General features: G+C 43.2%; 4 protein-coding genes across 4 annotated transcripts; all 4 read right to left on the bottom strand.

The window, feature by feature from the left end:
• Positions 1-5,461: 5,461 nt before the first annotated feature.
• On the bottom strand, positions 5,462-6,299 carry lrrc18b (leucine rich repeat containing 18b). Its single transcript, XM_041963402.1, has 2 exons — positions 6,042-6,299; positions 5,462-5,932 (listed from the first exon to the last, which is right to left on the bottom strand). Exons 1-2 carry the CDS (start codon positions 6,297-6,299, stop codon positions 5,462-5,464), a joined length of 729 nt encoding a protein of 242 aa, XP_041819336.1.
• An 8,819-nt stretch (positions 6,300-15,118) lies between these two features.
• Positions 15,119-32,820, bottom strand: vstm4b (V-set and transmembrane domain containing 4b). Its single transcript, XM_041962616.1, has 8 exons — positions 32,691-32,820; positions 29,875-30,282; positions 21,476-21,529; positions 21,138-21,245; positions 20,882-20,915; positions 20,645-20,769; positions 19,432-19,496; positions 15,119-18,607 (listed from the first exon to the last, which is right to left on the bottom strand). Exons 1-8 carry the CDS (start codon positions 32,740-32,742, stop codon positions 18,482-18,484), a joined length of 972 nt encoding a protein of 323 aa, XP_041818550.1. The 5' UTR covers positions 32,743-32,820; the 3' UTR covers positions 15,119-18,481.
• A 1,558-nt stretch (positions 32,821-34,378) lies between these two features.
• On the bottom strand, positions 34,379-39,021 carry LOC121625145 (transmembrane protein 273-like). The gene is made up of 5 exons (XM_041963207.1): positions 38,916-39,021; positions 36,410-36,463; positions 35,790-35,897; positions 35,618-35,640; positions 34,379-35,517 (listed from the first exon to the last, which is right to left on the bottom strand). Exons 1-5 carry the CDS (start codon positions 38,974-38,976, stop codon positions 35,446-35,448), a joined length of 318 nt encoding a protein of 105 aa, XP_041819141.1. The 5' UTR covers positions 38,977-39,021; the 3' UTR covers positions 34,379-35,445.
• A 14,393-nt stretch (positions 39,022-53,414) lies between these two features.
• Positions 53,415-55,621, bottom strand: LOC121625339 (bone morphogenetic protein 2-like). The gene is made up of 5 exons (XM_041963421.1): positions 55,333-55,621; positions 54,916-55,055; positions 54,488-54,604; positions 54,147-54,306; positions 53,415-53,830 (listed from the first exon to the last, which is right to left on the bottom strand). Exons 1-5 carry the CDS (start codon positions 55,619-55,621, stop codon positions 53,415-53,417), a joined length of 1,122 nt encoding a protein of 373 aa, XP_041819355.1.
• Positions 55,622-60,948: the final 5,327 nt, after the last annotated feature.

Raw genomic sequence — 60,948 nt, 5'->3', positions numbered from 1 at the left:
GCTGCTTTGCTCAATGAATTCATGTTGTCAGCCGGTTCCATGTTAAATGGTGCAACAAATATCATCACTTCCTTTTGTTTACTGATCGATCAAATGGCCTTGTGGCCTGCACACAGCACGGAGGCAGGACAGCGCCACAGAGACAGCTACTGAGTGCCTGTCGAGTGAATGAGTCAGTGATGGAGTGTGAGTGAACATGGTGTTAGCATGTTAGATTACTGAAAAGCCACCAAAAGGACTGGATTTATATCTGTAGGGGAGAAGGGATGAGTTTAACATTACCTGCGCTTAATTACCCTGGAGCACAGATAATATTTTATTCCCCCAATCCCCCTGTAATGTAATCCTGTCCCATAATCGAGGTGTGTTGCACCATCCTGCTCTGCAGGAAAATGAACTGCTTCACAAAAGAGGTATGATTTCCAAGCAGGAGGCAGGAGTCGATGGTGCAAATACATCTTTAGAATAAACTACGCGATTGTGTGGATTTACTGTCCGCTTGGCAACTGAGCTAGCGTGCCGACATTTAGCAAGCCAGCTATCTGACCCTGTGAGCATCGCTACATCACCAAGCTTCCAGCACCACCCGTTTTGTTGCAAGGACACTCAGATGAACTGCGCTGTGCAGCACATGTGCGAGCGGGTCATTCCCTGCTGTCAGATCCCTGGAAATGCCTCGACATGCATCACAGTTATTGCTTTATGATGCAGGGATGGAACTTGTGAAGCATGCTGGAGTTGCAGCCGCTGATGTTTCCCGTAATAATGGTGGTCATCACTCCCTCGGTCCCATCAGTCCCCACCGAGGTCAAATAATGTCACAGACGATGAATCGTGCTCGGAATGCTAACAAGTCCTCAGGATCCACAGATTTTAGAAAACCTTGTTAAATATTGATACTGAGGATGATTAAAATTTCATATTGGCAGAGAGGGGCTGTGCTACAACAGGCCAGTGGGCGGCTGCTGGAGGTGTGAATGTTGACTTAGCATTACTTATTGATCGTCACCGATGGGCCTCATCAGTTACTGGCAGTGACAGAGAGGCTGTATTAAGAGTAGCTTTACCTACTGTTAAAATCACATTTTATTTCCATAGGACAGTTTATATTAATAAGACTGGAGCTGGGTAATATTACAGTAAATACCTTAAGATAACATAATTTTGAGATGTTTCCATACTGTTATACTGACATATGATGTTGATTAAAAGGATTTTGCATTAATGTGATGAAGAGCCATATTTATCTGGTACTTCCAACCTTATTATATCTATAAACACTTTCTCAACAAAGTTCTGAATATATATAATGCAATAGAAAACTACATATACCTTGACAGAGGGTTCTATTCATTGTCCCTCCTGATTTACACAAACAAGTGTCACAACTATGTTTGAATGTGTTTAAGTATTTGAAGTAAAGCCATATTAAAAAGTCTATTTCCAAAGACGTGCATGAGGAAATGTGTATTTATAGTTGATGCTGCTGTGAGGAGAGGCTTATAATAGGAGTTTGCCTTCATCGTACATAATAATATTAAAGCCTGCACCTTTCATGGTTTAATAAAAAGCTTAATAGAAATGTTTAAATCTCATACACTCTAGATATCTGTGTTCCACTTGCAGTAACAACATAATAATGAATAAGTAGAAGATTTTTTATCATACTCACATTGAAATCTTAAAGCCTTTATATTATAGTATTAATCGCTCTCATTCATCGCTCTTTGACGAGTAACGGTCCAGTGACTGAGCCCTCATCGTAGAATTTGGAGCTTGTTAAGAGAGTAGTGTGACTGAGTGAAGACACAGCAGACAGTTGTTTTCCACTGAGGTCTGTCTGTCTGTCTGTCTGCCCCCTTTACCCTCCTCACTACTCTGCCACTGACAATTAGCGCAGGGCCATGACTTCATCCACTAATGGCTGCGAGACGAGCTGACAGCACACACACTGTGGCGTATGCAATATGGATGGAAGCCTTCTGCCTGTCTGACTGCGTGCGTGTCTCTCCCTCTGAATCCTCTTCCTCAGTCCATTTGTCACGATAGGGTTGCTGTTGCTGCGTGTAAGCAGTTTTCAGTGGCCGAGCCGCTCCGGAGGCTTGATGAAATTAGTTGACTTTAAAGTCAGTGTCGGGAAGTGAATACTCGAGGTTTATAGAGAGGTGAGGTCATGAAGCCAGATCACAGCTTCTAGCCATTAACTGTAATTCAGTGCACCCTCTCAGTTATTGGTTTGCACTGAAAAACGTCAGCTAGTATGTAGCTGTTTCTCCTCACCCAAGACATCCACCCACACTCTGTTCTACTATCATCTTTCCAACTTTATAGCGGTAATTTCTGCCGTCTGAACGGCAGAAATTACGTCTTCCTCTCCATTCTCATAGCTTGACACTCGGTTGACCTCATAAGGTGGGTTTTCTTCCACCTGTTTTTATGCAGCATAAAAAAAAACCTGAGGGGAAACACTAACAATGGGTGTATCGCAAAAACATTTCTCAAATCAAAAACTGAAACATGCAGTAAAAGCTATATTTCTGTGTTTTCTACATTGTTTTTCAGTAATTATGTCATCTAGCTGCAGCCTCTTTTTTCCTGTGATGGTTTAATGGTATCTGACAGGGAAATTGGCGCCGCCAGCTGTTTGTCTCCACATAGCAACACCAAATAATACCATAACGGTAGTGGATGGAAAAGCACCTTAATTCACATTTTCTTTTGCCGCTTTTCTTGAAATTCTGTTAAAATTTGCATTACATTTGGATGGAAACCTGGCTTTGGTCTGTCAAGCTGGTGAGGCTCAACCCGCGACTGTTTTGGGAAACAGTGTTTGTGAACAACTGCAAACAGAAATACTGAAAAAAACAAGAATATTAGATTTTTTAAAAAAGAATTTATGATCCCTGACTATAAAAAGTGGAGCTAGCTTCATAGCAAGGTCCAAGAGCGATGAGAGGTGATGTTGTAATATAAAAGTAGCAAACACGCCGATACAGTCCCTGTGCTCTTAATTAGCATATTAATGCTCATTATTTTGTTTTCATGGCCCACAACTTTACTGCGATTGTTCAGTCTCATTGCTCTCATCAACCTCCTTTCCAGACGCAGGAGGCAGCTGTTCCAGCTCCAGCTCCATGTCTGATGTGCTTACACATTCACCACATCAGCTTCCACGAGTTGATCTTATGTCTGTGCTGTGATTAGTTTGTTGTTCTGCCCTCATGTAGAAAAACAAAAATGAATGAATGAATGCAACTTTAAGTCATTTGTGTTCTAATCATGTCAATATGATTTTGAACTGAGCTGGACATCTGTACAGCATCGCAGCGGAGGCCCAGCTGATGGCTTGAAATTAATGTGGCAGATGGTACCTTTGATAAATTTATCCATAATTTGTATAGAATGTTTAGCTTATAGAAAGGCCCACGACGGCTTTCTGGGTTCCTGGTTTCATTTCTTATAATGTAACAACGTCCAAGCGCCCTCTATCTCAGCCAATAAAGGAGCCAGGGCCATCCAATCAAAATTAATTAGATTCTATTTGTGGCCACATCGCTTTGCTTCTACAGCAGTTCTGTTTCTTTCATTCCGGCTGCCTGTGTGCGTTTGGGTGATTGACGTACGAGAGAGACTGGGGGGTGGGCGGGGGACACTGATGGAACGGCCGAGGAAAAAGAAGCAGGGGCAAACAAAAAGACAGCACATCCGAATGTGTGTGAATTGATTTTCAATAGCACTGACACAGCCTGTGTGTGTGTGTGTGTGTGTGGAGCGTTGCTCAAAGAGCATTCGACTGTTCAGCTGGAACACACCTCCAGCTACAACTGCAGGTTCCCATGGTTCCCGAAAATAAATAAACAGATATAATACACCAGTTGAAACAGCCATTTTTGTCGTCATTGTTCATCATCACTGAATGATTTATTTCTGCTGTCCAGGAGTGGATGAGGGGTAAACGGAAGACATGACTAGATGAATAACTTGTAGATTTTTAACCTCAAGCTCGGGAACAAAGACGCATTCATGCAGCTGCAATGATGTGGTGTAAACATCATTTAACCAGGACAGAGGATCCAGGAAATTCCTAAAAATGATACTGCACAGCACTAAAATCAGCCTGCTCTGTTTTAAATGGTGGAGTTATTAAGATATTCTATAAGTTATCATCAGGAATCGGAGGTTCATCATTTAAGTTTTCTGGTAGTTTCTAGGGTTGTAGCTAAAAGGCTTCTATTGCATTTCCCTCATTTGTAACGTTGCTTAGTCTCACAGTATGAATGAGTCAATACTGGGCTGCTTGCTTCTTAATGAGCCTATCTGCTGAGATCTTAATCCAGTCTACTCAGCACTCTTCAGACCGGCGATGTGGTAAAAACCGGGCGACGAGGGCCTCTGAGGTTTCAGATCGTATTGATCGTTTGCGTGGACATAGTGAGGACAGTGAAAATGAGGTGTGAAGGACAATAATAATCTGATAGTAATAAGATAAAGAGGAATAAACAGAGGACAGAAGCTTTGGCCTCCGGCCTCTTGCAGCCGTGGTATGTGGTGATTTTCAATGTATGAAGGCTGGGAAAGCCAGGCAGGGTGTCGGTCGAGGTCACCCATGATATGTGACTCATGAGGTGAAAGTGGAGGACTTCTGTGTGAATGTGATTGATCCTTTTTACTCCACTTCATTCTGGCAAAAGCTGCTAAATGCTCTGCTATGTTCACCAGCTAGTTGCTAACTTTAGCTGCTGTGTAGTGGTGCTGGGCAGGTAGAGTACAGTGGGGGTTTTAGAGCTTTTTTTTCCTAAATATACAGTAGCTGCTTATACTACGACACTGGTGAGAGTGGTAAGAATGAATCAAAACAGTATGTTGGGTGCTGAAGACCAAAAGTTTAAAGACGTTGTTAAGTTGAGTTATCCGTTATGACATATGAACTTAACGAGCGATGTTTATCTGTCATTAGGTCTCGATGTGTATACGTGTATTTTAATGTGTATACTGAAGTGTTTGGAATGAACAAATCAATAAAATAATGACCTCCACTCTCATTATGCTCATGCTTTTAATTGATTGCATATGATGTGCAGAGATCAGCACTGCAGTCAGAAACAGTCAGAAGCTTTGACAGAAAGGTTTGACTGAAGTGTTGGTACTCAGTGAGTCTCTGCTGCCCTCTAGGCCACACATGCATAGTTACATAGTATTTATTGTTCATTCATTTGTTAATTTCCATGCAGCTAAGATCTGCCTGTGTGTCACACTTACACTGTTTTTATACATCACGTGATCATCATCGTGTGCATCATTATCTAGTGGATGTTAAATTAGGCTCCTTACTGTACTTTTCAAGACAGCAGATGGAGCTGATGGAGCTGTAACAGTATGAAATCATGTCACATGCCTGAGCCGACAGCGAAGTGAATAAAAGTTGTATAAGGATTTGAAATTTCTTCCTGTGAACCGATCTCTACATCTCTCTACCTCTCTGGGTCACCAAGTCGGGTTCGCATTTGGGCTCCATCCTTGCTGCCGCGTCCACCAGCTTCCTCCTCTCGGTTTGGCACTTATCCAGGCATTCCTCGCACAGGAAGCTCCCCTTTACCAGGTAGAGCCTCTCTGTTACCATGAACGCCTGGTGGCTGGGCGCCTGCTCAGCGAGGATGGGGTTCCTGTCCAGGTTGACCCTCTCCAGCTTGTTCAGCCTGGAGAGGCAGCCCGGGACGCGGGTGAACCGGTTGTCAGAGAGGCCGAGGTGGCGGAGCTCCTTTAATGCGCCGATGGAGGCGGGAAGAGCCTCCAGCTGGTTGAGACCCAGGTTGAGAGTGTGGAGCTTCTTCAGCAGGCCGAGCTCGCTGGGGAGGCTTGTCAGGCGGTTGTTGCACAGGTTCAAAATCAGCAGGTTCTGGAGCCGACCGATGGTCACAGGGAGCTGCTCCAGCTGCAGGAAAAACAAAGTCTGTAAACATAGCATACAGTTTCAGATTTCCTGGAAACTGTGACTTTCTGTGTGGCTCTTGCTTTTTTTTTTGCTTTATTGTCACACTCACATAGTTGCTGTGCAGATCCAGAACACGGATGCTGATAAAATGGTCAACGAAGTCCGGGACCTTCCTGATCAGGTTCCTGCTCAGGTCCAGTTCATCCATGTTGGACAGCTTCTGGATGCACTTCGGCACCGTGGTGACCTCCTTGAAGCTGAGGTTCAGACGGTGTTTACCGTCCGGTGTCAGCTCCACGCAGTTCAGAGCCACCTTCAAGGTGATTGTCTTACTTTGAGCCTGTCTGGTTTTCTTTCCCTTGGCCATGCTGCTGCAGGGACATGCAGGATGGCGACGGGGTCTGTGGTTAACAGTATTCAGTGATGTGGTGTGACAGAGGAGCTGACAGTGGAACCGGTCTGCAGGATCATGTTACCCAACACAGTCGAGCCAGCTGAAAGAGTAGACAAAGCTGAGTTTTACCTTCCTCCTTAAATAAAATATCTGTAACATTAACACCTATTGTTCCAGGACAAAGCCAATGAACTGACAATGTGCAGCTGCCTTATTCTAGTGTATTTACAGTTTGTAATCAGTGTACAGTACAGACTGTGTTCTGCTTTAAAATAGCTTGTTAGGAAGACTGACTGTACTGTCCTGCACTGAATAACAGTGACTGTACTGCAAAATATAATAGAACAAAAACAAAAAGAGAAGAGGAAACGTTTAAGATTAAAGTCAATGGTTAATCAGCTGTTTTAAACTCACTTCATGCTAATAACTTTATAATCAGGAATCTGTAAAGTCTCACCAGCACAAATTAGTTGGCTTCCTCAGATCCAGCACTCTGAATACCAGGAGAGAGATGATGGGAAGCAGGCTCCAGTCATGCTGTGCAGCTTTAGTGGCATTTGAGTATCTCTTTCTCCAGCCTGAGAAATACACTCGACATCAAGAGGCCACCAAAGATCGCTATAAACAAAAACTAGTCACAGTGTTGTAGTTAGGCGAGGAAAGAGTGGACATGTTGCACAGTGGCGTTCAGAGAGTTTGCAGCTCCTGGACTCAGTCGGCCATACGTGGGATTTGTTTGCTTTTGTTCCCAGGCAACTGCTGTTTGCTCTCAGTAGACTTCATGGCTGTGAGCAGCTACAGCAGGGCACTTAGCTCTTTAGTGGAAGAAGTTTTAAAAGATTACAAAAACAGTTTCTGGGATTGTTCTCTTTCAAATAAAAATCACATATAAAGGTGTTCTATACATACAGCCCGAATGTTGCTCTGCTGTTTGTAAACAGTTTGCAGTCAGACCTTTTTTTTCCCAAGCTGTGATGTGATACAGCTATCACACTGCTGCAGCGATCTCTCTCTCACACAGACGCACCCATGCATGAACACACACACACACACACACACACACACACACACACACACACACACACACACACACTGTCAGCAGTATGATGTATCACATACTGTGGTCACACCTCAGACGTTACTCATCTGTGACCTGTGTAAATTTAGCCTGGCGCATTTCATATGATGCACTTTCACTTGATGTGAAAGCCACACAGTACCTCCTTCCTGCCAGTAGGTGGTGCTGTTTTTGTATAAATCACAGCTGAGGTCGCAGCTGCGAGGTGAAAGATCTCTGTGATTGGATTGCTTACTGTTGTTAAGGGTTAAGGTCAAAAATGTGTGTGAAATTGTTTTTGTGAACTGTAACGAAAAAAACAAATGAATTCTACTGTTTGTGATGAGAGACCTGGTCACAGTCTGACAAGGTCCTATTCAGGTTGCACTTTGACACCACCACTTTTGACTGAGTGTTTCCAGTTTTACCAGGAAGTGGCATCAGGTACATGATGTCGAGATAAAGAGACACAGACAGTTTAATGATGAACTTGAAGAGGCTCGCACAGCTAGCACAGCTAGGTTAGTTTATTCCGCTATAGAAAAGGTGACAAAGACTGGAATAACCATTTCAATTATAAGACCAGTGTGACCACCAAGTTAAGAACTATTTTGTTTCCAAAGTTCCATTAATGGCCAATCAGAGAACAGAAAAAGAGATGCAGAATGACTCCATCAGCTTGGTTTAAAGGACTAAAATGGGCTTTTTTTCATGCAGGGCATTTTGACATGTCACAGAATAGAAACAGCACAGGTCAACATAGTAAAATAATTTCAGCAGCTGGGTGCTCTTGCTCACAGACGTGAAAAGAAAACATGTCACAGGCCTTTTTTCTCAGGTTGTGCAGCAGATGGAGCCTACTGCATGAAACCAGGCCGGCTTGCTTTGTTATTTTTGTAGTTGAGCTACAGAATAGCACAACTAGTGCTGATGTTAGAAAACTCTGTCACACATTAGATTAGTAGCAGTACAGTAGTGCAGTAAGTAGAGTACCTGATTAATTGGAAACCTCAACATGTTTGTCATAATCTGAGCTTGAGGCTGACTAATTATTCAAACCTGGTTATATGTTGAGGTCTGCATGCGCCCCCATCCTGAATTTGGGTTAGGGTTAGAGGGGTATATCATATGCATGTAAACACGCACTTGGATCATGGCAGTGAATTATAATCCCACAGAAAGTGGAAAATCTGTCTGGGTTAGGGCTTTGATTCCACTATGCCTGTCAGAGGAAAAGTAGTCATGGTATGTCATGTAGAGCAGGAAAAAGCAGCCACAAAATGTTTGAGCTACAGACAAACTCAAACGCTTTTCACTTCCTTCTTGTTGCCTATGTCCTCCACCCAGACCTGCCCATTTGTTGCTGTCGGATTTTCTCTTTTATTCATTATTTGTTATTCTCCTGAAACAGCAGGCGACAGTATAACATGGTCTATAAGCCTGAGTCATTTCCCTCAGCTGTGTGAAATACAGGTCAGGAGATATGCAGGTCACACTGGGGGAAATGGTGCTGAGAGAACTGAGTGTGCACACAGCAGTTCAGATTACAGCTAATGATCAGATATGTCTGTGTGTTTGTGTGTGTGTGCATGCACGTCTAAGCCTTTTTCTGCATGGCACAGAGTGGGCGAGAGAGGGACAGAAAGATAAAGAGAGAGAGGGAGAGAGGAAAAGAAACAAAGAGAAAAAGCTGCTCAAGTAAAAGTAAAAATGATCATCTGACAAAGCTTCTCAAGTTAGAGTATAAACGCACTCGGTCAATAAGCCACTCAAAGTACAAGTGACTTGAGAATATTCACAGGCAAGTGACTTTGTGTTTTAATATTGTTTAGTGTGTGTGGGCCTAGAGATCTTCACAAGTCATTTTAGTCAGTCAGTCCAAGCCAAGTCTCAAGTCTTTGACTGTAGTCCAAGTCAAGACTCAAGTCCCTAATGATAATATAAGTGTTCCACCTGCTGTGCATCAGGTTTGAAACAACCTCTGTGCAACTTGGTTATTTCTAGGAAATGTTCTTTTCTTTGCAGGTTAATTATCTGTAATTTAGCTATTTTTGGTTGATACAGTTATGTTACCAATTTGTTTTAATCTACATAAAGGTATTCATAAGATCACTTTAAAATATTATACTTGCAGCATATGATTTACCTTCTCCATCAGCATAGGTACCCAATACAATATAGTAATTCCCAAAGCATCTGTGAACATAAGCTCAAGATAGGGTGAGATACTGTAGCTAAGCAACTAATTAACCAAAACTAGGTTAGCTTGGGTTAGCTGCTGTAGCTCGAAAGTTAAACTATAAAATCTGGTTTAGACAGGGTTAGCTAATGTAGCTAATTGGCTATACAGCAAAAACTAGGTAAGATAACGGAGCTAACCAGCTAAACATCAAGAACCAGGGCAGGAACAGGCCCATCAAGTCTGGCCAGCCAACAGCAGCAAACTCATATTATGGTATGTCTCACATGAGAAATCTTTCCCATCTAAATGTTTATGTAGAATGTGTAAGGGTTCAACACTGTCATGACGATTAATGATCACTGTAAAACATTTTAAACGTAAAAACAACATAATTAGAACAAGAGTTATTGGAGATGCGCCAGTTGAATAGATAGCATTTCCTTAGATCAGGATCAGATCTAATGGGATTTTAGTGTTTCAGTGGCTTCCTGTACAGACAAAATCCCAAACAAGCCTTTTGCAGACTCAATCAAACGTACAGCAACAGAAACAGCGACCGTAAATCAAAGAGATACAGAAATAAAAGTAAAGGCAGACCGCTGGTGTCATGTACGTCATCATCCTTGTATTTCATTTACAAACTTGTCAGCAACCGTTTCCTGTGTTTCACTCACTCATTTCCTTTCTTCCTTCCTGTCCTCTTTCACAGCTTCTTGACAGAGTGTTGAAGCGCTCTCCTGCTGGTCTCCACCATGGTTTTATACACAAACAATATCAGTGTCTTGCTTTTGCTAGTTTGTACAGATACATTATACTGTCCCCAAAGGCTTTGGTCAACACCTGAAATGTGTGAGGTTTTTATATCCAGCGGTGCTGTGGTAAAAGACTAAATATGGCATATTTTTAAGATTGGAGATGCTGATGTTGATCAGATTTAACCTCATGGCTTTGTACAAAATATCATACAGCATATTTGTGTTCAAGTTACTTTTCTGGTCAAATATACTATCACTGCCTTTCATCAGCTCTGAGTTCTCTTGAGAAACGTGTTTGATCTAAGAAATAGAAAAATACAGTCATAGAAATCTGACTCAGAACCAGATGCTTGAAACATCACTTGGTGAAACACAAAGCATCAGCGTTTTGACATAAAACGCAACACGCAGCAGATTTATCTAAAGGATCACATGGCACGCATGATGGTAAATAAGTCACTGAACACTTCTCAGTTTTTCTCCCGGTGTCATGCTCTCACTTCCCTTTAAAAATGCTTTGCTTGGACAGTTTTTGAGAACCAGAAACTGCAAAGGAGAATAAAGCTGAGAGCCGGAGTGTCACGTTCACAGAGCCGCTTGAATTGCAAAACAAGATTGTGCATTTTACACTAAGTCAACCTTTATGGGATATTAAAGTGTTAAAAGAAACACACCAGAAATGTGAAATGAACCACCAGCTGAGTGAAGGCACAGGGGCTTTGTGATCCTTCCTCTCTGGGATGCTCCTGCATGTTTCGTCTTCCTCATGAACCATTGTTCAGGCCCTCCGATGCAAAACAAGAGTGAAGCAGCGTGGGGCGAGTGATAGCCGGTTGGACGTGTTTAGGAAAGCTGGCACCGCGAGGGCAGAGACGTTGGCGTGTTTATCCAAGCTCTGGATGGATGTGGCTTTCCTTTCCTCTAACTACGGGGCCGTTGTGTTGACTTTGCTTCAGGGCTGGAAGTTCAAAGAGCTCCTTTCGTTTGTGTAAATGTTTGTCCGCGTTCCGCTGAGGGAAGCTGAGGATGGACTTGCACTCGGCATTTGAGAAAGTGTTTTTGGGCGGGTGGGCCATGTGGGAGTTGCTCGCATGCGATGACAGTAATGACTGGGTCAGGATTAATCTGGTGACAGTCAGCGGACAGAAATGTCTTTGACTGTTTCAGAGCCTGATTATAAGACATGAAGTGATCGGTCTTCATGAGCTTCCGCTAACTCACCAGATGAAATTAATTTAGCTGTGTGAACACATGCAGTAATTAAAAGCACATTTGTGTAAACTGTAATATAAGAAGCCATTTTTATGTACTGTATGCTCATGTTGCCTTAGTATTGTGTTTCCTTTCCAAATGTAATGTTCTTCATTATTTGATTCGACCACACTTTTGTTAACGCTAAAATGGCCAAGTCATATTAAGCTTTCAGCTGCTATGAATCAAAGAATTGAATCTTTTCTCCCTAAATGCAGCTAAGTGGATTTCCACCCACCACTTTTTCTGCAGTATTTCAGTTTGTGCATTATAAAAACAGAGCAGATTCACCAAATATTGGATAAGATCTCGAAGTAAAAACATCAATACAAGCAAAGTGTGACAAAGTGCAGTGGAAACAGACTTAGCGAATAAATCACTACGTACGGGGAGCATGAAAAATATGAATGAATTCAGAGCATGCCCAGTCTGTCCCGAGGATCATCGTCAATCATCTTGCCATCTGTAGGTAAACACAGTTCACCCCGTTCTACAGAATGAGATTGTTCTCCGGCTCCATCCTTCCTCCGCTCCCTGGCAGGGAACTCAGGAGGAGAACTGCTGAGCTCTATCGGAGGCACGAGGCGTCATGGGTTTATTTTTGTTGGCCAACTGTTGCATTGAGCCTCAAAGTGAGTGTTTTTGTTTGCTTCCTGGGATCCAGAGGAGAAATTTTTTCTGCCTCCTTGGTGGAGGTTTAAGCATTTTATAAGTTAAGCATCTAGTAATTGTTATGGATTTTTAGGAGTCTGTTCAAGAACATATCAAACCACAAAAGGCTAACTAGGCCTAAATAATTTTATTTTTATTTGAAACAAAGCCAAGCTCCACTGTCATTTGGAAACCTCGTCCTGACTTCATCAGCTTCATCACCTGTAACTGTCTTGAAAGCCGCTGCAGTCTGATGTTGTCATTTTAGGAAGCCAGCGGGGTGAAAGGCAGCCAGCCGCTGAGCCTGAGACAACATGTTTCTTATTAGTTCTCCTTGGCCTGCAGTCCCATCCAGTCCATCATACCGCAGCACTGAGAGATGACAGTCGCCCTCGCTGCAGACTAATAAATCCTGGAGTGAAATGCCTCATCAGCTACTGCGTCTGTCAAACACATCCAAGTGTGAGACGAATATGAAAAGCTGCTGGACTCAAAACGAGAGCAGATACCATCGTCCACTGGCACTTCCAGCAAAGGTTGAGATAAGAAACCAACCGTTTAGCTGATCTGCAAAGGGGGAATTTTCAGAGCTGTTTTGTGTATAATCATCCAAAAATGAGCTGCAGCTGTTTTTCCCGGTGTGATCTTTTCGAGGCTTCTTCTAAGATCCTGGAAAACAAGTCCTCTCCCTCAAACTTTACTACAGGGCTAGCACAATGCGTATTTTTAAACTCACTGGATGTTTTTTAGTGTGGTCTCGCTGCACGGGCCAGTCGATCGCTTCCTTTAAGGCAGCAGTTTGTTTCTCCCACGCTCTCCCTGTGTATTCCTTTGTGTTTTACAGAGGGCCAAACAGCCAGAAACCCACTGGGTCTGGAGGCTTATGGGCAACGTCCAACTGGGCCTGGCTGAAGACCTGAACTGTGTGGTTTGCGTGGATGTGACCTTAGAGCAGTGCTGTATTCTCACAGAAGAGATCAAGGAGGAAGAGGTCACTCTTCCAACAAGTACTGACCATTCAGCACTGGATGCTGGACCCGAGTTTCTGACAGGACATCCAGTTCTGAGGCTGAATCTTACTCCTACTTCCTGCGATTTGCACTTGCTGCAGTCTTTCATTATGAACTCCTTTTTGCCTCGAGGGCAGCGTAGCTATGCATTACTGAACCGCACAGGATGTGTTGGTTGTAGACTGTTTACTATGCATTGTACTCCTCCGGGCTGAGATGATGGCATGCCTGGGACAGAGCGAGCACAGACACACGCAGGGGATCCATCTTTAACGACAGGTTTCGTTTGGCTGCTTCACCGGTGACATCAGTTGTTTCTTTTTCGGGGAGCGACTGCAGAGCCTGCTGTTTTGTTTTCGGACAGGAAACTAGCATCAGTCTGTCCTGCACCTCCCGAGTCTATCTTCTCCCATGCAAGGGCTCTCTCCTTTTTAATCCATCCTCTTTATACCCACTAAAACATTTTTATTCACCCAATTAATCATATTTTATTGCTATTGAACCACTCTCCAAGCTCATCTACTGATCTGTGTTGTTTCTGTCGACTCTGTGTTTTCTTTGTGGGTGAGACATTTTTAAAAGACCTCTGGGGTTCCTTTTGTCCCACGCACACAGTGAGCTTCCTCTCCCTTTTTGTTTCAAAAATAATTCGGAGGTTGCTAAACCTAACATTTCAATCCGCCCCTCTCTCATTACAGCGCCTCCATCACCACAAGAGCAGCTGACACCCATCCAGGCTGCTAACGGCTGCATCCCTCTCAGGTCTCCTCTTTATGTCAACATGAAGGTGAAATAAAACTGGAGCAGGGGAGTCTGAGCTTTGATCACAGTATAGATATGTCTGATGACTTGAAGATCGCAGTTTAGTTGGATCTCTCGCTGAAGAGTTCAGGCCATGCTTTAATCCAATCCATCAGATCCGTCATTTTCAGCGGTTGAACTAGGACCATACATTTTCATGGAGTTAATGGGAAATGATACAAGCAGGGCCCAAGACATATAGCTTACAAAAAACCCCCAAAAAACCATTCATGCGCTTTCTTTGACCAAGACCAGAGCCAAACTTCTGCTTTTTGAACCTACAGTACAAGAGAGAATGTGCTTGATGTCAGTTAAATTAGATATATTTTAGAAAGCCAGATGACATGTGCCTGACAGAGAATATCACAAATTTACATCTGAACTTTACTGCATCGAAAAAATTCCCATGTTTGTCTCATGTTTGTCACACCAAATCGTTTCCACATCATGCAACACATCCACTTTAGTGCTGCAGTGCACCCAGTTCAGTTAACTGTTGCGGGTCAAGACCACACACACACACACACACGCACACACACACACGCACACACACACACACACACACACACACACACACACGCACACGCAGTGCGAATCTCAGCATGCTCACAGTGACAATGTTAGCATCCTTATATTTAGCAGGTATGATATTTATCATCTTCACCATGTTAATTTAGCATATTAGCACCGAACACAAAGCGGAGCTGTGGCTGATGGTGATGGCTTTAGTTTTGCCGGCATGTGCTCAAGTCTTGAAAACTCTCTATATTTGCTCTGAGGGAACAAACAAAAATTAAAGGACAACCAACCCCATGAGGACACATCGTCTTAGAATGTATGGATAACATTTTTATCCAGCAGACCTTCAGTTATCTCACATGACAAGTGACAAATGTTCACCCTCTGGTGATGCTAGAGGAAAAGTCAGTGGATCACCAAAGAGGGCTTCATCCCATGAGGGGGGCATGAATGTCTCTTTAAAATATTCTGGCCATCCAACAGATATTTAAGACTGGACTAAAGTGACAGCTAAGACGAGCTAAAAACACCTCTCTGGCAGCACACCGTTCACATCCACTTTTCTGTTTATTTCACTTGCTGATACACAGTGTAGAGATGAAGTTAACAAAATGAACAAGAGCAGAAAAGCTGGAATGTCGATGATCGCAGAGGTCAGCGGTGGGCAGAGAGAGGGAAAAGAGAGAAGGAGAGAGCAGAGAGACACAATTCACACACATGGTTCGAGTTAGTGGACTCCCATTAAGGACAATGTGGTCTGGAACAAACTTTACATTTCACAGTTTAAGACACTTCTGCTCGCCACTGAAAGGTCACTTTCAGCCACTTTATATACGGATAATACACACTGTGCAACTGAACTTTACATATGAGAACAGCAATGGAAAATTGGAAAGGTGACAAATGGAGGTCAATAGTGGTTTGAATTCAAATGTAACATATATACGCAGAGGAATGAAGGATATCAAAGTCCACAGCCACCATCTTGCTGTAAAAGTGGGTTATAAGTTTGTGGTGATCATATAACTTGACTGTCTTGACATTTTCGAACAGACATGAACAACTTCTGTCTTTTGTTTTAGTGGAGACGGACTCTTTTCATCACACCAAGCCAACAAATTTCAGGTGTGTATCAGCTGCTAGATAGCTGATACATAGATAGCTAGTTATAGTCACTGCATAACTCATATAACAAATAACATGTGCAAACCATTGACTTCGGCAGGTGCGCAGCAGAAAATGGGACTCAAGTATGGTACTGTACTTGAATACAGGTCTGAGGTACTTGAGTACGCTGAGTTTTTTTTTTTTTTTTTGCTATTGCATTTCACATTCCAAATACATTTCAGAGGGAAGCAATGTACTTTTCACTCCTCTGTGTTTATCTGACAGTTTATAGTTACTTGTTAACAGATAAAGATTTTTCATCAGAAATATTTAATACGCTTCCTAAATACAACACATTATAATGATCCCTTAGACGCCATCAGTGTCTGGCTGGGGCCTCTCGTCATGTTTCAGATGTGTATCAGCTGTTTCCAGGTCTACAAAATACACATTTCCCTCCAAACCTGGTTTCATTCAAACAACTGTTTGAGGCTAATGATGTAATATATAATAATATAACACTCCCAGGGGCCATTTTCCTGTCGAACAAGTGCTTTCACTTTGAGACTTTAATTACATTGTGCTGCCAATAATAGGATTTGGAATGCAGTATTTTTATGTGTGATGAGATACTTTAACATTGTTGTATTTGTACTGTTTCTTCAGTAAAAGATCTGAGTGCTTCTTCCACCACTGCTCCAGCTTCTTGGATAACTCCACAGAAGATAGTGGAAGTCTTGGGGGAAGGGAGGGATCCGGTGCCTTTGTGTCTGGGTTTCAAGTTCACTGTTTAAAAAAACTCCCCTTTGCTTTTCCATTCCTGAATCCAGAGGATCATTAGATGGAAAAAAGAGGTCTAAGCACTTTCACACTCAGATTCATGGGAAGTGAGATGGCAAGGAGGCAAAGGTATGCGGGATCACAGCTGATATGGCTTCTGGCTCGCATCTCATCTCAAACAACAAAACCACCTGGAGATTTGAAGTAAACTCTGACTTCTGGACAGTAATGTGCAAGAGTCCAAACACCGATCTTAGTGGGTCCCCGTTTGCAGCCCAGGTATCACAGTTTGCAGCCTTTTGGATTCATGCCAATGTGTGCCTTTGTGTGTTTGAACATAGAAGGGTGTTTAGCCAACATGTAACTCCACCCTTGTATGTATGTACAGTATATGTCTGTGAGTGTGTCGCTAACGGCCTGTTAAGTTGATGTTGGCGCCGGATGAAAGGGCTTGCATGGTCACACGTACTTGCCTGTCGGGGGAGGTCGGGGGGGCTAATCGCTACTTTAATATCAACTCAGTGGAGTTGTGGTCGTTATAAACTGCAGCCTGACACACAAGAAACCGACTGAACACAGATGTTGGGAGGCAGATAATGCTGGGAACACATTAGAGGTAAATCACATTTCAACATGCATTGATTCACAACCAATAACAACGGATGTCTTTAATTTACTTTGTCTCGCCTTCATAAATCTGCTCACTCAGGATGGGGTTTCCCACAATTCACTGTGTAAGAGAGTTCAACTGGCTGACATGAGCAACATCAAGACAAAGAATCTCCCAGGAACCAATATATATATATATATATATATATATATATATATATATATATATATATATACATACATATATATATCACATGGCATTTTGTTGCTTAGAGCCTCGAAGTATTTCAAATTATTAAAATGTCTGCATCCAGAAAAATGTGTATTTATGAAATATAGTTTGAGATTTCAGGAAAAAGCTTAGAAGAGAAGATCGATACCTCTCTTATGTCTGTACATTACATTTGAAGCTAAAGCTGTGAGGCGGCTAGCTTAGCTCAGGTCCCAAAGGCAGGAAACAGGAAAACAACAAACTTTTCTACTAAGTGCGAAAATACACCTACCAACCCCTCTAAAGCTCATGAATTAGCACACTTAAACTCATTTGTTTTGTACATAGAGATACTGAAATGTGTGGTTTTACAGCGAGACATTTGTCAAGAAACAATTATAGTGTTCCCCTAGCCATGTTAGCCAGCTAACTGGCTAGTGTGTAACTTCCCTCTTGCCATGTTAGCCAGCTAGCTAGCTAGTGTGTAACTCACCCTTAGCCATGTTAGCCAGCTAACTAGCTAGTGTGTAACTTCCCCCTAGCCATCGTAGTCAGCTAACTAGCTAGTGTCTAACTTCCCCCTAGCCATGTTAGCCCGCTAGCTAGCTAGTGTCTAACTTCCCCCTAGCCATGTTAGCCAGCTGGCTAGCTAGTATGTAACTTCCCCCTAGCCATGTTAGCCAGCCAGCTAGCTAGAGGCTAACTGTTTTCCTCTGCTTTCTGTCTTTTTGCTGAGCTAAGCTATTCACCTCACATTTCTAGTTCCACACCTAACGCACAGACATCAGACCGGGATCGTTTGCACAATTCATCAATCTCACGTCACCTCACCCCAGAGTAAACTTGACTCTCAGGACGCTAACCTGATGAAACCTGTTTGATCTGAAAAGGCAGATAAGCACGTTCAAGCACTCAATCTCTCCTCCGATTGTCACGATGGACAAATCTTGTCTAAATCAGCGCCAAAGTCTTCTATTGTGTTCCCAGTACAAACTACACAGAATTCAAACATGGGTGCAAAAGAAAAAACCTATATGAAATAGTCCAGTATACAAAACATCTCTTCGTCTCATAAAAGGAAGTTATATCAAAGAAATATAAAATCGTATGTACAATAACTGCTTTTGTCATTCACAAACCATCAGAATATAAAATAATACAGGCTATAAATAGAAAGTACTTTTTACATAAGACACAGTTACTAGTGGTGCGTGTGTTTCTCTCATAGCTGCTGCTCCTCAAACAGTATCTGAGCGTACACCGTGCCGCTGCATGATGCCTTGGTGTCTGGAATCGGCTTCACCAGATCCAGCTCTGCATAGGTCAGATTCTCCTCCACTATCTTCGGCTGGAGATGGAGGAGACAGAGGGCAGAGGGACATAATGATGGAGGAAGGGGAGATGGAAACGGAGGGAAGCGGTATCGGCGGTTAGAAAATGAGCAGAGGTCGGGAAAGATTTTTATGTCAAATTCCATCATTAATCTTAAGTTTTCTTCTTGGGATATATGAATAGCCAAGACGAATCAATAGTTTAAACTGGTTTAAAACTGAATCTTGAACAGCGGTCAGGGTGGATTTTATGCAGAGAAAGAAATACTCCTAAAAGTTAGATGCGTTCCTCTGCCATCCCCTCGGTTTCCCTCTGCTTTACAGCCTTGGTTTGGTAAATGTGAGCAGACTGTGTGCAGACGTCACCTGACGGGATTCATGGGTTCAACTTGCCAAAATTCAATTACTTGCCGCATTCTGTGCCATTAAAATGCCAAGCTGCCACAGAGCCACTTCATCGCAGTGACAATTACAGAATTAAACTTGGGTTGTGTGGCATATTTTATGACATTGTTTGGCCCTTTAGCTTGCAGACATTCCTGTCGCATGTTGGTTGTTCTCCATTGTATCTGGCACTGTGAATGCCTTGCTGATAAGTTTTAGGCAAAATGTACAAAAACATGTTAAAGATTTTTCCAAAATGACATATCCCACACATACAGTAAACAATGGTTACCTTCGGGTGGAAAATATTACTAGATACATCTTCAATTCTAAGCTGGGACGCTATATAACATATAAGTAAAAACAGAATGCAATCATTTGCAAAGAAACTGTGTTCACTGATGCAGTTTTACGTGTAGTAAGATCCTTTATACAATCATGCATGTGTGGCACTCACCAACACGACTTTCCTTGGTTGTGGTTTTAAAAGTTTGGGTTTGCGTGTTTTGTCTCCAATGGGAGCTGCAGGGACAACAGAAATATTAGTGGTTTTGCAGAAATCTGTTATCTATATTCATGTGCATGACAATAACTAGACCTCGCTATCATAACCGCAAACTTGACATGTGCTCACCTTCACATAGTGTTTACATAGATAGTTCTGATTATAATTGGACATTTTCAAGGCCCTTACTGATTCTAATATTGAAATTCAATCTCACTTATAAAGTGATTGGTCTCCTTTGTGACGCTCTGAATAATGCACAAAAATACCCCCCCCCCGACCCTGTAGTAACTCAGCTTCACAGCATTAAAGCGTCTTTCAGCTCAATATTTTGTGAAGACTGATGCCACACTTATGTGTGTGCAGCACATATGAGGTAGAAGCTACCATCCATTTAGCTTTGCTTGGCATGGAGACCAAAAAAAGTGGAGCTAGCATGGCTCCGTCCAATAGAAACAAAATCCGCCTATTTTAGCTTTTAATGCTAACGAATGCTAATGTCTCTTGGTGGTATAATCAGGCAACTGTTTGCTGTCAATGCTGTGTTTACAGATTGTTCTGCTGCCCCTAGATTGTCAAAAATAATTAATTTGAAGCTGCTTCGAAAGTTAATGTCAGTTGCAATAAACAGCAACAATCATGGTTGTCTCTAAAATGCTTCAAAATTCCCAAACAGCAGTATTTTCTTGTCAGCACAGTTCCCACTCAAATTTTTATACATCGACCGTGAGTTGGGAGGAAATTTAGGGATTTGGGAGCTCTACCACAACATGATGACCATGAAGACTGTACTGATCCCAAAATAACTATATCCCAAATACGTTTTTTTTTTTTTTGCTCTCAGTGAAGAAATGACACATTCCACATGCCGCCCCATAACTAAAGACTTATATATGGAAGGGGTGGATGTGAACCTCTCATGCCAGCACATATTCATGTTTGGAAAGCCGAGCAGAACAAAATGAACCAAGAGGAAACCTCAGTTTGGACTGATGCTCAGCTATTTAAGTCATACAGTAAATGAGCTACGTGTGAGTCGTGTCTTTTGTTGACAAGGTGTGGCTCGCTTGTGATTGCAGTTTACATCTAAACAAAACCAAAACAAAAGTGTGGTGAAGTCCATTTTTTTCCAGCATGTTTTAGACACCCTGGCACTCTTGTTTACCTTTTGCAGGTATCTCTGGTGGAACCTCCTCTTGGTAGTCCCTGCTCCTTTTCTTCCTGTACCTCCTCTCTTTCTTAGGCAGAGCAGGAGACACGCTGACCAGGCTGGTGACTGTCTCTCCTGAGCTGAATTGAGATCAGATTTCCACAAGTTCAGTGCAGTTAAGAACATCTTTGTTTTCTCTGTTTGTGTGCTTTTTTAGGCTATGTGTGAGGCTGTGTTGCCTTAAAAGCTTACCTGTTCTGAGGGCTTTTGACCAAGTGGTAATTATCTGCAGAGATATAACACATTCACAAATATAATACCTCGTATGAAGACCAAGTTATTGTAATCTAGTAAAATGCAAGCTCCTCCAGAAGAAACAAGAGGAGTTATAAAGAAAGACATAGAGAAAATATTAGAAACATGATAACAGAGAAAATGAAGAAATAAGAACCAGATTGATGAAGATCAAAGGTCAGTGGAGATGTGGAGTGTTGATGTTGCAGCTAACCTTTTAACCTCTGCTTCCTCTGTATGTACTGGCAGGTCACCGTCACCGTGAACATGCACATGCACAGCAGACCCACCGAGCAGATCAGCACTGCACACAGGTACACATCTGAAACACAAACACACACTCGCATCAGCCCATCAGTGCAACAGCCGCAGGCCTATTGCTTGAAGTTCCACAAAAATCTGAAAGTCCATGTTTCGCTGAGCTATTTAAGGCACTGCGCTATATCCTTTGGGTTGGTCTATTTTTTGCCCGCCAAGGACGATGCAGTGCCAGTCTACCACAAACGCACACACACGCACACACTCAGACACACTAAAAATACGTCAACTTACCTTCAAACAAGCTCCACAGGCTTTCTTTGGCCTTGGTGGCCGGTAGAACATGCACTAGATAGAGAGGGAGAGAGAAGAGAACCATGTAAAGTCCATAGTCATCACTGTGGCCTCCCTGCCGCCTGATTACATGCTGGCTAAGAGTTTAAATAAAGCTAATTGTAGGAAGACAACGAGCCGAGGTCGGTCCCCTCCCTGCCTGGTCCTGGCTCTGAATCGCTGTCTCAACCTTAACCTTTACTGAGTGGAAAAGGATAAATAGCTTAATTAATGCAAACAGTTGGTTTAGAATTATGCATCATCACAGTGAAGTGAGAGAGGGGTTTGACATGCAATCAAATGGTTTGATGCGCGTTAAGGCTAACAGGGCACCCTGAAATAATGTGTCCTTGACTTGAGACAGATGAAGACTCATTTTCAGTTGACCACCGTTAGATGTCTGTCTTTGGCTGGAAACTCAGTCTCGGGTTGACTTTTTGATGCCTTAGCTGGCTCAAATCAAATTATAACCTTCCAAAAAGTCTTGAATGTGCATTTGATGTTTTGCTGCAGAACAGATGTTAGCAGCAAAAAAGCTAGCATCCTCAGGTAATGACTGATGAATGATGATGAAGAGTACGACAGCTTAGGCAAAACTTCAAAGCGCACGTCATAATGAGAATGAAGAGAAGCTCGTTATAGCGCCACCATGTCTCAGATAGATATTGTTTACTGGATATCCCAGCACAGACTAGTTAACGGCCACACCACACGGCATATGAGCAGAATATGAGTGGGGACTCAAAGGCCTGTAAATGCAGCCTTCATCTGTGTAATGAGAATCCCAGCTATGTGCTGCTTGTGTCCAAAATGACTGAGAAAATATGTTTCCCATCTCCAACCTGAAATCTCGCCCCCACACACTCACTCATTTCTCCACCCCATGTGACCGCAGTAGTCTTAACACCGCTGTACTCTTGCTGAGCTGGTGGTAGGAAGCTCGTGAAGCGACACCCACCAGGGGCATCTTGAAATACCCGTAACCACCAGCAGCTGACGGCAGGCAGGCTCGCCGTGCCGGCTGGAGGCTTTCCCACAGGCAGACTGGCTGTCCGACTGACTGACAAAGTAGCAATAAGCACTCTCATGGTTGCAAAACATATCAGCACAGATGTCACACGGGTCCTCCCTGCATGCATTGAGCCTGCATTATGATTTGTGTACAAAACTAGCTTTTCACTTAAACTTAAACTTAAAACTCCAGTACCCAGAACCTTCCTAATGATTGATTTTAAGATTAGTTTTAACTGAACACCAATCACAACTTTCATTTGGGAAAAAAGAGATTAGATTTACAGCCATAAGCTGTGCAATATGGCCTAAGTGCCAAACATCACATAAAGCAGTGGGATGTTTACTGCAAAGCCTGCAGCTGTGAGAAAACTAAAATTGAACCACAGAGAAGAGTTTCTCCAAAGTGCTCAAACTACTCATTCTGTTTTTGGATAACATTTATTAACAGTAAGTGTCCCTACAAGGCCGGCAATAACTGGGTCTATACCAAAAACAGGCGGCCGCACACGTCCTTCAGCAATGCCAGTTCAGAAATGCGTGTTTGCAGACCCCCGCTCAACTGCTTTCACTCCATTCATGTTGACATCAACAACAGATGAGGTGAATTTTCCTCGGACTTCCACTAAGATCCCTCTCTGCTTTCAATTCACACTCAGTTTTTTTCAGACCTTAAAAAACAAAGTAATTGACATTTTCACCTTGTTTCAGTACTTTCCTTAAGACTGTCGGTTGAAAGGCTTTTATGGAGCCTCCAGTCCTCAGACGGTTCTCTGCTGGGAACATGCCTTTAGATTTGGTCCCCATCTGTGAAACCACTAACCCTTCGCTGACCATGTGTGACCTACATTCTGCTGTTTGGAAACACTGGCCTTAATCATTTTTAAAGGGAAAATAGACAATAAAAATCTTTGCTGTGGACTGTTGTTCTGTTTATTTGAACTCAAAACTAGAAAACAAAATAGAGGAAGGAATATCTTTGTTCATACCCGGTGAGCTATTTTTTCTAGCTAGGCTATATTTAGTCAAATTGGTCGGTTCGCCATCCAAGCAGCAGCTGACTTCTTAGTACACATCTCAGTTTGCTTTACTCAGCACAAAATATCTCTTTGTGTGGCTTGTTTGCAGTGTTGCTAACCAAGGTAACTTTAGCTGGCGAGACTGGGCATTAGCATGACTATGTTGATTTACTGAGGTTTAACAGCTACAAAAGCTATTTACTGTACAAAATCTTTTTTTCTTAACACAAATCAGATATTTTGCAAAGAATATCAAAGGTAAGCTGAAAACCAGCTAACATTTGGAGTAAAGTTTCTGTTTTGTGTTAGCCTCGAGGGTGTCTTTAACAATGAACTTGTTAGCAGTCAACATAGCACAGCTAGCAAAGCAAAACTTGTGTGAAAAGCATATATGCTTGAAAATATGAAAATGTCCTGTCCTATAAAATATATCTTATATACACCAGTGTTGCAAAGTTTCTTTTTCCCTGTTACCGTCGTAGACAAACCATCAGTGGTAAAACTACAGCACACACATCAGTGCATGGCACAAACATTGCCTCGCTGTTTACAGGGTGAACCGTCATTTAAAACAGACTTTCTCCTGCTTCTGGCAGATAAATTAATTTAAAGAGCTGCACGTTCTTCACAGCAAATCAATCACAAGGGAAAACCTTGATAGCATCTGTGACGTTCGCGTGGTGTTTTTCCCTCAGGTTCTGTGTCGCTCCGGCAGTGCGGCAGCTGTACATGCTGGAAAAATCAGAAATGGGATAAACCCGGCGTACTATGTGCCATCAAACTGGCTTTTATTTTTTAAATGGCTTCATTTGAACGGCTGAAGAGCGCTCTGGACTACAGTGGAAGAATTCAAACAAACTACTTTTTGTTCATCACAGCCACAGAGTTGCATTCATTTTCTGACTGTATTCCAGATTTGTGGCTCTTTTTTTGTGCCCCAACAAACCCATCGCTGTAAACATCACAGACGTGGACTGGAGTCAATAATGATCCTCTGTGTCCTAACCATCGACTGAGGCAGTCCCTGCTTTAATTTACTGCATTATAAAAGACTGGAGATGAATGGAAATACACAGCAACATTGTGTGTCTTAACAAAGCTTGGAATAATCCACCCTTTCACTTCCTGTTGAATCTTTGCATCCTTTTAGAATTAGCATCTTTCTATCTGCTGACTGTGTTCCTATTATAGTGACAAACATAGGCCTGTTTTGTTGGATTCTTATTCGTACTGTATGTGCTTTTTAGGCCTCCAGAGCTCTTTGTGACCCCAGAACTGTGATATATCTGATGTTCATTTTTCCTTGTGAAGCTGCTAATAGAATACCAACAGTTCCATGCTGTTACTATACTTAAACCCATGCCACATCCGTGTGCCGTGCACCCCTTGTTAATTTGCAGTCGCCCACATGTGTTGTGGAAATACCTAGGAGATCATTTTGTTTGTGTCAAAAGGAGGCTGTGTCCACACTGTGTTCTGCCCTCGGTTTCTTCCACCAAACCCTCTGACCTCTCTGGTTGTTTTTATTATAGCAGTAGTAAGGAGAGTAATGGGAGTTTTGTGTGCGAGACGGACTGTGGAAACACCTGGTCACCTAATGTTATCCGACCACAGGAATTCCATCAGTTTGACGTCACAAAAGCACACTTTTGTGCACATAAAGTCTCAGTCATCTGCTGTTTCTCATGTGAAGTGGGGACCAGGAGCAGTGGTCCCAGAGGGGCTTTAACCCCTCAGATGTGGAGCTGATGTTTATCATAGCTGTCAACCGTAGATTTGGATACTGGGAAGAAATACCAGTGCCTGCTGGTCCACTGGGCAGAAATAGTGCAGTTTTTCAGTGCTGTTAGAGCTTTGGTCTGTCTATTACAATTACCCAGACTAGATTGTGGACTGCATTTCAAAGTGTTTGGCATAAATCAAATGGCGATTAAATTTATTAGTGTACATTTGGGTTAATTTTGGTTTCCCTGAATTTTAAAGGCATTAAAGGTCTGTATGACAAACTAGGGGCATGAAGTTGTGGATGTGGCAATTTACCAGGCAGGAAGGATTTAATCAACAATTCTATTCAGGTGCATTATTAGAAATGTCCAGCATTTTTGGAGCTAAACGCACACTAGGAACTTAATGTCAGAAAGGGGGAAAATACAGCCTTAAATCAAACTCGACGCTAAAAGCGGCAAAGTGGGGTTCCAAATAGGAAATAAATCTAAATCAGTATATGACAAGTGTAATTTCCAAACTGCAAGAGGCTGCAAAGTTGTGTTTGGATTCTACTCTCATCCAGAATTTTGGGCTTCCTCTGACTCCAAAATAAATGGTGTAGTCTTATTTGTATGTTTTGCCATTCATGTCATAATTGCGGAGTCCATCCCAAAATGTCTCCGTAGCCTTTTTGTTTTTATTAATATCTCTGAAACCACAACGGACTGGCGCTTCCTTGGGTAAAAATAGCTCCCCACATCCTTGACCACGAAAAGTTAAGAGCCAGACACGAGCCAGCTGCCCACTCGACTGTCACTGCAGACCAACATTTGAACTCTACCTTCCTCAGCACAACTATCTCCTGTTCCTTTTCTGCTGAGTCTCTCTGGACTCTGTCTGTTCTACTTTTGGGAGGGAAACTCCATGTCCGGGCCAATGTCAACAGCTCTCGGTAGGGACTGTGTGTCTGCCCGGGCCCAGACTTGGCTGTGGACACCCCAAAAGTCACAGCCTGTAGGAACGCTTCCATGGAAAATGTGGTGAGCAACGTCTAGTGTTGTTGAACACTGACAGCACAGCACCAATGAGCGTGAATGAGGTGAATTGTCTTAAGATTGTTGCAAGGATGAAACAAAGATAAACCACTCTCAAAGCAGCTATTTCACATAAATGCCTCTTCAACTGCTTTCGGCTGATCTTTGATGTGACACCTTATTGACTGAACCTGCAGCCGTTTCATGAAGGTTTCTGCACTTGCTGCTAAAGGCTTGGTGTCTGTTGCTTTCTCATTGAGGAAGAAGCACACAGAAAATGACGCACTTCCAGTGAATAAAAGAAAATCTACATAGTTTGCATTAGCATCACCATTAACAATAGCCTAATTAGCAAAAGCAAAGACAGAAGAAGACACTACACCCCACTCCTGTTGACTTATAAATACAGACTCAGGACACAACAATCGACTCTTTGCTAAACCCCTCCCCTGCTTTCTGATTGTCCAGTCATCTTATTAACCCAAACAAGGCACGACAGGTCAATACTTAGCATTTACAGAACATATTTTTTTTAGCCTACGTGCAAAAAATGTAAAAGATGGATTAAAACCTCTTACCATTGCTGTAAAACTTGCCTGAAATGCCTCTCCAAGGCTTTCCCAAAGTTAATTGAAACCATTTGGGGTACACGCATGGTTGTGGTCTCTTTTGAAAGCTTACACTCTGAGGTTTTATCCCTGGCAGTCAGAATCACTTTAAGTGCTACTGGCATTGAGTTTGAACACCTGAAGTAAAGTTTTTTTATTTCCTCCTGAATATTCTTTTGCAAATAGATCCCTGCAGATGAATATATCTGAGACTTATTAGCTTGAAAACACAATGGGACAACAGCATGAAGCCTTATCCTAATCAAAGTTCAACAACAATACCAAAGAAAATGATTATTTTACATACGGCGGACCACACACATTCAAACCGACAAATTCACTCAGGTCCAGTATCAGTGCATACTAAACTGCGCAATACCAGTATGTGCAGTAATGTGAACTCAACCATTGCCTTGTATGACTTAATACAATGATTATTTATCATATCTTGCAGTTTTCATTTTAAAAGATGCATTTTGCTGCTGCACTGCAAATTTCCCCACTGTGGGATATGATAAAGGGTTATCTAAACTAACTTTTATCATACTTATCTCTGATGAGCAGATAGTTCGTCTAAGTGTCATATTACTAGGACTAACTAGCTCTACACTGCAGTCCAAGAACAAAGCGTCATTTTTTCCATGCCTTCCACATGGATGATCAACTTTTTGCCAGGACACATTGCTTTGCCTCAGTCTTTTACAGGACACTCGTTTGAAAATGAGTCAGCTGGAGACATTAGAGCGAGCAGCAGCAGGAGGTTATGTTTTCATCCCACCCAGGGAGTTAATGCTAACCTAATTAGCAAGATAGCCAGCAACTATTAGCATTTCATGGCTGATTGATACTTGCTGGCTAGAAATGAGAAGCCTGCTCTTGTCCATCTGTTTAAAATTGAGGAACCATCGCTTCTTATTCTTACCATAATTGCAGATTGCGCATTCTGCAAGGACAGAAGCTTTGATGGGCGCAGCAACAGTAACTAAGGGGTGGCCGGGCTTTGTGAATTAGCACCAAAGCTTGAGAATAAAACCAAAAATCAGCAAGCTCCTCATGTCTGCTGGTGAACATGAGAATCGAATTCAAAATCTGACACGAATAAAAAGTCGGGAGGAAAAACTTACAAAGCTTTTGAAGTGTGCTTGTGGTTTTATGAAAGTGAAGGGATTTCTGTGCAATATCTGGTACCAGTGGATTTGTCATCCATTCTGTCTTGCGAATGTCTCATGTGCCAGCGGCGGCATCGAAACCTCACACTGTCTCTCTGCTCCCTCGCCAAGATCATCCACTCAGTCAAAGCCACGACTTATTGAGACGGAGGATCCTTTAATCTCCAGACCCGCTCCGAACCGATGGCATTTCCCCTCCCCAAATTAAAAGCAGGACAGTGCTTTTGCTCGGGAAAGCCACTTCACTGCCTCCTCAGCCAGATGAATTACATCATCCAGTTGTGGTCAGAGGAAATGCTACTACTGGAGCCTCAGGACTGCTCCCCCAGGACAAATGTTTTGTTCTGCTGTCTTCAGTGCACTCTTACCACAATTTTAGTTTACTCGATGCTCCTATTTAGGTCTGTAGGCCTCTGAACATGGCCCCGTTTGTTTTAAACTGACATTTGGAGGCATTTGACAGAACTACTGACAGAAATGTGGTGGCACAAGGAGTTGTTACGCCTCTCCCCTGCTCCTTCAGATCCAGTCATATTTTTGAGGTCTAAATTACTGAGAGAGAGAGAAAGAGACTCCACAGGACACCCGTGCTCATGCTCCCAGCTCGAGCCTCAAACAGTTTCGTGTATTCTGGGCAGCTGGGAGCTGCTCAATAGCAGTCGCAGTTTTCTGCTGTGAGCCACGCAAGGTCTCTGCAGACAAACCTGGCATCTGCCTGAAACCTTTCGCGGTTTTACTATTATCAAAGCAGCATTTGTCGTTGCCTCTGTTGTGGTCGCAGAAATAGTTGTTAACGCTCCGCCCTGCAGCATAAAAAGCGGTGATGTCATTCTGCAAGAAACTGGGCTACAGCTACCGAGAACAAATCAGCCGAATGCAGAGGTCCCCCACCTTTATTGGCTCAGGACCTCAATTTTTGCCAGAGATTCCGACTCCAAGGTTGGGAGAAGATGTCCTAATGGTTAAAAAAGCTTTTTGGAAGCATATACAAAAAGTCATGCAAATTCCCGAGTATACACGGAACAAGTCAGAAGCCAACTGCTAATTAGCGATTAGTAACAAGTAGCTCCTGAAGAAAGTGGGATTGAAGACAAAACAGGAGATATGTTTGATAGAAGTAGTTCAGAGATATATTGTATGTGAATCTGTACTGACTAATGTCTAACAAATCGTTCCTCTGGAGCTTCATTTGGACAAAGGCATATGCTTACTATTTTTGTCTTTTCTCAAGTAAAGTGGCACATTGTACCAAGCTGTTAATTGCCATTTTTGTTTGTTTTAGCTTAGTGGTGCATCATATTTTTTGTCTAAATTTGGTTAGTTACACTGCCACACTGGAGTAGATGGGGTTGGTTTGCAGAAGCCATGTCCTGTACTTCCATTACTCTGAACCTCTGGATCTATCCAGGATTAGTCATTTGGTAAAATACTGCATGAGTGAGTGTTTGGAACATACTGAGCATATGTATGGACAGTGGAAAACTGGCTTTCTTTAAAGGATTTGATATTTTTGTCTGACATTTAAGCTTGGATGACTGAATCCAGGCTGTCCTCTGCTCTCTGTGTTTAAAGTCAACTTTCCTTCGAATGCTTTATGCTAAAAAGACATTGGGTGGAACATCCCTTTTAGAAACTCTAGAAGCATTATTATAGCATTATTGTACATTTACAGGCTTCATCTCCACTCCACTAAGGTGGCCTTTAACTATAACAAATGTGAAACAGGGCGATGCTCACAGAGCGCTTGCTTGGCCAGCTGTCCAGAGATAAGAGGAGGACACGACTGAATAAAACACTGAACCCAGCCCTCACCTCTGAGCTCAGTAGCGGCGGTGCAGTTTGATGAGGCCTTCCAGCGGTCCTGGTGCTTTTTAAACTCCTGCACCCGGCACATGTAGAGCCCCCGGTCCCCCTCGGACACGTTCAAGATCAGCAGGTCAAAGATCTTCCCCTGCTTCACCACCGTCAGCTTCAGCTTGGGCCACGGGAAACTCTTTGTATAGTTGCCATAGAAACGGGCCTTCCTCATGTTGACGCGGGCGATGAGGAGTTCGTCCTCCGGCCGGTCTGTGCCCGCTGGCAGGAAGGTCCATTTCACCACTGGCAGGGCAGCGTTGCGGCGCCGCTGGGACACAACGCAGGAGAGTGTGATATTCTGACCCTCCTGGGCCACTGTGAAGGGGGAAGGGGTGATCGTGACGTTGACGGCCAAACACAAATCTGGAGAAGAAAGATGTACACGTTATTTTAGAATCTCCAATCAGAGCAGCACGTAGTTTCAAAATGTCTGGATTTGTGGGTATAATTGACGATCCCTGGTACACACTATACATCCCATATCTGATCGCATCCAAAAAGATGTCAGAGACATGGATGCAGGTTGTGTCTGAACAGCACACATGAGACTCATGTGAAGCCATGCTCCTCTCTTGTTTCGACTGCATGCCGCTCAAAGCAACCTGCTGATTATCACAGAGTTGAGGCACCTCTCTAAAAACACGCAGTTGTTTTTCTGACTGTCCATTGTTTTGTCCATGCCACAAATGACTGGCTACAATGTAAAAAAAAAAAAACATCAAGTCAAATTAAGCACTGAAACGAGTACAAAATACTTTATTTACTTTGTTTGGATTGTTATTGAGTTGTTTTAAAGCTGAGTTAGCTGGGAAAAGCTCGACAAATGACACATATGGCACACATGACCAAAGTTAGAAGCCACATTTGACCAAGTATCATTAGCTCATTATTATTAGACGCAATATGTGAGGAAACATTCCTTTCCCCTTGAATTGGTCACCTCAGGTTAAAAATGTTGAACCTGATGAGGAGGATTTATTGATTGACGTGTACTACTATATTATTGACTATTCGTGCCAGATTATGGCACAAATGTGTTGTTTACTGACCTAAAGAGGACTAAAAAGCAGTTTTCCTGCTGATTCATGTTTTGCGGACAAAGATTTTTTAAGTTTTTAAGTTTTTAAGTTTCTTAACTGGCTTTGATGCATCTAGTGAGCATTACGTTCATTACACTCATCATTTTAAACCTGAGCATATGGTAAGTTCTGAAATGGTTGAAATATGATTATCTGGAATTTTAAGCTGATTCAATTTTAAGATTGATTAACCTAATCTAATGTAGTTAAAGGCAAACGATAAAATAGTTAAATTATTTCAATTTATAAGCCACACAGAAACATCAGAACTGATCTGAAGTGCATGAATATGTGGTGAATCCAGGAGGAAATCCAGTGACAGGACATCCTCCCTTTGTCTTAGCATTACTCTGAGCACTTTTAGGACTTTGCCTCCATGTTGGCTAAAAAGTTGAACAGTAGCAATGAACGGATCATGGTTGACCTTGACGAAAGCAGCTGGCAAAACTGAGACAATGATGAGGACAATGTCAAGTTTGAACGTCTCCAGTTCCACAACAGCTGAGCTGACGTCACCTGCTGCTGAAGACAGCGTGTGATACAGTCAAAAGCTCCAGAGCAAGTGAGTAGTTGGACCCTGAGGGGGGTTTGTTTGGCCAACTGCTGTTCCAAGGTCAAGAATCACTGACTTGGTCAAGCTGGGATTTCAGTGTTGGCATCTACCTCAGACAAATACATCGGCGTTAAATCTGTGTCAAAGCTGATTTTGATGCACTCAGAGCTTAGGTGTCTTTTTGACAAGCTGAACAACTAACAGGAATATAAAGGAAAGCTTCTTCAAACTAACTTCCCCAAAAATAAAAGAGGTGCTCTGATAATTTGCATTAAAACTGAGGATGGAAGCCTTTTTTTCATCCCGCTTCCAAAACCCCAGTGAGACACATTGTCTGCTGTCCACCGAAGCAGCACCACAGAATAAGAATCAACATGACGAATACGGTGAAAGCTCCTGAAATCCACACAGTCCACATCTCCAGGGGGTTTGATGTTGCTCAACTCCCTTCTCTCCTGACAGCCGGGTTTGTTTTTGGCAACGTGCCGGCATACGTTGCATGAATATTGAGGAACTAACTTTACTGCCGTTGCATGACAGTATATCACAAGACGGTTTTTCCAACACTGGGCAATTTCTTAATCCACACTTTCCACGACACGCAAGCATTTTGCTGACACACAACCGGAGATGCTTTTCAGCTCCACGTAATTCAAATCTGTGCCATTTTTACAGTTTTGTCTTTCATTTAGTTTTGACTGACAGCACAAAACAAGGAAAATGTAGTGAAACGGCTGAAAAGGGTTGTTTTGGTGTTGCATGTTAAAGCTGAGCTCTCTAACTGTTCAAGGTAAGAAGCTGTTTTGATAGAAGCTCACTGAAATCACCATAAATGAATGCAGAAGTGAGGCTCTGGTTTACTTTCAAACACTCTCAGGAAAACCACCTTTGGTATTCCCTCTCATCCACATCCAACTTTGATAAACTTGTTATTTTCTTGCAATCACAAGTAAAGTTACTCCAGCAGAAACTGGACAGCGTAGAGAGAGAGACCAGATTTTTCTCCATCTCCTCAACCATCACACCAACATCCCGTCTGATCCTCAGATGTTTTCTGCAAAGCTCCCCTGAAACTGAGTGGAAAACATTTTGTCTCCACCGCATCTTCCTCGGTATGAAGCGAAATAAACTTTTCCTACCTCCAAGCAGCGCTCGAGTCAGGAGAGCGAAGACCACAGAGGAGATCTTCATTTTCCACAGCTGCAGCCTCCATAAACTCCCAGTTAAATGCCTCTGAAGAAAAGAAGCCCCAGGTCTCCTCCTCCTCCTCTTCTTCTTCTTCTCTTTTTTTCCCCCAGCCGAGGAGTGTAATATGAAACATTGGACACTCTGTTTCTACTCAGAACCTCCCTCTGCCCCTCCCCCCTCCTGTCACACAGTGAAAAACACATTTGGCAGGCTCACGTGCCCACACACAAACATATGCACATGCACACAGCGCAGACAGAAACAGACAGGTGTGCACGTGCGACGAGACACACACACGCATGCACGCGCACACCTCTGCTTCTGGCGAGTGAGTGGGAAACATAATTTCCTGTGCAGGATGGAGGAGAGGGAGGGGTGTGTTGTTGAGATTGACGCCGAGCAAATCACACTTCCAGCTGTGGAGGACAGCGGGTGCAGACCGGAGTCAGGGCTTTTATTTTGGAACACACACATGCTGACAAAGGGTTGTAGGAGGGGGTCGCTGTCTGTGTGTGTGGGAGCATCTCTGTTGCAGATGAAATGATGAAGGAGAGCACTTAACGTAGGTCAATCCAGCATTTAAAGTGAGTAATTCATCCCAGAGTTAACCAGGGTTAAACCAGCGTGGTTGCGCATCCTGCTTTCAAAATTGGTCCTCAAACCCAGTATTAGTTAAACTGTTGTGTCTGCGTAGGCCTGTGTGTGTGTACACATCTATCTCCCCTCATCTCTTGTCTCATGTAACAGGATCCCACAGTGAATCTTTGTGCTGCAGTCTGTCAGCTTGGGGTTTTTCGGGGCACTTTGCTGGCTTTTATCAAACCTCAGAGAGCAGCGCCGTGAAGATCTGGGACGCTTTTGATTTCCAGATAATGGAGGAGACGGCCTGCGGGGGCCTCCTAAGTGCGTCTAGTCTGGCGACAAAGAAGTCCTCGCTTCACCAAAGCTCGTCAACCTTCAGCATTCAGTGCAAAATGTGGTGAGGGGTTCACCAAATTAGGGCACTAAACACAGTGCAGGAGTCCTTGCTCATGCATTTTTCCTGCTTATTATCAATTCTGCAGACAGCCCTGTGCTTAACGGTGTACAGCAGCAAAAACGAAACTTTAAAGTCCTTTGGTGAAGGAAAACCAGCTCGTTCACACCACTGGCTGGAAGGTTAGGGTGCACATCCAATATTCCCTCCCCTTATATGATGAATAAATAGGTGAAGTAACGGCTGGAGTCATGTCAATACATTCTTCTCTGGAGAGTCTTAGAGCTACAAATAGATTTTTCGCTCCTGTTTGTCTGGAGGGACGCGCAGCAGTAGTTCATCGACTGTGCAGTAAACAGTAAGACTTTAACAATGGCCACATCTGTTAGTTATTATTCTGTGTTTGCATATTGGGTTACCAGGATATTAGACAAGTTTTTTTTTTATTGGTTCTTCTTCATCATCTCTGGGCTGAAGGAGCCAGTCTCACAAACCTGGCAGTCGACTCAGACTCCTAATTAGAATGATATACTGTAACCATGCAGTGCCAAAACGCTGCATTGACAGCCTGAGCACTGAATGTTCTCGCATTAAGCGCAACAGTATAATGAGCTCATTTTCTGGATGAAAAAAAATGACATGACATGTTTTGACTTTGGGAAATATGTTTATGAAGAAATATATGTTTATATTAACTCATATTTCTATTAATATTTGGTTTTTGAGCCAACAAGTCGAAGGAGTCCTGGATTTGAACAACTGCACAAACACAGTCTGCTGGTGAAGATCATCTGATGCATGATTGAAAGCTCCTGAAGAGCTGCAAAACTGACTAATGTTTTTATTCTATATTAATAAATATCTCTCAAATCATGTGCATCAAGATTTATTTGATTTGATAGGATGAAGAAACGAATTCTTCTTTGCACCATCCCATGTACTTTCTACTTTCATGTGCATTATGAACAAACCTAAAGCTGATTTTAATGTTGTTTTTTCATAGTGTGATGTTGTATTGGGCTTCTCTGGGGTGACAGTAAACTTCCTTCTGTGCTGTATGCAGTACTGTATGCAGACCCTGCAAGTGGAAAGAGTGCTACGAAATGCAAAAAGAGCTGAGATTGAGGTGTAGGTGAAAGGATTTTTGATGTCAGATATATTGTATGGAACTTGAGAATGTTTCTCTGCCCACATGTGATTAAATGATTAAATACAAGTGAAGAAAGTACAAAGGTTCCCCTGGTGCTCAGATGTGAAACTGGACTAAAGGTTGGTTTTTTTACCAGGAGTTAAACATCGCCCTCTTGTGGTGAATGTATGAAGTGCTTGTTAGTCCACATGCTTTCTGCTGAGTGGTGTTAAATAAGCTTTGTACAGTATGTGGGTCAGTAGAACAGTTGGATTTTGAAGAGCAGTGAAACAAAAGACATTACACCCACATAATCAGAGACTTGAAAGGCTGAAACCTGGTTCATTAAGCTTCTCAAATTACACAACTTTGCAAAGTCAAGTACAAAAGCAGTATTACTAATGCTCTTCAGACATTTATTATTTAAAATGATAATGATGCATGCTGTGGAAGAACAATTCTAAGAGGTAAAACAGATCTGCGCTGACGTTTGTGCGACAAAACGTGAGGGGACTTGAGGTCGCCTGGTTGACCTTCCACCCAGATGCCACTTTTGCGGGGTTCACGTTCCCCTGCAAATGACTCTGCCTGACCTTTACCATCACACGGCATTGGACACCGCCGCCACGGGAGGTTCTGATTGGCTGAGATTGCTCAAAACAAGCAGGTGAGGCTGTGGTTGAGAGTAGATGAAGGTTATGGAAACCAGTTAACAAAATGCAAGAAAGTTTGTAGTTCAGTTTCTGTTTCCATCAGTATTGGTAACATCTCACCTGTGAAGGTCTCTTTATTGGACCTGTAGGGAAGAACAGTTTGTCCTGTTAAGTAAACCACAAAGTTTCTATTTCACACAAAGCACACTGTCATATTTTCTCCAACCTCCTCACTTTCATGTGATTTCGGTATAAGAAAGAGAAATTCAGAGGACTCAGCCCATCACCTCACCTGTGCTGTTGTCATGAACCTGCTTCCTGATGATGCAGACTATGACAATAATGAATCCAGCAACCAAGAACAGGCCAATCCCACTTCCAATCAAAACATACCTAATTTCTGGAGGGAAAACAACCGTCAGACATCACACGGGCATCAACAAACAAGGTGCAAGAACAAAACAAGAGTTTGGGAAATGCCCTCCGGACACGCTGGACAGCGTGTGCGTGAGGGGTGGGGGAGAGAGGACGTTTGATTTCACAACTTGTTTACTCTGTGGAAGATAAAAGTCTCAGTCATGGTATCATTCCCCTTTCCGCAAATTTAATTGCGTCACCAGGGTTTGCAATTTGAATCCTGAACGTCTAGGAAACACTGAGGGGGTTACTGCTGGTCAGTGTGAAGCAGTGCTCTCCCGAGAGCTCGACTCCTTCAGTGAAACACTGGCAGTCCATTGTACAAGCAGCGCCATTGCAGAAGTCCTGAGGAATTATTTACGTGTTGTTGCTGACTGTAGAAGCTGACACTGTATTATATGGGCCGTGTTGTGTTAAAACATGCCCATACTCATTGGAAACGACCTCGAATCTACCTTCAAACTGCTGTATGTTTTCTGCAATCTGTTGACCCACCCACTTCTTCTTCGGCATCGGCTCCATCTCCTCTCACGCTTCTCAGCAGACACTCTGAAACACATTGTTTTCAATTCATTATTTTCAAGTAACAAAAACAGGCCATTCAGGCAAACAGGAAGGATGTGAGACCACAGCGCTCTTGTGTATCAGATAAGGCAGAGCTCAGTGCAATAACAGTTGCACAATACTCAGCAATCGCGACGTGCTTTCGGCTCTGCAGTGCTTTCTAAACGCTGCCGGAGCAGTAGAAAGGAAATGCCTTGCCCAAGGACGCCTTAGCTCCTGCCTCAATAACATACAGTAAATATGACACCTGTGCTGTTACAGCAGGCATCTCAAACCGGTTCCATAAAGGGCCGCGTGGCTGCAAGTTTTCATTCCAACCAAGGAGGAGCACACCTGGCTGGAATCAATTAATCAGCTGATTCCAGCTCAGTCTTCAGCTGATAACTAAGTGATCCCTTGATGTTGATTGGTTGGCCTGATGTGCTCCTCCTGGGTTGGAATGAAAACCTGCAGCCACGCGGCCCTTTATGGCACCGGTTTGAGATGCCTGTGTTACAGGCTTTAAACCAGTGCACACCTGTTGCTTTCTATTGTGGACTCATTCAATTTACAAAATGTCCAGCAGTGCATAAAGACAGAAATAAGAATTAATCAGGACTCTGAGGATGTGTGTCCTCTAAAACACACACACACACACACTCATAGGTGCACACATACAGTTCACATGCTTATTTTAGACCTAGCTCGACACGTGCCTGCTGGTCGGCATGTTGACGGCATGCCTTACCTTTTTTAAGCAAAACGCAACAGAAAAAATGGGCAGAAATAAGAATATGAATTAAAAGACAGAGACAACCATGAAAATGTTTTAGAAAGAACAAAATATTGTATATCACAAATGGCTAAATTCATTGAATTTGTGGGAAATTTAGCTCTTAATTCAATCCCGACACACACCACCCCTGTGGTAGATTTTAGATGAAACTGAGGAGATGAACGGATTTCAAACGTTCCCACTTGAATTCTGGCATAAGGCAGCTGTGGAGTGGCACTGTGGGTGGTGAGGCACGGCTGTAACTGAGAGTGGTGAAGCAGAGCTTACACGCTCAGCCAGTGGCTATCTCACATTTTAAAGCCACCAGTCGCATTCCTCTGGCAGCTCTGGGACCTGGTCTGTTGTGACTGCGTATGAGATCCAGAGTGGGAACAGTAACTGCAGCCTCAGCAGAGATCGTCTTATCAATAAACAAGGACACTGAATAACCTGTGTGACCTTTTTAGTGGCCGTTCATCAGTCAGCATATAGTAGGATTTCAGTTTATTGACATTTTCCTCTTCTTGTTCGGGGCAGAACAGTGCAGGAGCGGGTTCAGTGCCGTGCTGAAGGTCACGGAGGTTAAAGTGTTGGCCGCTGCAGCGTTTGGACCTGTGACTAGTCATGGGTCAGTCTGTGTGTTATGTATCAGTCTGTGGTTTTTTCATCTTAATGTGTCTTGAGTGTTGGGAGAGATAAAGTTTCCAGTGACCACGGGCCGACCTCTTACATAATGTGTCACGTCCAGACCACGGAGAGTCTGACAGCTCCCTGCAGGTTTTAACTCACAAGGTGCAAATGCAAATAACGTCTTGCAGACAGACAACACAGCAACTTTTACAGCAGGGATCACGTTAACGCTGTTGTGATTTTGCACAAAACCCAAAACAGGAAATAAAGCAATGATTTGTTGAATGTCAACAGACTATACTTCCCTGCAAAGATTTTTGCAATTTTTATTATATCTATGTTCTGTTGCATTTGTCTGTTCTTCTACTATTAATTTATACAGTATGTTGAAAACTTAATTCACAATGTAGTATATTTGACTATGACTTAAAGGGAGCAAACAGTGATTTGCAGCTCCTGAGACCTGATTTTAGCAGAAGTATGGGCAGATCCTTGGCCCATCGTGACTTGTTTAAGATAATGCTTCATTTCGTTGATGTCGCTCCATCAAAAATTGCCATTTTTAACAGCTGGGGGGAAGCCAAGCAATTCTGCCTTTGGCTTTCACTAAGGCCAGCCTCGGATGTCTGTGTAGCTATCCTGTTTTAGCTGCTGCAGCAACATTACATAAGTAAGAGTGCTTAATCCAGAGTGGAGTTAGCAAGGTTTTTTTTTGTTGTTTCATTGGTTTTGTACGCTGCTGCAAATGCTGTTTTCACAGAAATGACACAATTTTGATAAACAGGTGCGGAAAAAGAGCCAGATGTCCGTCTTAACTGAAGAATTTAGCTTTCTCTCTTCCTAACAGCTGTCACGGTGAGCTGGCTGACACTGAGCGATCTTTACCAGCATCACTGCAAACAATCAAAAGGCTCTGGACTCCTGCTTATACAGTAACGGTACACAGCCTGCTGTTCTCACCCTACACGATCTATCACAGCAGCAAATCACTTCATAAGGTCCAGAAATATTGTTTACTATTTACTACAACATGCAGATGTCCATTGTACTCACCAGTGATGAGAATAGCCCTGATAAGAGCTGACAGACACCCACGCATCTGAAATGCTCTCATCTCGCTTGTTTCTCGACAGTTAACTGACTTCCCGTGAGGGCTGTGCGTCTCTTCTTGTGTACAATGACGAGCAGTTTCCTGAGCTGGCGTTTCAAAGCATTTTTTTTGCTAAAGAGATCACATCTTTGAATGTCCCCCTAAGCTGCTACATGCGAGGCCCCTCACATGTCTTGGGTGACCATTAGCTACAGTTTTAGCAGTTTTTTACAGTTTAGACCTACAGAACGACTGAGAAATTCAGAAGAAGAAGAAGAAGAAGAGTGAAAATGTGTTCACAAACTGTTGCAGTAAGTTTTAAGGTGTGTGTCTCTTTTTGTTTGTATCTATTATACATTTATATTTTCAGTCGTGGCACAAATCTCTGCAAGTTTTGCACATCACAACACTGACATTTTATGTATTTTTTAATGTATTTTCAGCTTGCACCTCCGGATTGACGAGCAGCAGTCATTGGTTGGCACTAATACATAGACTGTGGGATGCAGGTCGCTGACATTGTTGCTTGAGCGGAAAGATTTCTGAGATTCTGAGAAAGACTTTTCCTCAGATTTATCACTGCCAATAAAATATCACAGGTCAAGGTCTCCGCTCAGACTAGACTGGCTCCAACCCAGCAGGTTCGGACTTGGTGGGATATCTTGGCAGTTGGTTTTTGACCATGTTTAACATTTTGACTTCTTCATGCGACGACGATGATGATGATGTAACTGCTTTTGCAGCGCGCTAACTGGTCGACCGCCTGTGGTGTCAGCCCTCAAGGGTATCAGTTATTGCAGCCCTGTCATCACTCCCCTCACACAAGGCAAGCAACGGTTGGCTGTGTGAGAAAAGCTGTGCTACGCTGGACCTGCCGGCTTTAGTTTTTATATATGTGAATCGGAAAAACCCATTTCCTCCGAACAGATCGAAACACATTCACTACCTGTGCGTCATTGCTGAAAGTAAATCATGTGAGGAAACACCTGCGTCATCTTTAAAAACAACAGTTTTTCTTGTCATGAGAAAAAGTAATAAAGGTGATCTATAACACAAAAGATCTACATGAAGTTATCTCACCAACCTAACACATTGCCTTTGTGTATAATTATATTAATCAAGATGCATTAGCACAAGAAAATGTTTTTATTGGAACAAAATTGGTGTGGTAAGTTGCAGTGTTGCTGTCACTAGATCTTTATCTGCCTCAGCTGTCCTCATACCTGGGTTTACTAGCCTGTCAGTCCTGAAGTTGGTCCTCCCTCTGCACGTCGGTTCCAGTTCTCAGCAGGCATGAAGGAGCATGAGCCAGGCCGCTTGCTAGCCCCACTGTGGTTTCACAGCCAACAAGAACACATGCGGGTGTCAGTCATAACCGCATAAACAAAGAGTCCAGACCGCGTCGGACTGGACTTCATTCTTGGGTGTCTGTTGTCCCGCTTCTGTTTCTGTCTGCTTGCTGCCTTTAAAGCAGTTTTTTGTTCTCTTTGCATCGCATTCAGAAGTGTTGATGAAATTGTTCACGCACATGATAGACAGTGAAATAACTCTATATTGTTTATATTCACTGTATGTCTCTGTGCAGGTATTCTAGATGCTAACTGTTAGCCATTAACATTAGCACCAAAGCCTAGCCCTCAGATTAAACAGATAAGGAAAAGATAATCCATTTATGTCCTGTTCACCTGTATACTCAGTATTTTCCTAACAGTAGCAACACAAACTAGCGTGCGCTGGTTTGCGTCACTGCCTGTCTCCTGCTTTTTCATTGGTCAGAGCTGCTCTATTCCAGATCACTCATTGGCTAGCCTCATTAAACTTGCCTAGATGTACTATCTATGGGGCTTGTTTGTTCTACTGAAGTTCACTGATCAATGCCATGCAGTGTTGGACAACTGGGGAAATGTAATTAGATCCTCATGACTTATTAATAATTAAAAATATATATTATTTTAATCATTACTCAACAGAAGCTGCAATTTGTTACTCCATTCATCGATTACTCATACACATCATGGGCACACTCATGTAATTGCATTTGAAAATTTGCTTTGCAAGATAGTTTGATAAAGTGGGCAGCCATCCCTCCGTCTGGTTGTTCAGACTTCTGACTCACTAGCTAGTCATGACCTGCGATTGATTGAAGCAGAGACGACCCAGGACGTGAACTTAGAGTTAACTCCTTATGGAGTTAAATAGGCATGAAAATCCTACTCTTATGTATCTCTGCTTCCCCCTCCCTCTAGTTAACATTATATCAGTGTGTGTAGGTGTGGTTACAGGTTATATGTCCTTATAGTGGTGATGATGGATCTTTAAAGGAGGCTGAGCAGTTTCTGAAACCCTAACTCCTCAAAGTCTTTGAATATATATGTCAAATTGCAAACATTACTCATAATTAATGATGAGCCACTTTTCCAGATTACAGTTTTACAGTTTACAACGGTTCATGTTTAATTTTGATTGACCAAGATTTCGGTCTGAATTTAACTCCCATAATAGCATGGGCTGTCTAAGACAGAGGGAAGAGCTGTGCAGCTGACACGAGCGCCGGGTCTAATTAGCTTTGCTGGAGGCAAACGGATTTTCTGTGTTGAAAATGAATCAATGAAAAGTGACCTTTGATTCATGCACTTTGACTGAGACATTGGGCACGTGCGAGACCATTTTTGCAGACAATAGCATGTGTCACTGGCTAAAGCAGTTGACTAGCTTTTGCTAGCACGTGCAAGGTTTGGCTGATTAGCTGAAGAGTGGAAGGTGCAGTCAGCAGAGAGGCAGGCTGTTACCTTATGAAATACAACATGACAGAAATAGACTGGCTTAAATATGGCACCTTGACGGAGTCCTGTGGATGCTGGGGCCATGGAGTCACGGAGTTGTCGCTGGGGCCAAAGAAGAGCTCAGCAGAAATTGTGATTTCATGCTTTCAGAACTCATTTTCCAGCCTATACTCTGAAACACAACAAATGTTAACGTAAACTGAAAATATACAGGCAGCAGGTCACGCATACTGTTCTTATGAGGCATATAAAGCCGAGTCGAGCCACGCCATATTTCATAAACACTCCACTTTCTCCATTTAAGGAATGCATGGGGTCAGCCTTCGCATGTGACCTCATCCATTGACTTCCTCTGACTCACAACGCCAAGTCAACAAAATGCCCCCTCCATTTCAGCCTAATCTCACAGCAACAACAGCTGCATTGGTCCTAAATCTGGACTACTCAGTCACACACCTTCATGTCCACAACACGGCCTTGTAAACAGAGCGTGAACAACAAGAATTAGCCCATCGCTGCCACAGTCACATCAGTCAGCAGACATACGCCGCCGCCCACCAGTCTCCACTTCAGGGACTGTCACGCTAATTTGGAGCTGCGTGATGCAATGGGATATATCAGAAAGCTTGTTTCCCTGGGTGACGGAGGCAAAATGAGACACAAGCTAAATGTTAAGTCCACCCCACCCGTCTGTATTGTCTCCACCAAGACATAATGATTCACTGACATGAAGGCCCTGCCATCCTTTCAAAGGTGGCTAACAGTAAAGAGAGGGTCCATGTGGCAGCCTATTGGCCCTCACTGCTTAGTTACAAAAATAACCAATGACAGTGTCCATTTCATCCCGCTGGCCCGTCTTGCCCTGCCACTCGACACCCACCGGTTATTCCAATGGGAGCTAGCTAGCTGCGTGCTGTGTTGCTGCTCAGTTTGGCCACACCGACTTGTGCATCTATTTTGGTATCTCCTGCGCTCGCTATCAGGATCCTGGCCACGCCAGTGCATTTGAACATGGATCTGAGGGCTTGACTCACTCTGGTGAGCTTTCTTTGTTTCCTCAGCTTCAAGAGAAAAAGTTTGTTCGCCATTAATGACAACTTCTAACTAGACTTTGTTCCTAGCAGGCCACTCTGCAGCGGATCCTTGGATTCTTCATTGAGGATTTGTGTTTGATACCACTGTGTGGGGTGGACGCTTACACTCAGCATGAACGATCCATCGCCAAGGTGAGGGAGCAGTGTGATCATATGGATGTTTACAAAAGACAAGAAAAATACTGACGGCCAGATAGACTATAAGACAGTTTGAGTTTTAGAGCTGAAGTAAACATCAGTGTCCAAACAGACCTAAAGCACAAATGATTGCATTTTATTGCTAAAAAATCATTCCACATACATAGTTATGTGATTTCCACTCATATTTACACATGTGTGAGGAAATTAATTATACTCCAATGGTTGCAGCTTTGTACAGTATAGCTAACTGGCCTACTTCATTCTTTAGTTATAAATACACAAGCAGATGCTGGGAAAGTACCGTGGTTGCTAACTGATCTCTGGTTATAAGAGCTGGAAGACTGTTGGCGACCAAAGTCTCCTGGAAAGCCGAAACATTCTGTAAGTCATACTCATGATACAGTAAAATCATTCAGCTCTGGTCATTTTACCTGAGTTTTTAGGTTCTAATAACAATAACAATAACTATAATAATAACAATAATAATGATTTGTCTTATTAGCTGCTGTAAACTCACCTACTTTTCTTCAAATCATCCTTGCTTCTTGACACCTGAGATTGCTTTCCAGTTACACAGTTTTTAATGCACAGGTACAAGCAAACACATCAATGACTGTCTGTTTATATTCGTCTCAATGAACTGGTCTGCTTATAAGGACAGTGGTGGTTTTGTATAGATAGCTAAAGAGTTATCTGCCAGTGGCTATGCTCCCAGGTCAGAACATATAAATGGGTTAATGAGCTATTCTAAGACCTCACCCAGATAGCTAAAGTAAGCTACAGTAGAGCAGCTGCTGCTGAGGGGCTCTGTGACTGATGTGATGATTTACATACATTTCCTGCGCTCTGTGGTGTAAACGTGCTGGGTCGCATATCGTTCTAGACCTTTGCAGAGGAATTGTCTTCATACTAACCAAATAAATTCATTCCATGTGAAAAAAAAGATATGATATGAAAGGGACCAATGTGATGCTTTCCTTTGAAATGCACACACATGAACAATGGACATGTTCATCTTTTCTAATAACGTTCCTATAAATGGACTAAGAGCTATTCTTATAGCAACCAACAGTATGCATAGTGCACACAGCTTCAGGCACCATACAGTGCTTAAAATAGCCAACCGCATGGTATGAAGTGTTTGTCTGCTGCCTCACAGCATGGCAGAAGCCGGCACATGCTAGATACATAAAGGTCATCAGTGCCAGCAGAGTTCACAACCTTTTATAGTAATCATATTAATCAAACAACCTTTTTGTGTGCTACAATGTCTGAGTAAGTAGATATGATTATAACCACAACTTAAACACTGACACTGATTTTGCTGTCTTTCTTCAGGAAGTTCACGTATCCCACCACTTCCCGAATGTCCGATTGAGCTGGAAGAGAAGCAAAGGATCTGCAGAGCTGCAGCAGCTGTAGAGGAAGCGAAACAGGTGATGCACGAGACAGAAAGAAAGTTGTTGACATCATGAGCTGCGTGGAAAAGCGACACATGAGCCATCGGGTGGGGAGCATGCTCCACCATCGCTTCCCCAACGGCTTCACCGACCTGTTCATGGACGAGACTGACCGCGAGGTCAGCACCCTCACTGACCGAGCCTTCCGAAGCCTCTGCGTCGGAGATGACGCGGTTTACAATGACGAGTTCCTGTACGGATATTCACCTTTCAGCTGCCACAAACCTTTGGTGGGAGAGCCTCTTAAAAAGACTCATCACAAGGAATCTAAAAAGCAAGCGCAAAACAAAAATGACAACAACTATGCTCAGCCTTGGAAACAGCAACAGAAGAGCATATCCCACATGTCATCTTTCCTCAAGGCATTAAGTGCCACGGAGGAAAGCTGTGAGGGCATGTTAATCAAAAATGGAGGCATAACAGACTCTAAGGGGGAATCTTGGGATAAGTCTGCTCTCCGCAGCATCCAACGAGAGCTATCGGAGTTCTCCTCGGATTATCACACCAATCTCACGGATGGACATTATAGGAACCATCACAAACATCACTCTGGTGATGGTTCATCAAACAAAACAGGCAAAGATGTTGGCCTTCCCTCAGGGAAATCCTCAAAGATGAAAAATGGGAAATCCACCGTCAAACTAAGGAAACTTAACATCAAAAACTTTTTCCTCCATAGTGAGTTTAGCCCTTTCCAAACATGGAGAGATTTTAACCAGTTCCCCTTTGGCCAAGAGGGCACAGTTCTCCCCACAGATAATATCCCAAAATGGTATGACCTGCCTTTTTACAAGGAACTGACGGAGGCACACCGAAAAGAAACTCTGCATACAGAGGAGGCGCAGACATGCCAGAAAGCGGCAGTTGAGCCCCCTCCTCCCACTGCTCCTAAACCCATCCCTCCCTCTCCTCCGCCAAAGGTCCTGCCGAAGCCCTCAGCCACTCCGGCTGAGAAGAGGTGCTCATCAGATGGAGGGGATGGGAGTGGTGCCCCCTGGAGGCGCAACAGGTCCAGGGCAAAAAGTGTGATTCCAGTTAATCAACCTGGGATACCACCTCAGGAAAACAGTTCAAAATCAGTGGATGAAAGTGTTATTTTGGTCAAAAAGGAAGTCAAATCTGTGGAGGTGAAGGCAGTTGAAGAGGTCAGCTCTTTGGCATCTACTCCATTCAGCATCTGCCAGCTGATGACTCCCCTCATTCCCTCCAGACAACCAACAGAAACATCAGAAATCCTCCAAGGCGTCCTTTCGCCCTCTGCCCTTGACCTTCCTCTACGACCACACTCCGAGGCCAAACTGACCCCTGAACCGCCGGTCAAGAGGGACAGCTACAAATCGCTTGCCTCAAGCATCCTCTTCAACCTCAAAGACAACAGGAAGAGGGTGAAAAGCCGTTACAGCCCACCTAAATTCAAAAATTTAGAAGTAACTGGGGGTGGCGCCCAATCTCCGCAATCAGATTATCTGAAACAACCACAAGCTGGCTCTGAGGGCAATGGATCTGGCTTTAGCACTCCTGCGATTTTAAAAGACGGACAGACAGTTTGCAGTCCTGTTTTGGAATCTAACAGCACCCTAACAGATGTAACTAAGCATAATGCTGACAGACCTCTTTCAGAAGATTATTTGTTATCAAATCTACTGCAATCCAAGAGAGAGGCTGCAGGTAGTCTTGGCGAGGAAAATCCCATATCCCCCTTTACACACTTAAAAAAGACCAAGAGTCCCATGGCTAAAAAGCAAAACTACCCTTCCCTGAATTTGTATAAGAAAGCCAGCCCTGTAGACAGTGATATGAAATATCTTCAGGTCCCTCTGAGCACTGGTGCTCCTACACACACAGACCAGCCAACCGAGACAAATGAACTTTCAGCACTCACGCGAAACAAAGAACTTTCTCCAAAAGCACTGCCAACAAACACAGGGCTTTCACCAAATACTTTAAATGTCAACAGAGATCGTTCACCCATAATTTCACCTCATGCACTTGAGAAAGAAGGCTTGTCATCAAATGTATCAGTAGCGAAAAGGCCGCCAAATGTACCAGACAAAGCAAAACAACCTGCAAAAGAGATAAAAGAAAAATACTTTGGAGCACAGCCTGTTAGTTCTAAGGACAAAGATACTAGTAGCCAACCCATGAGTACAATGGATGTGATCCGAGCCGCACGGGAAGCAATTAATGCAGCCAAAAATAAAGCCTTATCTGCAGCTCAGTCAGACAGCAGCAATAAACCCAATTCAGACATGGAGGAACTGAGGGAGAAAGAAACAGACAAGAAGGCTGCCTATTCAAAAGAAATGCTCACCAGCAAGAGGGCGAGTTCGCTACCAGAAAACAACGTTTCACGTCACAGCGGAAATGAAGCAGCACTTGTTGGCAAAAAAGGCACTGTCAAGAAAGAGCCCCCACCAGTTCCTAAGAGAAATTTTGCCAAATCTGATATTCAGCACCCTGTTGACAAAAAGCAAACACACGATGTCGACAAACTCGCTAACGGTGATTTGACGGTTGCAAAGTCAGATTTACCACCAAATGAGCATGAACCTGCCCAGAAGCAGGGAAAACATATATTCTCAGCCAGACTGAACAATTATATAAAGTGTCAGAGATATTCAGCGACAGATGATGAACAAGGAGAGGAGTTTGAGGAAGGCGACGTGAAAGTGAACACAGAATCGGAGGCGGATGAGGAGATGCCGTCACTCAGAGAAATGAGAGACAGTGAGCATATAGTTAATGATCTGCATGCTTTGAAAGAGCTGGAGAGAGCGAGACTCGGTGATCGTATTCTCGACAGCGCGAAAAACAGATTAGGTGCTGTTGACATAGATGAGGAGACGAGGGCTAAGAATGATTTGATCTCGAGGGAGCTAAGGAATATCAAGAAGGGCATACTGTCTATGAGAGGGAACACGTCGGCTAAGAGAGAACTATTTGCAAATAAAGCGAAGGAGCAGAACAAGCAGGAGGCTTTCGCAAAGATAGACAGCAACGTCATCGTGAACAAAGCACTTTTCAATGACAATTATGACAAAGCAAAAGTGGCACTTGAAGAGATTATCTCAGAAAGGCAGAAGAGAAAGAATACATTCACAGAGCAGGATGCAAATCCAATGTTTGACGAGTACAGCAGTGATGAAAGTTATGCAACAAAGGTACAGCAACGTAAGAAAGCTATGAAAGATTCTACGACCGAGGCCAGGAAAATACAAAACGGCAGCACTCTCGCACAAAAAGAGAATGATTTAAAAGAGAGGTTAGGTGATCTGAGAGACCACAATCACATGAGACAGATCCTGTCGCAAACTGAGCCCGGAGTCAGTGCGGCTCACTTATCAGGTGGTAGGATGGTGCTACCTGGCATGGACAAGACTGCCAATGAGCTAAACATGCTCCTGAAAAGTAAAGCTAAACATGTTAACGATAAACTAACTGATAATCCTAGCTATGACTCAGAAGAGGTGAATTTGAGAAATATAGTGAGACAAATGTCTGAAGAGAGTGGAGAAGGCAGAGGGGGAGACGCTCCTCCAGTTCCTCCCAGGGTCAAAAAGGGAGGGAACAGAAGAGATGGAGGTGTTAATATGGAGACAGATAGTTTGAAAGACGCAGTAGAAGACGATATCTTTGACAAGGATGGAAAACATGAGAATGGTGAGGTACACTTTAAAGACATCAGGACTACAGGCTTGGAAAAACAAGAAGTAGATATTGATCTGTTCACAAAGGAATCTGTGCCCAGTCAAAACGAAGCCAGCGCTGATAAAAACAGGCGGGGTGTGGTAAATAACGCAAAGTCAGAATTCATTACTGCTGCCGATTCAGTTCAGTCAATTTTACCTTCAAAAAGCCCACGTTCTGAACATAGATTGTGTTATTCACCAGAGCTTAGAAGAAATGAAAACAAGTCAGATCACTTGAAAGCAGATATGAGCTCCACTACGGAAGCCTTTTCATTTGAAAACAATGAAAAGACACAGGAAATGCACATCGTAAAGAGGAAGGCTCCTTTAAAACCAGACAATTTGAACACAGCAGATGACAATGCAGCTAACAATCTAGTAGCAGAAGAATCTGACAAAATGAATAGAGCTAGTGAGGACATAAATGTGGATGCAGAGGCTGTCAGTGAAATCCCCAGGAATATAATATCACCCTTACTATTGGTAAATGGTATCAACATCAATCAGAGCCCACCTGATCAAGCCAGCTTGTCCTCAAAATCATCGTACTTCTCTGTGGAAAGCGCACTGCTCAGAAACACTGAGAGCGAGTCAAATGTTTACCACTCTCTGGAGAACTTGATCGGGGAGGAGGAGGAGGTTGACGAGGTGAGGCAGAATCTTTCACAAAGCACCAAACAAGAGTCGGACAGGACGGAAGTGGAATACTATTCTTTAAGTGATCATGAAAGCGAGCCGGAGGTCGTAAAGAGGGCGATAAAATCTCCTCCGAAAGAGAGAGAAACAAAGTACAAGGACAGCGAAGAAAGAGAAAATATCACAGCAGATCAAAGTTTAACACATGAAGACCAGAATCAGACGCCAATGTCGCCCTCCAACACATTCTCACCACCTTTGGGGATCCCTGCCTTATTTAAGGTCAAAGACAACACATTCAGCAATAAGTTGAAGAAAACTGTACAACCCTGGTCACCGAGAGGGAGTCTGAGTGGTTCAGAGAGGGGAGAGGAGGAGCTACATCAAGTAAAGGAACATCCAGAGCTTCCTCTGGCTAATGAAACTGCCACCAGTGTTAACCCAACAATCTTGAAACCGAAGGAGACTTCATCAAACAGTTCCCCTCCCCTGCTGCAGTCTCCTTCAAGTCTGCAAAGTGACAACCCAAAGAAGCCACAATTTGGAGGGTTCCTCACTGTCCCACAGGAGGAAGACAGATTGTCTGGGGTGACTCCGTCCTCTGAAGGCGTGGAGAGCTTAGCAACCAGCACATGTGACACAGCTGATGAGTTGGGCACGAACGTTGGAGTGCCGGTAGATCATGATGCACCAAAGGTTCCCAGTGAAAGGTCTGGGTCCACCTGCAGTGGTAATGATAGCCAAACAGGGCTGCCCAAACCACCAGTGGTGTTACCCAAATCGGAAAAGGCTGTTCTCAAAGCCATTAAACTGACAAATAGAAGGATGAAGAAGGAGGAGGCCCAGAAGTCCCCTCACAAATCGTCTCGAAGCAGCAGCAAACAGAGACCGGATCGGCACAAGAGTGACAAATCTGAGCACAGAGGCGGCAGTAGCAGCGGCAGTGGGAGGAGCAAAAGCAGCGAGAAAAAACACAGAGAAAAGACTGAAGACAGTCACAGTGAAAGCCACGGCAAAAACAACAAGGATCAAAGTGAACAACTGCTCTACGAAAGAAGAGGCCAGAACAGTGAAAACCACCATCACAGCAGAGCAGACACGGGCCACAGGACTCGGAGACAGAGCCATGATTCAGTGGAAGGCAATAACCAGAGCAGCGAAGCGCTACCCAGGAGTGCAACAGAAAGGCAAGGCCGCAGCAGCAACAGACAGGTTCGAGACAAGCCAGAGCACAGACACTACAGTAGCGATAGCATCATCAGTAATGTACCTGTGTACAAAGCTCACATCAGCGAGAAACCCACATCAGACAGGTCACTGCACAGGTCACAAAGTATTGACAGGCATTTAGGAGACAAAGTGGAGCGCAGGCTCAGCGGTGACGTGCCAGTCAATGAGAAGCTCGATCCGAGGACCCAGCGCATTGAGAAGTCCATCATGGATGAACTTCAGCAGAGAGGCCGAGCGAGAGACAAGGCGAGCAGGGACAACCCACTGAGAAGGAGTCACAGCATTGATGCGCACAGCACCGAAGTCCCTCATCCTTCAAACCTGTCCCGCCAGTCAAGCTACACCAGCCAGCTTTCTCACCAGTCCAGCATTGAGCATGCCATTGTTACGCAGTCCTTTCCTATGACCCAGCGGAAGCTTCTCCAGGATCCCGACTCAGGGCAGTACTTCTTCGTAGACATGCCCGTCCAAGTCAAGACGAAAACTTTCTTCGATCCCGAAACGGGAAGTTATGTGCAGCTGCCGGTCCAGCCACCAGAGGGCGCTGTTCCTCAGGCATCCCCCTTGGAGGTCTTGACCCCGCCTCTGGTTGTTTACCACGGCTTTGTCCCGGTGCCTCTGTCTCCCATGGCTCAGAAAGCTACCATCCAAGCCCCTCATTTAACACAGGAGGAGTTTGAGCAGAGACACCTGGAGAGGTCAAGGCAAATGCACTGTAAGGAGAGACATCCATATTTAGAGCCCGTCTACGCTCAACACGACCACATGTTGGGGGAGTTTCTCGGCACCGAGGAGCTGGACTGTCCGAGCTGATAGGAGACGAGGTTTGAAAGGAAAAATCCGCCCTCTGCTTGTGCTGTTTTGTATCATGAATTAATTTGTGACGGTCATTGCATTCCAGGGATTATTTTATGTTCATGTGTTGTTCAGGTTTTCGTTCTGGTGTTCCCACCTTCACGCTGCCTTGTCTACTATGACTCCAGTTGTGGTATCTTACATTTGCCACAAGGATTTTAAGAGGGCACCACTTCATTGATGAATTTCTCCCTGTTCGATTGTTGAATTGCTGGTGCAAGATGACAACTGTAGACCAGATCTTCTGATGTTAAATAGCAATGTAGCTGCAGTGGAGATATTTCAACAGGATGTTTGGCCTGTTGTGTACAGAATAAGAAATACACCATGAGCAACAAAATGGACCCAGAAATGCAAGGTCCACTGCCGACATCTGTTTGATTTTGAAACAGTGTTGAAGTGTTTGGGTGGATTTTTCCTTCAAGTGTCTGATCGTTGTATTGCTTTACTTGGCTTGTGAAACTACCAATGCCTCAGTCGGTTTTGTGAAGAGGAACGAGTGTGACTTGAGCTTGAACTGACAGCAGATTAATGAATTTGTGAATTAGTTGTTGTATGCTGGGTTGATGGATTTGTGTAAGATAATGTGCGGTTGTGAGAAAGATGAAAGGGACATGGATGATCCATGTACATAATGTATTTAAGTGTAAACAGAGAGGGTAAGCTCGAATGTAAATGTGGAATATTTATTGTAAATGCTGATGGATTGTTATATTCATCAACAGTGGTATTGGAGTCTCCACTGCTTTTCAGGTATTGTGGCTTTTTGTTTTATGACCTGCAAAGTTTGTTGCCTCGAGATTTCTTTTTTCAACACACAGCTTGCAGTCACTTAAGTTATCAGTAGTACTTGAAACAAATAGAGTTAATTTTAAAATATGTCATTGATTTGTATGTTATTGATTTCAACTGATCATGTCCACACAACTGCATTTTGAAAACCTTTTGCATGCTGAAGCTGAAACTGCAGTTCCACCTGTTGAACGTGTTTGATACGACACACATTTAATTTATACCGTCTGAAAGCTTGAACTGGCATTTTTGCAATTAATGTTTTTTAACATGCCGAGGACATGATGGAGAATTGGTTTTGCAAGTTTGTTGCATTGGAATTTTTCTAAACTAGAATAAAGCAGGGCTATATTGTGTCTGTGATCCATTCCAATAAAAAAACAACTGTTTGTTACAGACTTTAATTGTCCTAGTGTTATTTATTTCACCACTGTGTCATTGTTCATTGAAAAAATGTCGAAACAAATGATATTTCAAACTCCTAAACCTTTTTTTTTTTTGGTAATGATTAGATCTGTTATGACTGATGATTCAATTTTCAGTTTCAGATAATGGTGACATTGTTTTTTTTTTTTGTACAGTGCTCTCAGCAAGCAATGAAAACACAAACGGTTGTTACACTTTGGCCATTAACTCGCTGAATGCTAAAAAAAATTCCAGATTTCTGAGTTTTTCATTTGGAACCGGTTTAAAGTGGTTCTATAATTGCCTTGTTTAAGATTTTGCATGTGTTTATTCAAAATGTGATCACAACCTGATCCAGGTGCTGCAGAGTTGCATTGTGGAGTAGGTTTGTAGTCTTCAGCTAAGACTCTTCATCGCCATCTGTTGGTCAGTTACTGTCGTGACAGGAGTGACTAAGTTGATAAAAGTGAGTAAGAGACTGTATGTTGTTTTTATTTACTCATTGACAGAATTACACAAATAAGACCTTTGAAACAAAAGCAGTCTGTCAAGATCAAACTAGAGGTTTGCAAGGATTGATTGATTCACTCTGGTTTTGATTGCACAAATAATAAAATATGAACATTTAATACTGCTTCTGATCTATGTTGCAAAGGCAAAGGTTTTAATTTTTAAAATATTCTATTTACATTTAATTTTTTTTCATGTTTTCTTAATTCTACCTTTGACCTTCACTAATGAGTGCATTTGTGTTCTGAAACTATAGGATCCACATTTAGATTTCATCAAAAGGTGGATTACCTGGAATCCCCGTTTCGGAGGTCTTAACAATGGTCTAAATATAATGCTCAGATGTAATTAAATCCAAGTATTACATCCTAGCAAGTTAAAAACAGTCAGAGAAAAGAAATGTCGACAGTTTATTAGCTATTTTAGAAACAGCTTGCCATGGACAGCATCACCTTCAGAAGACCTTGAGGTGGATTCAGTGGGCCCCAGTAAAATATGTTCTAATTCAACTTCAGTTTAAATTTAAGTAGCTCCCCCGACAAACCTGCAGCAACCAGCGCATCACTAATCAATGACTAAGAACAAAAACTAACCTCAGCTCAGGATTGACAGAACAGTAGGTGTTCACCTCTGATATTCAAGTCTATTGTAAATATCAGCATCCTTTCATGAAAAGTTTTGGAATCCCAAAACTTATCTAGACAAAGGATCACTGTCATTGTTGAGGAATAGTTGCTTTATTTCTCAAAATAATACAATATATAAACATAAGCGTCGCAACACAGCGTTGTAATCAACTCAAGCAAACCATCACCTCCCCATCTCTCATTGTCCCAGTGTTAAAAAGTGCAGGAGGTGCACAGCCAGTCAGTGACAGCCGCAGCTTAACGCCACCATGTCGTCGTACTGCTTCAAGACCACGTTCTCCTCATCATCAAAATATAACAAACTGATGGACTGGAGTCTGTCGGGAACACAGCAGGGCACTCCCACTTCGTCACTGGAGAGCTTGAGCGCATGCATGATGGAGCGCACCGTGGCGTGGTTGGTCGCTCTGAGGTTTCCCCCCAGGGGGAACGGGCAGGAGCCTTTGCAGTGGTAGGCGTTGTAGCCCCTGGGGGAGATGATCCAGCCAGACCAGCCGATCTCCTCGAAGTCAACGAAGAGGGGAACCCGCTGGCAGGACTGGGAGCGGCTGTGGGGTGACGACACTGCAGATGCACGTCGTCTTCTGCTGCGGTGGTCGCGGAGCTCAGGTGCTGCTGCTGCAGGTTGACCTTGTCCTAGGGAAAGAGGAAGATGATCACATTAGATTAGAATGCCGTCATAAATACAAAGTATGGGGGACTGCAGGTAAAGTGTTGAAGTGTGTTCATGAGCTGCAGCCTCTAGTTTGTTGATTCAGAATAGTGTTAGCATTGTTATTGCCTGATCTTTTTTTTATTATTATTTCATAGGCCTATTAAACATTTGGAGTTCCATACATGTAATGACTTTTCTACTGAAACGCAAACTAAATACAGTTAAACTCTCCTCTCGTGCTCTTGCTCAGTAGCTTCAACCTTATATAACGCACTCATACCACAACCATCACCTTACCCAGGTAGGACTGGTTTGACGCTCCTGTCCTCTCGTCGTCTGAGAATATGACCAGGTAGGCGCTGGTGTCTGTCACTGACTCCATCCAGTCACCAGAAGGAAGTGTGGTCACCACGAGGATGCCGTTGTTCTCCTGGCTGTTGCGGATCCACTTTGACACCTGACATTCACAGCACGATTGAACAGGTTAAACACTTGAGTTGAGAAAAACTTCATAACCTTCTCATTAGAGATAATTGTTTAGTGCGAACAAATGATATTTATGCATAAAGGCACTGAAATTACCAAAAGATGTTTATAATAAAACCAAGAAATATGGGTTAAACAAAAAGTAGGGAGACCGTTTGAGTGACGTTGAAGACTTCCCATCCCTGTGTGTACAGGGGCACCAGCCTGGAGGTGATGAGGTTTCCTCTCCATGGCTTCACTCGGCTGTCCAGCACCTCGTACAGGTCCACCTGCACAGTCACAACATGAAGCTGTTAGTTCACTAAAGTGGCTCCATAAAAAGCCCTTTTCTCCTCAACACTTCCTCATCAAGTTAAAGGCTTACTGGATTGAATTTCTGCAAACACTAAACTAAGATGACTGTCAGTTGGTCAGTGTGAAACTACTGATGGTAAACTACTTATCAAAATGCAGCTCAGAATAATAACATTATCAGTCCTATTGCTCTCTGATGGTGTCTGCACATGGCACAAGTTAGGATTTAGGCTACTCGTAAATTAAACATGAGTACAGATTAAATGTAGCACAGAGGGCACCTTACCTTATAGAAATGAGGCCCATATGACTTTCCCAGGTAAAACTTCTGTTTCTTTCTGAACCAACGGAACTCCGCTTTAATCATTCTCTCGTCTCTGCCGAAAGACGACAGATTGAAGAAGTGAAACCTCTCTCCAGCATGACCTGCGGGTGGAACAGTGCCAAACACGTCTTTAGTGAAACGTTTAAATAATGTTTTCACAAAGAAATGTCAAAAAGTCTTTAAAATCATCTGTTTAACAGCAACACTAGCCGCGCGTAACCGTGCGTAATCGTACGTTTGGATAACAATTACGCACTCTAATATATGGCCCTGATGTGTAGCCAGCTGTTTACTTAAATTAAGTACACATATTTTCCAAAATACATTTTCACAAAACAATGTAAATGCGTAAATGTCAGATGGATAGCTTTTACTCACCTTTATCCTCGAAGCTCCGCACTATGTTTCCTTCCAGGATCTCCTTCTGGCTTTTCGGTCTCCCATCGGAGACTGACACCGCGTTAAAAAGATCCAACATAAACTGAGGCGCCTTCTTGTGAGGAGCCACAGCTGGAGCCCGAGGTAAATCCTTCAGACGGACCAGCGCGTCCAGCTCCTCGTTCGCCGTCTTCGTCGCGTCCAAAGCGCCCTGCCGGATGGCGAGCGGGCTGACGCATCTGAGCTGCAGAGCGAGGACGAGCCAGAGGCGCAGAGCTCCTGCTGTCATTTCAGAGCGAATGAGAGGACTGAGCTCTACACCTGCGGGACGGCGGGTGATAAGGGCGACCCCGCTGCCTTTGATGACAGGCTGGCCCTGTATTCAGCTAACACCAGGACATGATTGGGCCGTGATTGATGATGGCGCGGGGGGGACACAAAAGAAAGGTGAAAATGGCCCGAGAGTCAGCCATAAAGATAAAAATAAATAAATAACCAATTTCCCTTAATTTATGTGTCCAGGTTACAGTAGGTTAAAGGTCATGTGGCTTATTTGACCCGTTCAACCAAACAGAGTTTGATCAGGACATGTTTGTAGAGATGCGGAAGGTTGTCCAAGTCATTACTGCAGGCTGTTTAAAGATCATTTAAAAAATGATAAATCCCTCTGATAGGAGTCACCATAGAAACCACTAGCCTATAAAATAGTGTGTTTGACCTCATAAAAGCCTATGACAGTGAATAAATACATAAATAAAATATATGCAAATATGTGGCAATAACATATGTTGATGTTAATACATGAATTGAATTAATATTCAGTCTGAAGGATGGAAGGAAAACGTGGTTTTCTTTGCTGCGTAATTAGAGTTGTGCTCTAATAGGGGCCAATTAGCGGGCCAACCAAATAAAGTTACCCCATTATGATGTTTTGTCGCCGGAGCGCCACATCATGTGTTTCATGCTGTTATCAGCATGAGGCCAGTTGCAAGAGAGCAAACGAAGAGCCGAGCCGTGACGCAAATGAAGCGCGTTTTCAAAAGCTGCTTGTTAATGCGCAACATTTCCACAAAACGCAGCCGGTCATCGCGCCCCCCTCCTCCTCCCGCTTCCCCTCCTTCAGCTGTTTGAACAGTGACTCAGACTTCACACCGAGATCAGCGCGACACGTTTATTCCTCCGTTAAGATGAATCCGAGATGATCTCCAATCAATCAGCTCGAACAACAGGGATCAAATTCACAAGATCATCGCGCTGATCAATAGCCCGCTCTCTCCCTTATTGTTAATCAAATCGTGGCGATTACCCAGGAATGATGATCCCCTCAATTAGGGGCCATTACTCACACAGAAAGGGCCTTTCTCTGATCTGTCTTGTGTCAGCCAGCAGTCACACTGTCAGATAAACCACAGGGGAGATTCTAACACTGTAAACAACAAGACACCAGGAGGTCAAAATGATGATTGGATTTGTTTAAACACAACTTCCTCTTTTTTTCTGCATTTCATTTTTTATTGTTAAAAACCAAGGTCACACTTTCAACTTTGTTATTTGGGGGAAAAAAGTTACAGAAAGTATTATGTGATTAATCAAATGCTAATAACAAGCTTCAGGGAGTGTGTAGTATGTTGTGTGCTTTCTTTTAAGGGTGGTGTACCTTTCTTTAGATTGAAATTTCCTGCTGAAGTCAGGAAATGAGATGCTGAGGAAGCCATTACTTCCAGTGAAGAGCAGCAGAGCAGAATGACCCGACTGGCTGCGCTTCTTCCTGTCATGTATATGTGGCCGTGCTCCTCTGTACATGTGCAGCGTACGAGTGTGTGACATCTGGCACGTGAACATTCAGTATGTGAGGCGGCTGGGGGGTGCGGGGTGTCCTTAAATGTTTACGCTGACCATGTGCTGATCGCAGATAGGCTTTAAGGGAAGCCCTCTGACGTTGGTTTGTGCAGAGCTTCACCGGCTGACGATGGCCGTGCATATGGCTGAGTTTACAGATATACAGTGACCTCCGCAGTGGAGCTGGGAGCCATGGATACGAGTTTTTGTTCAAGATTTTTACAAAAAGATGGAATATTAGTTTCTTTCTTCAATCAAATGAATAGTTTCACATTATGAGACATGTGCGTATTCACTTTCTAAAAAGAGAAGAGTGATTCTGTTCGCATTTGTCAATTAAATATGAAGCCACAGCCAGGAGGCAGTTAGCTTATTTTAGCTTAGCTTAGCATAAAGACTGGTGGCAGGGGGAAACAGTTAGCATAGCTCCGGCACCTCTAAATCTCTGTGCGAAAACAATAGTGTAAAAAATGTGGCTTTACAGGGCTCTTGTCACAGATTATATCTTGCCCGGGGGCAGTGACTACGTGGAGTCTCTGCCGGTTGCCTGGAAACCTTGCAAGACTCCAGGACCTCACCGCTGTCGGCTAAGAAATTCTGGCACACAAGACCCTGCCTTAACAGCCCAGTTTTTGTAGAGAGGAAACATACAAGCTACTGCGTGCTGCACATATGAGCAAGCTGCTCAGCACTGCTTCCAGTCTTCATGCTAAGATACGTGAGCTAAGCTTCAGCTGCAGCCTCATATTCAACAGATTGAGTGGTATCAATCTTCTCAGCTAACTCATGTTTAGTAAAAAAAAAAAAAAGGAAGTAAGTAAGAATTGTAAGCAGGGAGCACAACTCTTGTGGCTGATCGCACAAAGAGCAGTCCATCAGTTTCACTCTTGCAACATCAGTGATGGCTAGAGAACAGGCTACGAACGGTAGCAACAATACTGCCAAGTTGACAAGTTTGACTTGGTTGTATCATAGGATCTAGCGGCATACTGACATTTGCAGTAAAATTGCTGGCTTAACGTTAATGACGTATTCGGAGCACCTTGAGCCCTGTGTGAAGAACATGGCAACCTCATTTACTTGAAAGGAGCCAGTCTGGTAACACAGTAGGTGTGCCAACACAGGGGGGCCCGGGAAAAAACGTTTGGCACAATGCAAAGCGATGTCATCCGGCAAGGCGCTCCTGTTAGCCAACCGAATACAAGCAAGAGGAAGTTCCTGCTAGATGACTTTGTGACGTGAACGCTGTATTTCTACGCAGCCCTCTGGCCTTGTTTCAGTGTAGGGCTGTTTTCAGTCTGAATGTCACCCAGAGGACAATATGCAACACATGATAATTTGTTTTCATGGTTCATCACCCAGCTGGCTAATGTGATGATTCATCCAAATAGACTGAGCTATTTAGATTTTGAAGATATTATGGTAATGATACCAATAACTTGATTTGTATTGCACCTTTCATACATAAAACACAGCTCAAAGAGCTTTACAGTGTGGCATTAAAAACAAAACCCCATATAAAAATATAAAATCCATAAATAAGTTCAGAAAAATAGAAAAAAAGATAAGGCAGAGATAAAAATGTCCTGCATTAACCAAACGGCTGCCTGAATAAGGTCTTCAGTTGGTTTGTAATAAGGTCGACAGAGCCGTCATCTCTGCTGTTACCTGGCAGGGTGTTCCACAGTTTCAGTGAGTCGTAGCTAAAAGCTGGTTCCCCTCTCGTCCCCTCCCCTCAACCTGAACAGTTAAGGAAGCAGCATTAGAGGACACAGTGGCTCTGATTGGCTGATAAGAAGCTCCAGTTTGGTCTGGTGAGCCAGGTCCCCTAGCCTATCAAACAGTATCTCTCTCTTGCATTTAGGTCCCGGCAGTAGTGTCTCTGTTTGGTTTGAAGTTACTCATCCATTGCTTTATCGAGGCCAAACAGACAGTCAGAGACAACAGTGAGATACATATATATATATAGGTCAGAAACCTATAAATGTGTGAGATGGTAAGGCCCTGTGGAAGGATAGGATTTGATGTAGTTTGGGGTCAGTGTCCACATTGAGACCTAGCAGGATGTACTGCTGTATGGTTAATGAGACTCACAGCTTTAAGCTTTTTCCACACGAACATTTTAACTTGCAGCTGTCTGAAACACACAGGTGTTACTGACATTAACAATGGCTCAGTTCCATTCAAGTGTCCCAGTAAGCCGGCATGCTCAGCTCCAGCATTACAGTTTTCTTCTGCTTCTTATCAACCATACATCACTGGCCGTTTTCACTTGCTAGTGGACGGGTGCAGTGCTCCCCACTGAACAGCAGATGGAGCTATTGACTCAGTCATGGTGAAAGAAAGAGGAGCTGGAGGCTCACCTTCAGTGATGATGATAGGTATGATCATATTTCAGCTCATGGTTTAATATGTAGATATACTTCATATTTAAGTGTTGGCGTCGCAGTATGACTCTATTAATATGATAACATTGTGGGTGCAATTTCAAGATAAACAGCAAAGCGGTGTTTTATTATGTCATCATCATCATGATTAAAAGGAAAGCCAAAATCCTCATCTTACCTGAGTGTATGCATATCGTCATATTTATGGCATATCTGAATATTTGTCATCCAAATCCATTAATCTGCCCCCCAGATGTTGAAAAGACTGTAATCTCTATATTACTTTGTAGTAATTGTTGAACTTGTGGTGTTCTTACCTGAGAATGGATGCGCGCCATGTTTTCCTCTTCAGGTACGATGGATGGCGCGTTGGCTTAAGAGGCCTGTTGTCTACTCTTTCACCCCAGGCCGCCTGGCTCCACATCTGACGGCGTGTCCATGTGTTAATGACTTCACCTCGTGTTAAATACCTCTACTGAGGCAATTAGAGACACATGGAAGGCATTTGCTGCAAGTGCTGGCCACTGCGGCAACTCCGAGTGAATAATGAAGAGGAATACAATCACAGCGAAAGTGGAAACATATGACAAGGGTGACGAAGTCAGCCACAATCAAATGTGTGTGGGTTTTTTTTAAAAATGTATCCCTATCACCTCTGATGACAAATGCGCAGAGTCAGCAGGGATTTTCAGTGTATGCCATGTCTCTCTGTTGTTGCTGAGGTTAAAGGGATGCTTATAATGTCATCAATAGGTGGTAGGTGAGCATTCAGCTATGCAACATCTGCCTCATGTCATCACACCATATACAACACATTATTACTTTATAGCCAGGAAGGAAATCCATCAACACTTTGGAAAAAGACTGGCTTTCTTGCCGAGAGTCAGATGAAAAGATGGAGAGGCTGCCATATTTACTCTTGTGTACTAAATATAAAGTGAGAGTCTGCAAGATGTTAGTTTGGTTTAGCTCAGCGTACAGACTGGAAACAAAGGCAGACAGCAATCCTGGATCTGTCCAGAGGTAAAACAAATCCCACTACCGGCACCGCTAACGCTAACAGGAAGTAAGAAATAGTTCCAGCACGTAAAACCACAAATTGTTGTTTAATTACACTCTGGTTTTTGTACAGATTGAACAAACAGGATAAAATGTGTTAAACAGTGATCATCTGAGGTGCTGGCAAGTGAATCTTTTTACTTAATGACAGAGGCAAGCTAGCTGTTGTGAGTCTTTATGCTAAACTAAGCTAAGCTAACTGCTTGCTGGCTCTCACTGCATGTTTAGAACACGGACATAAAAGTTGTAGCACTCTTCTCATTTAACTTTTGCCAAGAACTGGAAGGTGTATTCCTTCAGTTTAGCCGTTTGAGAAATGCACAGATGAAAC

Source organism: Chelmon rostratus, chromosome 21 (genome assembly GCF_017976325.1).
Source record: "Chelmon rostratus isolate fCheRos1 chromosome 21, fCheRos1.pri, whole genome shotgun sequence".
Lineage (NCBI taxonomy): Eukaryota > Metazoa > Chordata > Actinopteri > Chaetodontiformes > Chaetodontidae > Chelmon > Chelmon rostratus.
This window is presented reverse-complemented; position numbering and strand designations above follow the sequence as displayed.

Bases quoted from the DNA above. Each gene is read 5' to 3' on its own strand.
- LOC121625145 (XM_041963207.1), bottom strand. From the start codon at position 38,976: ATGAGAGCATTTCAGATGCGTGGGTGTCTGTCAGCTCTTATCAGGGCT. The intron at 35,898-36,409 runs GTGGGTCAACAG...TTTTCCCTCCAG, and splicing joins CGATGCCGAAGAAGAAGTGG to AAATTAGGTATGTTTTGATT. The intron at 35,518-35,617 runs GTGAGATGTTAC...TCTCAACCACAG, and splicing joins CAATAAAGAGACCTTCACAG to CCTCACCTGCTTGTTTTGAG.
- LOC121625339 (XM_041963421.1), bottom strand. From the start codon at position 55,621: ATGACAGCAGGAGCTCTGCGCCTCTGGCTCGTCCTCGCTCTGCAGCTC. The intron at 55,056-55,332 runs GTGAGTAAAAGC...TTCCACCCGCAG, and splicing joins GCGGAGCTTCGAGGATAAAG to GTCATGCTGGAGAGAGGTTT. The intron at 54,307-54,487 runs GTCTCCCTACTT...TGTGAATGTCAG, and splicing joins TCTTCAACGTCACTCAAACG to GTGTCAAAGTGGATCCGCAA.
- vstm4b (XM_041962616.1), bottom strand. From the start codon at position 32,742: ATGAAGATCTCCTCTGTGGTCTTCGCTCTCCTGACTCGAGCGCTGCTT. The intron at 19,497-20,644 runs GTAAACAAGAGT...TTGTCCCTGCAG, and splicing joins ACCAGAGATACCTGCAAAAG to CTCCCATTGGAGACAAAACA. The intron at 18,608-19,431 runs GTGAGTGCCACA...CTCCATCTCCAG, and splicing joins AACCAAGGAAAGTCGTGTTG to CCGAAGATAGTGGAGGAGAA.
- lrrc18b (XM_041963402.1), bottom strand. From the start codon at position 6,299: ATGGCCAAGGGAAAGAAAACCAGACAGGCTCAAAGTAAGACAATCACC. The intron at 5,933-6,041 runs GTGAGTGTGACA...TTTTTCCTGCAG, and splicing joins TGGATCTGCACAGCAACTAT to CTGGAGCAGCTCCCTGTGAC.